Source organism: Acanthopagrus latus, chromosome 5 (genome assembly GCF_904848185.1).
Source record: "Acanthopagrus latus isolate v.2019 chromosome 5, fAcaLat1.1, whole genome shotgun sequence".
NCBI classification, from domain to species: domain Eukaryota; kingdom Metazoa; phylum Chordata; class Actinopteri; order Spariformes; family Sparidae; genus Acanthopagrus; species Acanthopagrus latus.
Genome location: NC_051043.1, coordinates 31,344,282 through 31,400,991, shown reverse-complemented (window position 1 = coordinate 31,400,991; position 56,710 = coordinate 31,344,282). Strand labels below are relative to the sequence as shown.

The following is a 56,710-nucleotide window of genomic DNA, read 5'->3' as shown; positions in this document are numbered from 1 at the left end:
AAGTTTCCGTATAGGCCACAAACCCAAATAAGGCGAATACTATACGAGGTACGCGAATCTGGACACCGGTTGTGGGTGAAGGATGGAGGACGGGAGAGAGGAAAGGAAACGGAGAAGGAAGAGGACTAGGGAGAATGGGATAAATTAATTAGAATAAATATAATTGGACAAACAAAATTCATAGGGGAATAGTATTTATTGGGTTTAAAACAAGTTAAATAAAACATATTATAAACAACAGTCAATAAATAATAAGATATAACAAATACGTTAAATTCATTAAAAACAAATAGGTTACAAGATAAATATTTAAAAACAAATAAGTTAAATAATTAAGTCAAAAACAAATTATGTGGAACACAAGTAAGTGAAAACAGAAGTAAAAGTAAATTAATGGGCAAAGTAAAATGGTTGAAATGGAGAAATCAGGGGGGAGTATAAAAGGGAGACAGAGAGCAGAGATCAGTTTGGCAGAAGACATTGGAGGAGCAACATCTCCCCAACATTAGGGATACTTGTAGGATGGCCATAGCCTGAAGAAGTCCGAATAGAGACGAAACGTCGCGCGAGCCTCCTACAATTAAAACAATAAGGTTAACCAAAACAAATATGGGTGGGAATTAGAAAAAACAATAGAACGCCAAACTAAAACATACAAAAAACCAAAAAACCAAAAAAATGGAAAAATAAAAAGACCAAAAATATAAAATAAGTGGTGTAAAATAATACTTGATATAAACTTTAATTTAAAATATATAACTAAACTAGAAATTATAAATATTATTAACTAAATACACCGCGACAATAACTCAAATAGGAGAAGATGGGAGAGGGGGCCGGCCAGACATGTTAAAGATGGACCGTGCATTTCTGGGCGACCACCACGGTGGTGCCCATTTCTCTTCACCTAACCCCTAACCCTAACCCCCTAACCCTAACCCCTCAACTAACCCTAATTAAGAATCTAAACTCAACCCTAATTTAGGCTTTTTTCATTAATATATGGAAATTGTTTTCAAATTTCATTTCATAAATTCATACATAAGAATAAATAAATAAATAAATATGAATTAATAAATACTTATTAATTCATAAATAGTAGCTATTATTAAAAACATTTGTAGTACAAATCTCTGAGTTAGGACAATTCATTTTAAAAGGGGAATATAGGGTTAAAACGATTTTAAACACAAAGACATGAAACCACAGTGTGAAACTGAAACTAAAAAATAGAGTATAAAAGGGGAGGAGCTTTAGGGGAGGCTCATTTCACTTTTTGCCTTCATGAGACGCAGACCTCTTGCCAGCCAGACAAAGACAGTTTTTTTGTGTGTCCATCACCTGATGAAGACTCAGTAACAGTCGAAACGTTGTGGGAGACACCTTCTTTAGTTGATTAGTTTTTATTTTAGTAAATATTTTTATTTCTTATTTTTTATTTTTCTTAAAAATTTAACAAAAACAAAAAATCCAAAAAAATTAATAAACACAAAAAACAAAAAAATTTAGAGGAATAACAAAAGAGATAACTACACCCTTTTCATGGGTGACTGGATCCTGGTCCAACGAAGGGGGCGACGCCGGCCGGCTCGCCCTCCGTATCAGGACCGCAGGGATGGGTGGATGGCGAGTGCTACTTCCGTTCCCTACGGGGGACGGAATAACTTTCGTATCCCTAAACACTTTGTTACACCGCACCATAACGTTTTTACTAACCTCAACCACTCCCTGCTATCAGCTGGATCTACACTTTCTTGCTTCTGTGAGTGGTATATCCAGACTCCAAATGGCACTAAACGTGCTCCTAAATGGTTTCTGCAACATGCATTTTGCCATCTCACACTTGGAGAAATTTTCTCACTTTGCCCATTCACTTGAATGGGGATTTTCAAACCCACACAACTCCGGACAGGAAACTACTACAAACTCCATTCCACATGCATTGGAAAGCCCATTGCCACTTTAGGGGGGGTAGCCAAAGTCTCAAGTCCATCTGACCAAGTCAAATCACATCAGCTTTTTCCAAAATTCCTCAAAAAATACAAGTCCCACATACAACATTCAGGTATCTACGGATATGCCTCGTCCAGACGAGTCAACCACCTCTCTAGCACCTTCCTATCTCGAGTTATTCCCAAAAAGAATGACGTCGAAATCATACTTTTTCCATATCTCACCAACCTTAACTCCTAGCCACTTGGGAGAACCACCAGACAGTCCGGAACGTCCTAAAATGGCGAAACTACTTCATTTCAACTCCATCGGACTTTCCCTTCTCTAGTTATTCCCAAAAACAATGACGTTGAGTGGTTTTCATCCCTATGCCCTTAGCTTATGACTATAGCTATAAAGGGGTATATACTGACTGTATTACAATATGTCATTTCAGTAAGTAACCCTTCGGCTTTTGCTTTCAAGCATGTCAAAATTAAAAACACAAGCTTTCTGACACGATGAAGAGGAGCAAAGCAAAATGTTGCTGTACTTGTATCAAAATGCACAAACACAACCCAGACAGTCACGTTTTTATCAAGTAGTGCCTCTTTATTTCATTATTATACAAAAAACAAACAACAACAACAACCTTCTGTGTCATATTACTATTCAAAAAAACATCAGCAGTTAAGGTTACTGGTGTTTACATGCAATCTGTTGTTTAATACCACATTTTATGTCGTCTTTCGTATTGTTTTGGACCATCTATGCTATTTTCATAAGTAAATAACAGTTATTAACTAATTCACTGTGTAGACAAAAAATATCTGACATCAAATACAGTTAGGATATCTTGAAATACAAAACACAGAAATATAGATAATTTATGTTAATGTTAAAGTTAAACTCAATATTCAAAATCATCCCATATTTTCTTTTTGTGTCCTGTCCTCATTCATACATACCTACACTGAAGTTAAAATTGCACAGAATAACTATCTAAGTGGTTTGTAAATGACAACAATGACAAAACCAGGAAAAAAGACGAACCAAAAAAAGCTCAAGTCATCTGAATGTAACAGGTCATACCTGATGTAATGATTGTATAGAATGAAATGCAAAGTTTCAGATGTTTTACCCTTTTTCAAGGACAGAGAGGCATTGTATTGGATTTATCCTGTCTAGTAAATAATTCTGAATCTTTCACACTGACACGCTGAGGGAAACCCAAACTGCCCATAGACAGAAAAATCTGTCTTGGAGATGATGGTGCTGGTGGGCTGCTGGCCATTCATAATTCCTACTGTGGTGATGATATAAGAAGCCCAAAAGGATTTAGATGTTAATAAAGACAGGAAAAATAACTTTAACATGTAGTTGGTGATCAACTGTCTTAACACCAAACAAACATTCCTTAAATATACCTATGCTACCTACGTAGCACTGACAGATGATGCATTAAATAAGATGTGTGTGTGTGTTGAAGCTTCAGTGATATGACATGATCTGATTCCTGACAAACATTTTCTTTCACCCTCCAACCAACAATAGAGGATCAGACACATAATTTATGAATTTCAAAATAAATTCAACACTACATATTTGTGTGCATACACAAGGAAATTAATGTAAACCTACAAGTATTCTGATTTATGCATACTGGCCAACACCCACCACAGCACTCTTTTCTATTGTTAATCCCAAAACAACCTGGAAAGGTGCACATGTGGGTGAGCCGTATGTCCTGCCCTCTTCACACCCACAATGAAACATAAATGGTGAGCACTTCATGAATGTTGAATTAAATGGTTATTTACAGTGAGTCATGGCAACAACTGACAAGAAAAACATTTTTCTTTTGAATTACTCCATTTACATTGTCCTCCAACAGTGCCAGTGGCTTCATCATGCACAAATATCACCAAAGTATGTATGTAAACAGCAATCACACTAACTGCTTCACGTTTTGCCAACAACACCACAATAATCTGTGGTAATCCTCGTCAAGGGAAATCATTTAATAATTTACCATTTCATACATGAAACTTGTTTAAGTATTTTGATTTAGTTATGGCGAAGTTGGTGTTAGAATTACTACTTATGATTAAATGGAGCATAATGACTGTGCATGACTTTCTAGTAGCTTTTTGGAGACACTTCGATGACACTTACACACTTTTTCATGCGGTATAACAATAAACACTGCAGAAATAAAACTCGGAATGTCTGACGTTTGATGTGAACATATTTTGGTAATAACACTCATATTTTCTGAAGATATTCAGGATTAAACTTTTTCTCATAGCCTAATGTGAACAAGTAAATAAAATACACAATCAATAGTAATATTGAATTGGAAAACTTAAGAATAGCAACAAAATGCATGTCACAGGGATACTAAATCTTGAGTTAAGTGTATTCTCGAAGATCTAAATTTTGTGCACAAAAGACTATAAAACATTACAAGGCGTGCACTCAAATTGCACTTTTCTAGTTTCAGCAAATACTCAAAGTGCTCTATGACAGAGATTAGCTTTCTCCCATTCACACACCCATTCATACAGTGTTAGCAGCAGCTACCTGCTCATCAGGACAATTCATAAAAAGGTCTACAAAGTTCTTTCAAAGCCACAACTTTCACCAGACTTATATGGTTTTATTTCACACAATTCATTGCAATACTGACATATCATTGTTAAAGTTATGAAAGTGTAATACAGTTACTTTACTATAACATAATTTGAGTTGAGTCAGCTAGAACTTGTATTTAACTACATCATAATGCTGAAATGTGCAGAAGTATAGACTGTGGAGGTCATCTAAATGCATTTGTGATTGCCATTAAAACTGTCTTTCAGTTTTCAGGTAGCAAAAATAACACCCGCTGGTTTGAATGTTTCATTACGTGGATATTTGACGTATCATATCAATTGAAATCAAGTCGCTTAATCTCACCACCTAACCATTTCTATCATCAATTTTCCCTGTCTCCAAAATGTTTGTACACATGGCTTGGAGTTTAGGTGTGTACTCTTGTCAAGTTCGCTTTTACAACTTACAAATTTAGCATGGGATGTGGCATATGGCTGTTTCTTTCTGGGCATTGTTTTGTCCATACACAACATTTATAAATGAGGCCCCAAGTGTGTGATAGAGGCTGCTGGGGTTAAACATCTTCCGCATGCTTAGAGTGTGTTGATTCCATATGAAATAAACTGTCGGGGTAGCCCTGCTAAACCTACGACAACAGATTTGAAAAATGAGGGAATTATCTAAATACAAACACTGCAGTAAATGTTTTGTATCATTAAATATTACATAACAGTAAGAAAAGAGTTATTACTCATTATAATTATTACTTAATAGTAAGAACAGTACAACTGATTTCAGAAAAATATCACCCACAGAAAAAAAGTGTTGCATTCTTTTTGCACCTTCAATAATTAAAAACACTTCTGTGTACATTATCGTGAAATACAGTTTCACTTCTTTGTGACTGTGTCAGTTTTTTACATTTCAAGTGCATTTGTGTCAAATACTTTGGTTACCAACATAACAAAACAGGTGGTCGAAATTAAATTTTATATTCATTTAATGAACCAGTTCAAAGATGGATGTTAACAGTCATATATTTGGGGAAGTGCTCCAGTAAAGACAGATCAAGGAAATGTTTCTCCTAGTTTAGAACAAAGATTGGAAACAGGAGAAAACTGTCTGCTGTCTTTAACCCCTAGCATTAAACAAACAAGCTGCATACAGGCATGAGTGTTGACTGGTTAGCAGCATTTGTCCATTAGTCAGAGTTCTTGATGGTGCTATGCTAGCACTTTCTCCCCAATCTAATCATTATGCTAAACTAGACTACCATATAGCTCTCATTCCCAGAGGAGCAAATCTGATAATCATCTGCCTCTGACTATGTGCGTGTCTGAGAACGTGACGCTTTATCAAGAGTATGGATTTATTCTCCAGCTTTACTGAACAGGACACCTTGAATCTCACTGTATGATGTGGTAGAGTGGAGGAAATGATTCTGACTGTATGATATGATACAGTGTAACATTATAAATTACTCTAACTGAATGATATGGTAGAATTTAATGTTATAAATTGATCAATTGTGTGATGTGGTAGAGAGTAACATTATAAATTGATCTCACTGTATGATGTGGTAGAGAGTAACGTTATAAAGGACTTGGTGGCCATTGTTCCAGGCGTACAGCGCTCTGTCTCGAGGGTTGTAGTCGAGCATGGACAGGTGGCTATATTTGTTGGTAAGAGGAATATCAATGTACTCGTAGGTGGAGGAGTTGGTGGAGTAGGCGTAGTAAACTTTAGTTCCTCCAGAGTAACCATTAGTAACGTAGAGGGTTCCACAGATCATGAAAGCCTCGCCAGCACTGCGTTTCGGGTGGTTGGTGGTCCAGCTGCGGATTATTTGCAGAGTGTTTGGATTTAACTGGCTGAGGACAATGTTTCCAGCATTCTGATTGGTGGCATAGACAGCCCACAGCCCCCCCTCGTCCACCATGAGGTCTATATCAGAGTGCCCTCCCCAGGAGTAATGGTACATGTTGTTGTAACCGGCAAAGTCGAGCTGTCGGGAACGGCTGATGACTGAAGTGCTGAAGTCAAACTTGATGATGGTGTGACTCTGAAACTTGTTGAAGTAAATGGATCCATTATAAACCACCTGGCCGGTTCCAGACCAGGGGTGAGGCAGGCGGTGAGAGGTGAAGTTGTCTGTTGTCATGAAGTCATACATTGACTGATACTCCCTAACAAAGCGGTTGTTATGGTAACCATCCATGTACCACACCTGTAAAGGAGGAAAAACAAAAATACCATAATCCTGTTTGGTTCCCTTATACACTTCAAAAGTTATTGTTTACATTTTGCTTTTTCATTGTCATTTCTGCTTCTGGTTGATTGTTTCCTATGGCCAACTAGTCTGTAGACAAACTCATCTCTACCTGTTGCACTCTTGACTACATGTAGACTATCCCTGACCCTAACCCTTTATTGATCATATGTTTCTTCCATACAGCAGTACCTGTTCTGGTAGACAGATGTCTACATTCTGATGAGCTACACATATCCTGACTTTCTGCCCCAGAGCATGAGATCCAATGTTTCCCATAATGCACCTGGAATATAATTAAATTTAATTTTTATTTAGATTTTATTTAAAGCCATCTTTAAAACCTCCACTCTATGTTACAAATCTGTACAGTCTAAACTGACCTCAATAGTATGTGTAGCTGTAGTAGTTTTTGTTATTTGTTTTTGGGCACTCACTCTGTTGTCTCCTGCCGGAGCAACTGGATCAGTCATCCATGATCCAAACCTTGATCCAGATGTCTTGATGGTGATTGGCTCAGATATTCCAGTCAGCTTCCCACAGGCTGCAACATAAACAGCAACACATGTAGGTAGGTACAGGCTGGCAACAATGACGAGCACAAACTGCAGCCAAGTTTACTTGAGTCAAACAGACTGTAGTCTTGATATTATGCAGAAACTGACAAGTACCACCAACGTATCCCCCTAGTCATATCAGTCTTGTGCACAGTCCTTCTAATGAACTGTTAACAGTTGGTTCATTGTTTATCAAATCATCAAATCAATCTTTATTTATATGGCGCTTTTCATACAGAAAAAAGTACCTCAAAGTGTCTCACAGAAATAAACAAACAACAACAGAAAAATACAAACAGCAAAATAAGACTAGGAGAAGATAGTTAAAAGAACCCAAACCCTCATACCCCTTCAGACATGGGCAGAGACATACACAGTCATACACACACTCACACATATGCACGCGGACACACACACACTAATACACACCCATACAGTAGCTGTCACTAAAGACACATGGCTGGGCAGCGAGACCTGGTGCATGGAGGAAGCTACCTTTCAGGAGCCAGCCACACCGGGAGAGATGTCGGGCCAAGGACGCAGGGAGCACCGCCACAGAGACCACCCTAACCCGGGCAGACAGGAGGCCCCACACCAAGGTGCAGAGCCCTCTGGTCACCCGGGCGAGAGCCTCCATGGGACAGCACCCCCCGCGGCCAGACCAGAGACCACCCCCAGCCCAGCAGGGCCCCAGGAGGAAACACTGGAGATTAAGAGTTCGTCAGGGTCCGGGGGGCTGATAGACTAAAAGCAGGTCAGATAAATAAGAAGGCCCGAGACCGTTAAGACATTTAAAAACTAGTTAAAGAACCTTAAAATCAATCCTGAAACGCACGGGGAGCCAATGAAGTGACTTTAAAACCGGTGTAATGTGCTCCCGCCCTCTGGTCCGCGTCAGCACTCGTGCAGCTGAGTTTTGTAATAATTGTAGATTCGAATTGCTCTTTTTGGGAAGGCCAGAGAGCAGGGCATTACAATAGTCTAAACGACAAGAGATAAAAGCATGCATCAGCACCTCCGTGCTGGCCTGAGAGAGAAACGGGCGGAATATGGCTATATTCTTAAGATGGTAAAAACCTGTCTTTGTTATATTTTTGATGTGTGGAATAAAACTGAGCTCAGAGTAAAAAATCACACCCAGATTTTTTACAGATTGTGATGGTTTAAACTTTGGCAAAAGTTTCTCTTTCAGGCCTTCAGGACAAATGAGTAAAACTTCTTTTTTGTCCTGGTTGAGCTGTAGGAAATTTGCTGCCATCCATGTCTTGATATCTAAAATGCAGTTAAAAAGGACAACAATAGGCCCTGTGTCATCAGGAGACACAGCGATGTACAGTTGCGTATCGTCAGCATAACTATGAAAGCTGATGCCGTTTACTCACCTAACCTCTGCATGCAGGCCCTCAGCCGGTCCTCGAGGCTCATCACTCTGCTGTGGAGCTCCTGGTAGTCCAAACCTCCCAGCTGTTCCTGCAGTGTTGCCAGTAGCTCAGTAACATTTGCCGCCTCCTCTTTAAACTGACGGACCAGCAGACTGTCTGCCTTGTAAGCCTCCAGGACTGGAATCAGGGGACGTAACTCCTCCATCTTTAATTTGATAGACTGACAGCGGTGACAAATTACTATCAACAGCAGACATTTCCAAACATCCACTAAACAGTCAACCTTTACATGGTGGTCTGATCTAAATATGTTTTTTAACTTCTGACAGTTTACTGTCTACATTTCTTGGATTAACACTGAGTGAAGGTGTAAAGTCACCTTTAACATTTATTGTCATAATTGGGTTATCAAACCTATGGTGTGTGTACGCAAGAGGTGTTTCTGCAAAATTTTCAGTTGTCTGTCTCACGTATGAAAAGTAACAGTGCATAGTTTACAGCTGTGATGAGTTTTTGATTTAGAGTTTAAGGTATGATGTCATTATGTGGCAAGTACCTTATACTGCCTGGCGATGTTGCTCTCATGTCCGTCTTCCACCTCTTTGAATCTGTTTTCCAGACCCTTGACCTGAGCTTCCATTGTCTCAACAAACTTAAGATCCCTCTGGGTACGTTGGTCCAGAACCTCGATGGACTGACTCATATTCTGAACCTAGTTGACAAACTTAATAGTTATTTGATGCATGCACCAATATCACCACAACAAATTCCTCGTATGTGTAACATCGTACTTGGCAATAAAGCTTTTTCTGATTCTGATTCTGATTCTGACATAAAACTATATATTATTTATATTGTTATTACCTCAATTGTACTACTGCTTTGCATTTGTACTACACCTCAGTATAAGTACTTTTCTGTACATGCAAAATCTATTGCATGTCTTGTCCGTCTTCGAAGAGGGATCCCTCCTCTTCTTTTTTTTACCCTGTTAAAGGGGTGTTTTCCGTCAACATGGCTAGTTTTTCCTCACTTGAATCAAGGGTGTAAGGAGAGAGGATGTCGTTCACTGTACAGATCGTAAAGCCCACTGAGGCAATGTCATTGCGATTTTGGCCTATGTAAATAAAATTTGATTTGATTTTTATTTGATTAAGTACAATATCAGTGAAATAACTTTCATTTCCATACATTTCCTGGCTCTGGAGAAGACAACCTTATTCATTCAGTGGTGTCCAGAGGTCTAAGACCACTAGTCAAGGTACTTCTAGTGTGTAAATATAAATGACACTTCTAGCATGCATTTGTTTTGGTTGCGATACCATTTTATTCATAACAAATGAGAATATCATCATACAACACCCAGATATATCAGAACATGTCAGGATGTGGTTTGTCCCCCAATCGTGCACTCAAGCTGCACAGACTCCACAACTAATTGCAAAACCTGCCGACTGACTGCTTGAAAGACTGCTTGTCTTTCTCATTTTCAGGTGCCAGGTCTCAGTCTTCTCTGGTGTTCAGTAGTTATCTCTCGTTTGTCTCCTCACATACATCCTTCTGTTACTGACACTGGTCCGTCTCTGGGATTCATCAGTAAATATACAGTGAAATTCTGGTATTTCTTAGTCTACCTCAAGTGTTTGTCCTTGTTTCCCCTGGAGAAGTGGTTTTGCAACTGCTCTTCATCTTTTCAGACCCTACAAGACAAGATCTTCTGACAGGATGACTGCTGGTTCAACACTTGTGAAGTTTATTTAGTCAAGTCTGTATCTGTGATGAAATCTATTTGACAACTCAGCTTGATGCAGTGATGTTCTGATAGTGTGCTAACTTTGGATACAACTGATTGAGTTTCTGTAAAATACTTTTAAAGTTCCTTACACTGTCTCCTTGCATGATTTGATGCTGAGAAAAACTGTTTGATTTCTCACACTTTCAGTTACTTACAAAATCCTCAACTTTCAGATTATTTTAGTATTTTTAGTTACTACTACTACTACTACTACTACTACTACTACATAACATATTATCCAATAAACTGCCAACAGATTATTCACCATTACCCACTTAACCACTTTCTTGCAGGGAAGGAAAAGTACCTATAGTGGTACCAGCAAGATATACTATATGGACCAGACATCATTAAGCCTGAAGGCAAGTGATCAGAGCAGGCAATGTACTCCACTTTTTGGACAGTTTTTGAATGCCAACTTCTTGCCATTGGAGAAAACATCATCATGATGTCGATACCCTTAGGGTATCATTGGTAGTCTTCAAACTACTTGTCACTGGATGGACATTACTTCATCAACTCAGAGGAGACTTTGTCTAACTCAGACACTTAAATGCAAAGGTTACAATCCCTTACCTTGTTGTCTAGGGAGAACTTTTTGTCAACTTGGACTATCTGGCGTCTTTTTGCCTAACACTCAGTGTTACAGCCCCATGGGCTTCTCATCCATGTTCTGCTGTAATGTGTTTATCTCTGTTCTTATGTCTTGTAGGCCTGGTACCGTGTGTTCCTGAGTGGGGATGTTTTAGCGTGCAGGGCGTCTCCAAGCACAGGACATAAAAGGGGCCTGGCATTTAAGAGGAGCGGCGGAAACTTTGCTCTGTCTTATGTTCTGTTTGATGTTGAGATTGTTCTGAAATCAAGATGTTTGATGGAATTTAAAAGAATACATGCGACACTCTTGCACAGTCTCTCGTTTGTTTGTTACTTGAGCTGATAACACTCAGCAGGTAGGTTCCCAGGGAGTGCAAATGTAATACTTGGTTAGAAGCTGACCTTGAGGATACAACAGGCCAGCAGTGGCTATTTACTTTCATGGTGTAAGTACTGGGACTTATTGGCTATTGGGCTGTGACAGGCCTGGGGATGGTCCTGTGCACCACTTGAGTGCAACCTTGCAATGCCTTCCAAACAGGAAAAGGCACAGATGTCTTTGCTGTTGCTTAGGAAGTTAGTGGTGTATGAATGCAAAGGTTGTTTTGAGTTGTTGCCCCAAGCAAGGAAGTTTAAGTATATTAGAAAAATGAGATGGACATCCTTAGCATGTTCAGAGTAGAGATGCTGCTTCTTCATAGTGAAATGAGTCTGCAGACGTTGTTGGGCATCTGATCAGGATCCTCCTGGAAACCTTTCTTTGGTAGTGTTGCTGAGGAGATATCTGAAAAACCTTTTTTACCCACCTTGACCCGACCCCAAATAAATGGCTAGATAGATGGATATAATTATGATTATCATCATCATTCTCATCTTCATCATCATCGTCATCATCATTAGTGGCAGCAGTATATTTTGACCGGCAAACAAATCTCATTTTCAGCATTCCCATCAGTAGTATAACAACCACTATTAGTATACTGTACCTTCTCCAGCAGATGTCTGAGCTGTTTGGTTCGGGCATCTCTTGAACAGACCGTCTGCTGAGGAGCGACCACTGTACAAACACATCGACCTTCAGAATCCTGAGCCGAACTATACACCTGCCAGCCCTCCTCAGGGGCAGCAGGACCCACCTATTGAACAGGAAATCAACGTTGGAAATTAAAAACATGTTGTTGATTGTAATTACTACAGTGCAGATTCATCTTCACAATTATGATAAAAAGAAACATCACTTAACCAATCTACATTTAAGGTTTGGGATATAGTCAAAGGTCCATTCAGTTTGTTTTGTGTTTTCTGCCCTCTAATGGCTGAACGAGGTAGCATATAATAATTTACCTGAAGTGATTATATACAGATGATAAATTTAACTACATTTAAATAATATTAGTACAACTGAGTGAGCAGCTTTGTATGGACACACACACACACACACAAGTTGATTATGTCTGGATGGTGTAACCAAATGTGTTAAAGATGTGTGAAAACCAAATAATGTGTTAAATATGTGTTAAATACAAACACTGTTCTCATTGTCTTAATTTTGAAGTCGTTCAGCACATACTTGAGAATCAAAAAACCAAAATGAGGTTTGTCTTCATTTTTAATGTCCTCATTTGGGAAACTTCACTGCATAGGAACGATGAAACATATATAACATGTAATTAAGTGTTTTATAACTAGCTTACCTTGAATCTGTGTCATATAGTAAAGTGGCCACAAGAAAACAAAAAACTTTAAATCTCTCAAGAAACTAGAATCACTCTTCAAGTGAAATTCTCGCCAAAAAGCAACCACGGCTTTATTTGTTAACGTATATGAGCCAGACCTTAGTGTAAAACCATAATTATGACAAATGAGGCACTTTTAAAATTTACCATAGTTTAGTTTTCGGGCAAGCTAATTTTCAACAGAGTTGATTAAAAATAAGGTTTTTGAATGACTTGCTCTGAGCTGCTGCATCTCCGGCACCTACCTAACAGGTGGGAGGTCAAACATTACTCTCCTACCTGTTAGGTCACACTCAGGGATCGATACTTTTCGTCTGCCATGACAGCAGCGCACCGGAGATGCAGGAGCTAACATGAGTCGTTCAAAAACCTTCTTTTCAGTAAACTCTGTGCACACAAACAATGTTTTCAGTGCTCTTGTTGATATGTGGAGGCACTGGTGGTACTACGAGCAAAGTTTCATGTTGTGTCGAGTTTTCTTAGTGTTTTAAAAATAGCGATTTTGATGCTGGCATAAAAGTCCCCGTTGCACTCCATTGAAAATTAGTTGCCCGAAAACAAATCTACAGTAAATCTTAAAAGTGCCTATTTCATCGTAAATATGCTTTAACACAAAGGTTTGACTCACAAACATTCACAAATAAAGCCTGGGTTGCTTTTTGCCGAGAGTTTCCCTTTAACTGAGCTAAGTACAAAGGCTAGACACAGAGGGTAACTGTTAGCATAAGGATTATTTATGTCACTCTCTATTTTAATTAAAGCATGTTTGCTCAAACTAATGAGCTGTCGAGTAATTTTTAAACAACAAAAAATTCCCCCATGGAACAACATACATTTGATTAATTATTGTCTCATATTCTTCAGGTCATATTTTTTTTGGTGGGACTGTTTATTTCGTCACTTGTGCAAACAGTAGTTATTTCTAGGTGTGTCATCATATTTAAACCTCTTTAGTGCTGATCCTAATCTGCTATGATCTGTTAATCCAAATTATTAACACATTTACTTGTTTTATTGTTTTATGACAAAACTCATACTATACAGGAAATCCAATTAGAAAACCTCAGTGTGGATTTCATGTGTTATAGTCTGTAAAAAACTGAAATCTGGTTTTAGGATCAATAATCTCAATGTGTCAGAGTGGTTGATGTATGCTGGGATTGATGCAGAGTAGTTTAAATTTACAATACATGTAAAAAAAAAAAAAAAAAAAGAATAATAAATAATAATAATAATAATCTTCTTCTAGCTGTTCAACACCAACTAACCTCCTCAAACTACTGAGATCAAATTATTTTAGTTTAATGTTCAGTTTTGGTCTTTGATTTTCAAATATCGATCCATCAGTGTGATCAGAATTTCATTTTCACACAAACATGTAATTATTCTCTGTCACATCAAATATGATAAACATGAATATCAGTAATGGTTTCCCTCAGTCTGTGACTAAAATACCATTTGAAACTGTGGTTCCAATATGGTTGCATATACATACATCACAGTTGAATCTAGAAAGAAATAGTATAATGTTACCATGTAGGATGTAACTAGAATATTTGAATGTAATACAAAGGCAGCTGAATATAAATAGAAACATTACATACCACAGTCAGGTGAGAGCCGATGAGCATCAGCACGAAAATGTTGACCATGTTATCCTCAGACTCCATTTGTGTCGGAAACGTTCACCTCCTGCTGCAAAAACCTTTATTTCTCTCTTTATTAACCTGATTATCGCTCATCTGATTTATTATCTTTCTCTCTGCTGCTCTTTCCTTTCCGGCCCTTCCCCCTCCCTCCCTCCTCTCTCCGTTCCGGCCCTTCCCCCTCCCTCCCTCCTCTCTCCATTCCGGCCCTTCCCCCTCCCTCCCTCCTCTCTCCGTTTCTGCCTCTCTCTCTCTCACTCTCTCTGCTCTTCCTCCACCCACCCTCCCTCCCTCCTCTCTCTGCTATTTCTACTCAACGTTGTTCTTCTTTTCTGAAGTGATGCCAAAAATCAGCCGAGGGGAAACAAGCTCACACTGTGTTTCTCTGTTTGTGTGAAGCGCTTATACACATTTCGTGTGTGCGCAAGTGTGTGTATGCATAGATGGATATGTGGATGGATGGGTGGATGGATGAGTATTGTAAAGTAGCCTAAGTGGCAGCAGACTGAAAAAGCTCTCAATGGTTCAAATACATGTAGCATTATTGTATTATTTATCATTTAGCTCAACTTGTCTTTAGAAATCTGGACTATTTTGTATGAATTCAGAAAAAGAGAATTATTCTTCTTAATTCAGACTGAACAGAAATCATTGTGCTGAGCACTAAACATTTTAGAGACAAGATGACAGGTGTCAGTGCCACAGGCCTGTATTCGTTGAGGGATGTTATAGCAGTCTGCTTTGGAATTGGCACTATTGTGGCTGTTTTCAGGCAGGTGGGGACTGTGCAGTGTGACAGAGAAAGGTTGAAGACATTTGAAAGTACCTCACCTAACTCTGCAGCACAGTCTCTGAGGAAGCACTCTGGATGCCATCTGGACCAGCTGCTTTCCATGGGTTGATTTTACGGAGTGTGCGTTCACATGCCGAGTGCCTGGTTGTTGGTGACTGGAGCAGGATCGATGTTCGTCCTTGTTATCTCCACCTCGAAGCGGCCAAAGAAGAGGTTGAGTTGCTCCGCCTCCATTGCGTTGCTGCTGGTCAGGCCGCTGGTATTGCTTTGCCTGGTGATGTGACATATATCCTGCTATGCCCGGCAGGGGTCCGAGTGGTCAAAGTGGTCATCGATCCTACACCTGAAGAAGGGCTTCAGGGATGCTTAGGCAGCCTACTAAGTACAAACCAAATGCCAAAGTTCAAATCAAAATGCAAAATGCAAAAAAAATCCAAAACATACCAGTCAGGAAGAGCATGGACAGGAGCATGGACAGGAGCATAGATAGATAGATAGATAGATAGATAGATAGATAGATAGATAGATAGATAGATACTTTATTGATCCCGGAGGAAATTCAAGCATCCAGTAGCAATAAAAAACATTGAACATACATACATACAATATCAAAGAAACAGTAGAAATAAAAATATGGAATAAAAAAAATGTCAGAAAAATGTTTTGTACAACTGTATAAAAATATAAAGTGATATTAAAAATATAAAGTGACACAGAGGTAAAGAGTATTAAGGGGACAGGGGACGGTGTACAATTAAATTAAATTGAGCTATAATAGATGAGTGCTTTTGAGTGCATTTGTCCATTGTCTATTGTGCTTCCTGACATCACTGCGAGCTGTTGTACAGTCTGATGGCCAGGGGGACGAAAGAGTTATTGTGTCTGTTGGTGGAGCAGGATTGAGACAGCAGTCTGCCACTGAACACACTCCTCTGCCTGCTGAAGGTGTTGTGCAGAGGGTGGTGGGTGTTGTCCAGGATGGGCAGCAGTTTGCCCAGGGTCCTTCTCTCTGCCACAGTCACCAGAGAGTCCAGCTCTGTGCCCACCACTGAGCCAGCTCTCCTCACCAGTCTGTCCAGTCGGGCAGCGTCCCTCTTCTTGCTGCTTCCTCCCCAGCAAACCACAGCGTAGAAGAGGACGCTGGCCACCACGGACTGGTTAAACATCTGCAGCAGTTTTTTGCATATGTTGAAGGACCCCAGCCTTCTCAGGAAGTACAGATGGCTCTGTCATTTCCTATGTACAGCGTCCTAGTTTGCTGTCCAGTCCAACCTGTCATCCAGCTGCAGCCCCAGATATTTGTAGGTCCTGACCACCTCCACATCAACCCCCTTGATGGACACAGGTTGGAGCTGTGGTTTCTTCCTTCTGAAGTCCACAACCATCTCCTTGGTCTTGGAGGTGTTCAGCTGTAGGCGGCTGGACCTGCACCACTCCACAAAGCCCTCAATCAGGCTCCTGTACTCCCCCTCCTGTCCATCCTTGATACAGCCCACTATTGCAGTGTCATCTGAGTATTTCTGCATGTGGCAGAGCTCCGAGTTGTACTGGAAGTCAGATGTGTACAAGGTGAAGAGGACGGGAGAGAGCACAGTCCCCTGTGGTGCTCCGGTGCTGCTAACCACAGTGTCTGACATGCAGTCTTTCAGTCTGACGTACTGCAGTCTCTCTGTGAGGTAGTCTGTAATCCATCTCACCAGGTGTGAATCCACATTCATCCCTGTCAGCTTGTCTCTCAGCAGGAGGGGCTGGATGGTGTTGAAGGCGCTGGAAAAATCAGAGAACATGATTCTCACAGCACCGCTCTCCTTGTCCAGATGAGAGTGTGCCCTGTGAAGCAGATAGAGGATGGCATCCTCCACGCCCAACTTCTCCTGGTATCCAGACTGCAGCGGATCCTGTGCGTGGAGGACATGGGGTCTAAGGAGATGGAGCAGCAGCCGTTCGAAGGTCTTCATGATGTGGCATGTTAGTGCTACTGGTCTGAAGTCACCTGGCTCCTTGGGGTGTTTAATCTTAGGAACCGGGATGAGACATGAAGTCTTCCAGAGCATGGGGACCCTCCCCAACCTCAGGCTATGGTTGAACAGTTGCTGAAGGGGCTCCCCTAGTTAAGCAGAGCAGGCCTTGAGCATCCTTGGGCACACTTTGTCCGGGCCCGCTGCTTTCCTTGGGTGCAGTCTCCTCAGCTCTTTGTTCACCTGCTCCTTGGTGATGGTGAAGGGGAGGGGGATTGAAATGTCCGTAGCGGTGAGGAGGGGGGTTGAAATGTCCGTGGGGGTAGGGAGGGGGTTGAACTGTCCGTGGTGGTGGTGGGGGGGGGGGGGGTTGAACTGTCTATGGTAGGGGTGGGGGGGAGGGTTGAACTGTCCGTGGGTGTGGCGGGTGGGGGTGCCCTGTAGTCCGAGGTGATAATGGATGTGATGGGGGTGTGAAGTGGGCAGTCACTGGCTGTGGGAGCTGGGGTATCAAACCTGTTAAAAAACAGGTTTAGCTGGTTAGCTCTCCCAGCATCCCCCTATTCTGTGCTGCTGCCCCTCTTCTTGCAGCCTGTGATGGTTTTCATGCCATCCCAGACCTCCCTCATGTTGTTCCGCTGCAGCTTCTGTTCCACCTTCCTTCTGTACTCCTCCTTTGCCTCTCTCAGCTGGACCTTGAGTTCCCCCTGTACGCGCTTCAGCTCGTCTCTGTCACCGTCCTTGAATGCCCTCTTCTTCCTGTTAAGGATATCCTTGACATCACTGGTAATCCAGGGCTTGTTGTTTGGAAAGCAGCGTACAGTCCTAATGGGAACCACAACGTCCATACAAAAGTTCAGGTAGTCAGTCGTGCATTGGGTGATCCCCTCGATGTCCTCACCATGTGTGTCCTGCAGGACGTTCCAGTCAGTAGATTCGAAGCAGTCCCTCAGAGCATCTATTGCCTCAGGAGACCATTTCCTGAAGGAGCGGGTGGTTGTGGATTGTCTCTGGATCTTTGGCTTGTAGTGTGGTGTGAGCAGGACCAGGTTTATGATCAGACTTTCCCAGTGGGGGCAGAGGAGTGGTCGCATAGGCGTCCTTCATGTTGGTGTACAGGAGGTGTAAAGTCCTGTTCTTGGGTGGGTCCTGGTGGGGCAGCTTACAAACTGGTGAAAGTCTGGTAGTATTGAGTCCAGTGTGACATGGTTAAAATCCCCTGAGATGGCGATGAATGCGTCTGGGTGTTGTGTTTGCAGCCTGGATACGGTGGAGTGGATGACATCACACGTGGTCTCGGCGTGTGCACCCTAACCCTAACCCTAACACAAACAATAATGGCGTGGGAGAACTCTCTGGGCATATAGTACGGTCTGAGTCCTACCGCCAGCAACTCAATGTCTCTGTTGTACTCAGTCTCCTTCACCGTAACATGCCCCGGGTTGCACCATCTGGTGTTAATAAACAATGCGAGTCCTCCACCTTTGTGTTTGCCGCTGGGTCAGTCTCTGTCCACTCTCACCGTGGTGAATCCAGGTACATCCACATTATCGTCCGGTGTGTTCTGGGTGAGCCAAGTTTCAGAGAGACACAGTAAACTGCTCTCCCTGAATGTCGGTCTTCACAAGGGCAGCCAGCTCGTCTGTCTTGTCGGTCAGGCAGTTGACATTCCCCATGATGATCGAAGGAACTTGTACTTCCACCGCTTAGTCGCTAGCCTAGCCTTCACCTTCGCCCTGGCTCTGCGGCCTCGTCTCCTCCTCCTCAGCTCCTCAGGTATGGAGTGAACAATGCCAGCTCGTCCCATTGTTTGGAGTGAAATCAGCTTCTCCCTTGAATAAGCAAGTTGTCCACTGATTCGTTGCCGATAAAAAGACGTTGTATCCATAGGATATATAAGGGCCTACACAGCAAGTGTACTTAGTTGAAAGAAAAAAAACACACACACACACTTAAACACTAAAAACGAAACTACACGTACGGAGCTACTGGATCAGCGTCCTGCTCGCGCCGGCGCCGGAAGAGTTGGGTGAGGAGCATGGACAGGAGCATGGACAGGCAAAGACAAACCATGACAAACAGAAAAAAATGACCGGACAAGGAGAGAGGGAAACACACAGACTAAATACACAGACACTAATGACATGACAAGGAACAGGTGAGGAGAGAGAGGAGGAAGGAAGCCAGGTGTGATAACGAGGGGGAGGAGCACAGAGGAACAGACCAGGAGGGAACAAGACAACAGACAGAGGGAGCCAGAGGGGAGAACATAGGAGAAACTTAAAGGATACATGAGGGCATGGAAAATCAAAACATGAGACACAAGACATGGAAAAACAAAACATAGGACACAACAAGACATGATATAAAGACATGAATCAAAAACCAAAAACCAAACAACAGATACAAGGACAAACACAAACAGGAGTCATGACAGCAGCTGCCTGGTGAAGCTGAAAGTCTGACTGGCGCAATCTTCGTCCATTTCCCGGACAGGACATGGATTAATTCATCCCTTCGTTGTGCCCTGACGTCTCCCGGATCCCATCGAGGCCTGCGTTGTACCTGTCAGCGGCTTGTTTGAGGCTACTGGCTGGCTGTTCTTAATTTAACTCCCTGCGGTCATCAGGTTGTGGAGGAGAAATGGCTGTTTATAAAAAATGATTTTAAATGTAAGTAGCACGCTGTCTCATTCTCATTTTCTAGCCTTGAAGCAAATGTATTTGAGGTGGGTTGCTCCATCCCGGTGCTGTGTGCCTCCATCTACCGACTGCCCAAATAAAATAAAGACTTCCTAAATGACTTCTCTGATCTTCTGGGTGAAATTATGCTTAAGTATGATCATGTCCTCCTTGTTGGGGATTTTAACATTCATGTGTGTTGCCCTGATAACCCATTAGTGAAGGACTTTTTAAGCCTTATTGATTGTTTTCATTTGGAGGACTGTGTGTCTGGTCCCACACATGAACATGGACACACATTAGACCTCGTCCTCTGGCATGGTTTGTCTCTGTCAGACGTGGAAATCTTTGACAATGTGTTTTCCGATCATTTGCCTGTATTGTTTGAAGCTGCTGTCTCCTGTGCTGCAGTTAAATCTGGCGATCCTGCTTGCAACCGTCAGATTTTTATCCCTGCTGCCTTCAGCCAGCTGTGTGTCCACTCTGACTTAACATCTGCAAACACGGAGGTGCTCAGTTCCTGGATTCACTCCTCCTGCCGAACCATACTGGACTCTGTGGCTCCATTAAAAAATGTGCAGCCCAAAGCTAAACCTTAGCCCTGGTTTAATATGAGAACTCGCACAGACAGACAGGAGTGCCACACGGCTGAACACAGGTGGAAGAAGGGCAAGCTGCAGGTTTCTCACCAAATCCTAAAGGACTGCTGGGGCTGGTACCAGAGCATGGTTAAAGAGGCCAGAAGAGAGCATCTGTCAAATATTATTGAGTCAAACTGTCACAACCCACATGTGTTATTTGAAACCATTGAATATCTTCTTGATCCCCCTCAGTCTGTGTGCACAGAGGAATCCCCTGAAATGTCCAACAGCTTCCTGCATTTCTTTATTATTAAGGTTGCTGCTGCAAGAGCTAACCTATCTCCAAACTGCCTTTTATTTCAAAAATCCTTGAAAAAGTTGTCTATGCTCAGTTGAAATCATTCCTGGATGAGCATGATGTTCTGGAGGTCTTCCAGTCCGGTTTTAAAACATGGCATAGTATGGAGTCAGCTTTATTAAGAGTTTTCAACAACATCCTCCTGGTGGTTTACTCTGGAGACTATGTGATCTTGTCCTGCTGGACATAACTGCGGCGTTTGATACTGTGGACCACAATACCTTAGTGTCTCGGTTGCAGCATCTAGTGGACATTAGTGGTAGCGCCCTGGAGTGGTTTAGATCCTATCTTGCAGGAAGAACTATGTGTGTACGCCTTGGTGGCTCTGAGTCCTGCTCTGCTGTGCTGTCATATGGGGTTCCATAGGGTTCAATTCTAGGGCTCCTGCTTTTCCCACTATATCTGCTTCCCCTGGGTTCCATCCTGAGAAAACATGGCATCTCTTTTCACTGTTATGCTGACGACAGTCAGATTTATGTGCCGCTGAAGAAGAAAGATGCCTGTCTGAAACCACTTGTTATGTCTAGAAGGCATTAAAGCCTGGATGTCACTGAACTTTTATAAATGTAAGGAAAAGCAGACAGAAGTGATGGTGTTTGGTCCGAGCAGCTCTTGCAAACCCTCCGTGTTGACTTGGCCCTTTGGCACACTACATGAAGCCAACAGTCTCAAACTTGGGCTTTAAGATGGACAGTGATTTTAAATTGGATCGGCAAATTGGTGCAATAGTTAAGTCAAGCTTCTTTCGCCTTAGGCAGCTGGCAAAGGTGAAGCCCTTTCTTGCACAAAAGCACTTTGAAACTGTAATCCACGCCTTCATTACATCTCGGCTGGATTACTGTAATGCACTTTACTCTGGACTCAGCCAGTCCTCCCTCACACATCTCGAGTTGGTCCAGAATGCTGCTGCTTGCCTCTTAACTGGAGCACGTAAGAGGGAGCATATTACTCCCATTCTGGCCTCCCTCCACTGGCTGCCTGGGCACTTTAGAGTTCATTTTAAGATTCTATTATTTGTTTTTAAATCTTTAAATGGTCTCACCCCGCCTTACCTCTCTGAGCTGCTCCATGCTTACGCTCCTGCCCGGCGCCTCAGGTCAGCTGACGAGCTGCTCCGGGAGGTACCGAGGTCTAAGCGGAAGCTCAGAGGGGAAAGAGCTTTTTCTACTGCTGGTCACAAACTATGGAATGACCTCCCGCTGCACATCAGACAAACGCCTCACTGTCCATTTTTAAAACTCATCTTAAAACCCTTTTTTATTATTTGCCTTTCAACCCAGCATCAGACTCTGCTATTGTTGTAACCCTTTGTTTATATCGTTTTAACACTGTTATTGTTTTATCTTGTTTTTTATGTTTTATGTTCTATTTCTATTTTATGTACGGCACTTTGTCCCAGCTGTGGCTTTTTAAAGAGCTTTATAAATAAAGTTGAGTTGAGTTGAGAGGATCTCCTCCTGCTCTCCTGCTGTGCTCCTGCTCCCCCGGGCATCTCTCATGCCTCCTCCATCCGAGGTCCATCCATGCTAAAGGGAGTGAGTGATTCGTAACTGGGTGCTAGCTCTGTCAATCACTCACCTGGCTCTGCTCTCCTGAGCGCTCTCCACCTCTATCTCTCTCTCCTGCAGCCTCGCCCCAGCCACGCTCACCTCCACAAACTCATCTGTGAATCAAGTTCATCACAAAGTCAAGCTGTTAACTATTTTCACCTTATAATACTGATCATTTTAATACTGTCCATTTTGATACAGATCATTTTAATACTGATGATTTTAAAACTGATCACAGAATCAGTCTCCTCTCTCCTTACGTCTCCTCATCTCCTTTCTCCTCACATGGTTTCCTGTCTCTCCAGTTCCGTCCACTAAGACGCAAGGAAAAGATGCAAAATTGAAACAATTTACGTGACATGGGATGAAGCGTCAGTGTGAATGAGACACAAAGAGAAGATGAAGAAACAGATGGAGCCGCTAAATTAATCATCATTTTCCTCATTTGGTCGTCATGGAGACAACGTCTTCATTTGGAGGCACATCAAAGGGTGTGTGTGTGTGTGTGTGTGTGTGTGTGTGTGTGTGTGCGTGTGTGTGAGAGAGAGAGAGAGAGAGAGAGAGAGAGAGTGTTCTGGACCCTGCTGAGGACCATCTGACACACACACTCTCACTCCTTCTGTCTTGCTCACACACACGGTCTGGACAGAAAGCATCATTTCTGACCGAGAAGATGAAACAAGGCTTTGAAAACATTTAGTTTTGTACAGAAAAAAATGATGAAAAGATAAACACTGAAACTTAAATCATGTAATGTGTTACCTGCACAGAACCGTCTTCAGCTCTTGCTGGAGTATCCTCGGGTGGTTTTCAGTCTGATGGGATAAATAATCCCTCCACTGAGAGCTGGTGTGCCCTGGGTCACTGACCTGTTAGACCCAGAAAAACTCCTAAGGTAGGCGTCACAAGGATCCTGTTCAGATGTTGAACCACCTCAGCAGGATCCTTTCAGCATGACGTAGCAGTGACTCTCTGAGCTCCTCGGTCTGTCCAAACGCCCTGACAGGAAACAGTCTATCAGTCACAACTCAGAGCTCCTGACTACAGGTGACCACAGGTGACCACAACTGAGAGTTGGAGCACATAGACATGGAAATTTCACCTTCACACTGAGCCACAAAGGCCACATTCCTGCTGATACAGCATCATAATACAGACCTGCAGGGACCAATCAGAGACAAGTTGTAAGACACTGAAGACATCACAGATACACACCACAGATACATACATACAGATATGCACATTTACTCTCCCGGACAAAAAAAAAAGTTGTTTTTGTACTTTGTCTTTTGAAGAAGCTGTTCACTAATGTGTTTTTAGCCCAAATATTGTTTCTCTAGACAGACAGGTTCTGACAACCTGTCCGTCTCTTCAGCTGTATGTATGTACAACTGTCTCTCTGTTCACCTGTCTGTGTTATGACCCCCTGGAGGAGATACTTCAAATGATGGGCATGAATTCAGAAATGATTATTCTGGTTTTGCTCATTCATGTAGCTTGAATTAAAAAATGATGGACGTGAATACCCCACAAAAAGATAGTCAGTGGAACAAAGAAGCAGGATTTGAACAACGGTGATGTTTACAATACCGCTGGCTTCATGTGCACTTTTGGATATTGTTCCGCAAAGGTAGCGGTGCTACCACGAGGCATATGTATAATTTGAAAGGGGTTCCCACAAGGCACACTTATCAAGTGTTGTAGCGAGGTCATGAAACGTAAGTCTCCAAGAAGTCTCTCATAACATTATATGTGTGTATCTGCGTAACCCCTATTATGTGTGTATATGTACATGTGGGTTAGTTATGGGAGGGAGAGGGAGAGAGCGAGAGAGAGAGAGAGACAAAGAGGCCAACAGCCTAAGCAGCAGCTAAGATAACACTTTCTGTTCCACAGATTGGAGAGGCTCAACTCAGCTCGTGAAGAGCTAAAAGGAAAGCAAGCAACAAACAATCTTTTACAACATAAAACAAACAGCAGTGAAAAAGGATGGTCCACAAACTCACAAAACATTGTAGCTCACAAGCATTCAGTACACGATAACTTCTAGTATCTGCCCAGATACTAATCAAGCCTCACTTGTAGTCGTATCTTACTTACTCAGACTTGCTTCCTCGGTGTGGATTAAAGGCGGCTGCAGCATCCTGCTTTGGCTGTTAAAAGAGGCGTGGTTGACATTGGCATGAAGAAAATGGGCAAAGTGGGCATTTTCTTAGGAGAAATCCTCTTCCTACAGGCAGTGAAAGCAGCTGGTTGCACAGCGACTATTCTGCATCTGGAGCGTGTTTGGTGATGCGGGGCAGTTTTGACTCGTCCAGCAAGATGAAACACTGCGGCCCTTGGTGGTTGAAACCCACATGTTTGGTTGTTCCCTTTTAGTCACGGCTGCGCTGACAAAAGCTAATACTTCCAACAACACCCCACTCCGGGACTGGCGTTGAAATTGTGTCGCAGTTCCTCTTAAGTATTCTTTTCATTCGATCATTGTGGAAATGAAGATTCATTCACTTGCACTCTCAGACAATGGGGGATGGGAGTTGTCAAACCTAGTGGGACTGTGTCAAGCAGGCGCCACGTACTGGACATAGGGTCAATACACCTAATACTCCTATGCTTTTCAGGCTTTGTTAGTGCAATGAGGCTGCATTTGAGCTGTGGGCTACTCGCAGGCCTCTCTGATGTCAGAACTATGTGGACGGGCCCAACAGAGACATTTCTGCTGCAGGTGATCTCAAGTGTTCTACCAAGAGATGTTTTTATTATTCTGTCCACACCATGTTTATGCCAAGGGCTGGACCCAGACAGTAACATAGTTTCCTAAAAACAAGTAACAGTAAAACTGATTTTATGTCCAGTATCAATAGATTATTTGGGTCCCAGATAACAACAAAGAGTGAATGACGGCAGCTCCAGACTGTGTGATTCAGAGAGTCCTTTATTTTGAAAGATTAACATACAGGAAGTTGAAAAGAGCGTGATCAGCAGTCTCACGTCCCAATTAAAAAAAACAATAACTGATCAATGTCTCACTATAAAATAAAAAAGTTTCACATTTCACACAATCAATAACATGATCATTGATCAACAAGCATGGGGCGGGGTTAATACTGGTTTGGTAAACCAGGGGCGGAGTTTAGGTCAGCAGGTATACAGGGGGTGGGGCTACACCTCTGCAGCTACAGTTTATATTTACACACAGGTGACTCTTCAGCAAATGTCTGTGTAAAGTTTCAGCTCATGTCTTTCCAGTGTGTTGAGTTTAAACTTTACACCTGTGTTGACTGCACGACATCAGCGCAGTACACTCTGACATCACTGTGACATCACTGCAGTGAAACATGGGGTCATCTGAAGTCATCTGCCAACAGGAAGGATTGTCCTTGCCTTCAATGAAACATCTCGGAAATGTTTTAAAAATTTTTAATTATTCACCATAGTTTAATCTGATTTCAGGAGAGTTAATCTGATTTCAGGTCAGTTCATCTGATCTGAGGTCAGTTCATCTGATCTCAGGAAATTTTATTTGATTTCAGGTCAATTACTCTGATCTCAGGTCAGTTGGTCGATTAACATTATCTCAGAAATCACAAGAAAATATATTTAAACCGACAAATTTTCAGTTTTTTCTCAGTTTTTACATCAGAACAAATCTTTCTATATAAGATAAGTTTGTAATTTTGGTCTGAAAATGTTTGAAAGAAAAGTGAAAAGCTTTGATCAGAACATTCCGCTTTTATTTATTATAATTATTTCAAGAAATTACCCAGATACAGAAACATGTTTGTGGTTTTCTTTGAAACGAATAAAAATGATCTGATCTGAAGATGAGTAATGAGATCTGGGAAATACAGATGGGATGGATCAGACTGTTTGGGACCAGTCTAATATCTGATCTCAGTCAGTACAAGTTGTCCTCCATCTCTTATTGACAGCCGTCTGTCATCTGATTGGTTGAGATAACTGTCAAAAGAAAAGCTGTTACCGGACTCCCTCAGAGCTCTTTCCTGTACATCACTTCCTGTGGCGAGACGTCCTCACTGGTCTAGACTAGCCGACTACTCTGCACAAAGCCTACAAGATAGACAGACAGACGGACAGAGAGACAGACAGGTAGAAATGTTAGAGCTGGTCGGGTGAGACAGGAAGTCTTCACTAAAACTATACTACTCAGTTCTACCGTTCAGCTGCCAATAAATCATATTTACACTATTAATAATTAAACATCTGTGAGTCTTTTAACAGAAATAAATAAATGACGTTATTATTGATGATAAGGTTTTCAGACCTCTCCAATTAGTTGGATGTTTCTGTAGCTGAATTTTCTTTGTTGTTCTTAAAATTATAAAAAATAAAAATATCTTCAACAATTCTTTTTATTTTTCTGGTTTAAATAGACAGGAAACTGAATATATTTTGGTTTAGAATCAAAGACACTGATGACATCAACTTTGATGGCGATAATTTCACTTGTGACATTTCATGGACCAAACAATGAATTGATTACGGGGCGGCTGTAGCTCAGTAGGTAGAGTGTGTCGTCTAGTAATCGGAATGTCGCTGGTTCAAATCCTGGCTCCCAGCAGCTGCATGTCAAAGTGTCCTTCAACAAGACACTGAACCCCAAATTACTCCTGATGAGCAGTTGGCGCCTTGCATGACAGCCTCCTCCATCTGTGTGTGAATGGGTGAATGTGGCAAGTATTGTAAAGTAGACTGGAAAAGCGCTATAAAAATGCAAGATCAATAAATAATCAGCAGAGTAATAAGAAATTAAATTATTTGTTAGCCGTAGTTATTTTAGCAGGTGATGATAAATAAAATGCAAAATAAAAATACAAAAACATGAAGAATGTGACTGATGTTTTTCAGGATCAATGAAACACTGAAGGCTTACGTTCATACTGATCACCTGACTGAGTGACTAACAACCACATTTATTATTGATTAATCAGAGTTATTGAATTTTTTTTAAATATCGTGGTTTAAATGTAACAGAACAAATACTGCTGACTTCTTGCTCTTTGCTGAAGAACCCCTAAAAAGGGGCTCAGCCCCCTAAAACTTGGAGTAAGAAATAATTAACTAATTTTTTGTTCGTCTTTGACAGGTTTAAATAATGTCCAAAACATACTCCGTAGTTTGTGGTTTAAAATATGTATATGTTAAGGACGAAAATGAAACCCCCCCACTCAGCAAATGGTGTCATACTCTTCTCACATGCTACTTCTCTATACCTGCACGGCTCCGCAGCCCGACCGTCGTCCACCACGACACACGCGCAGAGTGAGAATCTGTTTAGTTATAGTGTTGTGAATCAGCTAAGTAAGTTGCTCCAAAGCTGTGTCTCACACTTCTTTCCTTTTACCTAGAGTTGTTCTGATTCCGATACCATATCGGTTAGCACAAGAGTCGAGGCACCGTTTACCAGTTAGCTCCATTAGCCTGGTTAGCTCCATTAGTGCGGCTACAGTCGAACTGGAGCGGCCCGTATATTAAACAAAAACAGCAGCATGACAAATAAACTGTGTACCTGTGTAGTGCGTACGTGTGTCTCCGATGTTCAAGTTTATCATTACTTTAAGACTCATTTTAACAATCTCGAGTCACGTTTTTCTTTTGCTGTATTCATTCATGTTTTACAGAGGATTTAACCTGAACCAGGCTTTGCAACAATAATAATCACATCACATTCCTGCAGGCGTAGTAGTATATACTACACACACACACACACAGACACACACACAGCAGGTCTGTAGGCTATTTATAACACACAGGTATGAGATGCATGAAAGTTAACTCCTAACATTACTCTCTCTTTCTGCTTGTGTGTGTGTGTGTGTGTGTGTGGCCTGCCATTGACCAATGGACATATAACTATTTAAAAGAAAAAAGACAGATTCAGATGAGAGACTAGGGAGAGATCATAATGAACTCTGTCTTGCTTTTTTTTTTCTTCTGAAAAGTGTCATACACAGACCATATAAACCAGCTATCTGTATGTTGTATCAAATTACTTATGTAGGCAATGGTCCCCTGCTCTTATTTCTATTTTTTATTTATTTTCATTTCAAACCCACAATGGAGAATACAGGTTCTCTTGTGAAAGGAATTTATGATTAAAATAAATATTGTGTTTCTGAGCCCAATAATAATAATAATAATAATAATAATAATAATAATAATAATAATAATAACAATAATCATCATCATCATAATACAGATATTTAAAATGACACTCCCCTGTATGCCATTTGATCATATCCTTAGAATCTGTAAATGGTCCACATCACATTTTTGTGATATGACAAACTGACCTCAACTCTCCTGCCTACAATATATTTGTGTATGATTGTCAGTGCCAAGGGAAAGAAAAAAAGACGGAGATGGAGAAGGAGAAATGGAAAGGGAGAGCATGCAGGAAGAACCAGGTGAGAAAACAACAACAAACTGACATATAGTGAATAGTGGCGAGCAAAACAACAAGAGGCACATGGAGTTAACGGTCAGGAAAACCAACCGAGTGGAGAAGGTTTTGTTTTTGTTACAGGCGGCTGTCTGTGTGGACTGTCACAATAAAGCTGGTGTTCTGGAAAGGTCTCCAAAGAAAGAAAAAAAAATAATCTAGATCTTGGAGTTAGTTGAACCAATGTTAAAGTAATGAAGTTATTTTTCAAGAGACATATTTTTGGTTTTCTGTGAAAAAAGGGTGGGTGGTGGCAGTGGGGCTCATTGGGTGCTCAGCACCCCGAAAGCTCTGACCCTACAGTCGCCCCTGCATGTTAGTAAACACTCAACCGTGACTGAGTATCATGAAGTCATTCACTGCTGTGGGATTGGAGCAGAGACACTGTAGTTCGTGACATTTTTAACAGCAGCCGACTAAAAGTCCAAGAAAAGAAACATATTCATAAGACGAGAAGAAATACAAGTTGTGCTCCATGAGGAAAAGCTTGTTTGTCTTCTCTGGAACGAGGCAACAGAGACAAAGGAAGACAGTTGAAGGTGGTAGCCTGTGGTCACAACAACCACTGATGCAGCGGTGACGGCCATCTTTACAGTGGCTGAAGAGTTCATCCAGTCACCAAAGGTTTTTTCTGAAGCAGAGTTGCTAACGGTCAGAGTACAGGTGAGTCTGCACCTTATTAATGATGTCACAAGATAAGATGTAGGTACATTTATATTGTCTTATATTTACAATCAATCCTCTGAGGGCGACTAACCCACATTCATGATGGAGCTGCTGCAGGTCCATTTTATATTCAGTAGGATGGATACAGATTCAGACTCATGACAAAATAAATCTGTCTGATCTCCAGCTTCTCACACAGCTGAGCAGCAGGTTTCATCCTCCAGATGTTGGGGCAGACGAAGTGATCCAGGTCAGACGTGACACGGTCAACCGTTTCTACATTCATGTTTGAATCCTGTAAACGGATTTTAATGTAAACAGTGGGCTGAATAGTGTGGGCTGAATGGACAGACTCTGCACTCACAGATGTTGATTAAAGATATTTATCTCACAGACAGAGGAGGCAGAGCTAGATTAAGAGGAGTTGGGTTGCAGTTTAAGCTCCAACCCCTCCTCACATCACATGATGTGATTAAAGAAAGGTATGCCGGAGGAACGCCTGAAATCTGCACCAGGGCTGCTGGTTGATGTGCAACACTTCACTTCGTCAGGTCAGTTTTGACTGAACTCAACCGGGTGAGAATTGCACTTTGACTGATGATGTCATTAATGATGTGCAGCATCCCACAATGCACTGCACACTACTCACTGTTCAGAATCATGTGACCAGGTGTTTCAAGACCACCTGAAAGCATCATCAGTCTGGACTCTGTAGGAGATGTGAGAGACATACCCCTGTGGGCCACACCCCCATGGAGGCAGAGTATGATAATAATAATAATACTAATAATAAATAGCAGCTTTAAAACAACACGAAGTGTTCAGCACACAGACAGGCAGAGCAACAGATGACATTCAGAGGTCACAGAGGTCATCAGGTGAAAAAGTTACTTAAGGTTATCACAACACATGTCAAAGTTTATGTGGAGGTCAAAGACCGACATCTGTACCGCTGAACAATAGGCCACTTCATGTCATATGTAGGTCATGTGTAGGACACGTTTAGGACACATGTAAATCATGTGTAGGTCATATGTAGGAAATGTGTGGGTCATGTAGGTCATGTGTAGGCCATGCGTGGAACAGGTTAAATTCATGTGCAGTACATGCGTAAAACATGTGTAGGACATTTGTAGGTCATATGTAGTTCATATGCAGGACATATGTAAAACACATGTAACCCATGTAGAGGTCATTATGTAGGTCATATGTACATCATGTGTAGATCATTTGTAGGACATATGTAAGTCATGTGTGGGTCATATGTAGGTCATGTGTACATCATGTGTAGATCATGTGTAGGAAAGGTTAACTTCATGTTTAGGACATGTGTAAAACATATGTAGTACATATGCAGGACATATGTAGAACATGTGTAACCCATGTAGAGGTTATGTGTAGGTCATATGTAGGTCATAGCACCTTTGGCACTGCTGTCCAGGAAGACTTTGATGTAGGAGGTGGGGACGTATCCCTCCTCTTCCAGGTTCCTCCGTACTCTGGTCCAGCCGTCACCTTTGTCCTCTTCCACCACGGAAAGTAGTTCTCCTTCCACCATTGATAGGGTTCCTTCATTCTGACCTGCAGCATATCAACAACATGTTGGCATCATCACTGTCCACCTCAATGTCAGGTGATGTCCCCAAAGAAAATAAGTACCTTGGAAGGGGTAGAGGGATTTGCAGGTGCCGATACTCGGTAATGGTTCTTCATCATCAAAGTCATCGTCAAACTCTGAACTACGAGATTTAAAGTGAAGCTCTGCACTGTGGTCTTCAGTGTAGCTGCCGTCAGGACTGAGAAGAGACACAGGTAGAGACACAGATAGGAAGCAAGAGAGATGGGTGGAGAGAGAGACAGGAAGCGAGAAAGAGAGGGAACATTGTATTTATGTTTACAATCTATGAACAGTGACTCATCATTGTTCACAATCAATTATAAGTTATCAGTAATCAATACTGAGAACCTCTCTCTGCTGGCTGGACTACGGTTGTCCAGCTGTTTCAGACTGCTGCTGCCTGGCGTTGTTGCCTGGGAAGTTAACCCACAACCTCCACTCTGTCTTCTACTGCTGTGATCAGACAGTCTGCTGTCGGCCTCCATCAGCCAAGCCTATGTGACAGACAGCAACAGATAAAATTGGAAGGCAACAGTCAGTAACAGACATCAACAGACAACAACAAACAGTAACAGACAGCAACAGTTAGCAACAGACATCAAAAGACAGCAACAGATAACAACGAACAGTAACAGACAACAACAGACAACAACGGTGTATTGTGTGTACTGTGTGTATTTGAAGTATCTGTAGTATTTGAAGCATAAACCTGGTTCCTCCTCAGCTCATCCTCCAGTTTCTGCAGACTCTGTTTCACCTCCTCTAGTCGTGGCTCTAAACTACCAGCATCGCCCATCTGAGGACTTCGTTCATACACCTCCCTCATCTTCAACAGAGCGTCTCTGAAACAACACACACAATATTAACAACACACACACACACACACACACACACACACACACACACACACTTGAGAAATATCACAGATGAGACCAATGTGGTCATTTAATAAACTCCTGAAAATAAACTTTGACTGAAAGTTTCTTGTGTGACTGTGAGCTGATGGGTTGATGTAGCTAAACGGCAGATGGAGCTGATTCTCCCATCAGTAAGATTAAACCACTGAAGAAGAGCAAAGAACAGAGAGCTCCAGTCAAACATGAAGACATGAGATATTTATGTAAGTTGTGGCATACCATATTATTGTGAGGAAGGTCATCATCGCTCAACACACAGATTAAAACAGCTTTAGCAGGTTTTATATTTGACCTAATTGATTTGTTTTGCTCCCTCTGCAGCTGATTTTTATATATTCTCCTTCAGACCAGCAGGAGGCAGCAGAGGCCCAGAGAAGGGTTTCATATATATATATATATATATATATATATATATATATATATATATATATATATATATATATATATATATATATATATATATATATATATATATATATATATCTCCTTCTCACCCTCGTGGGGTGGTATCTGTGTCATCCTCAAGCTCGGGTCGTCTACCAGAGGCCTGAGGGTTTGAGGGTTCTGCACAGTATCTTGGCTGTTCCTATGACTGCGCTCTTCTGGACTGAGGCTTCAGATGTTCTTCCTGGGATCTGTTGGAGCCACTCTCCCAGTTTGGGGGTTACTGCCCCGAGTGCCCCCACTACCACAGGGACCACGCTAGTCTTTACCTTACACATCCGTTCCAGCTGCTCTTTCAACCCTTGGTACTTCTCAAGTTTCTAATGTTCCTTCTTCCTGATGTTGGCGTCAGCTGGGATCGCCACATCTATCACCCCCACCCTCTCTCTCTGTCTCTCTCTGTCTCTCTCTCCATATATATATATATATATATATATATATATATATATATATATATATATATATATATATATATATATAAAATAAATATTTTACCTCTATTAAATCCTCCCAAAGATGACGGTTAACTTTGACTTCCGAGTTTCCTCTCAGTTGTGAAAAAGAAGCTTCTGTGGGTTTGTTAGTCTGTGATTAACATGAACAATCAATCCTACCAAGCTGGATGAATTTGCCTTGTTCAGTCCTCCTCATTCAAGGTCAAGGTGCTTTGCGCAAAACTTCGACTTTTTAATACTGTTTTATGAATGTGTTTGCTCCTACTACAGTTTCAAGTTCAGGTGGCTTCTCTTCTCAGGTGGAGAGACCAAAAACATTTTAAATATGTGAACTGAGACAGGGTTCGTGTGTGTGTGCGTGCGTGCTTGCGTTTGTGTGTACCTCTGCTCTCTCTCTCTCTGGATCTCCTGGTTGATGTTGTTGATTCTGGTTTGAAGTTTCTTTCGTCTCTGTTCAGGAGGAAGATGACTGCAGTCTGCAGGACTTGAGCCCTGCAACATCCGCACATCATTATATTATATTATACAGTGACTGTAATGTGGTTCAATGCATGTATATGATTTCACAGACAGGCAGGTGTGACACTGACCAGTTTGAGTGACAGCTGTCCAATCAGAGGAAGCATGAAGGAAATATGAGAAGATTAAAAAAATTAGTTTGGGTTCATAAATATTCATGTGTACAAAGACACATATGTATCCATGTGTACATATGTGACCTCATTCAGACAGAACTAGTGGATCACCTGCAGGTTGCTTGGTCATGTTGTGAACTTTTACCTTCTAATCCAGAAGTCATCAGGTTAAAGATGAAGCAGGATGTGGGTCTGATCATGACAGAGTTTTAAAACCTGAGATGTTAATCTCCATCATTGGGTTTCTGCACCCTCGTGCTGCTAGTCTGAACACCAGCTTCACCCACAGATTCTGTTTTAACTTCTTCTCTGCAGACAAGTTTTCTTTTAGTTGTTTGGTTTTGGGCCCCTCCCATTTCAAACACACTGCTGTCGCTCAAATTAAAGATTCTGTCTGAAGGAGGCCTACATACCTCTGTATTCGTGTGTGTGTGTGTGTGTGTGTGTGTGTGTGTGTGTGTGTGTGTGTGTGTGTGTGTCTGTACCCCTCTCTTGAGGCTGCGAAGACACTGCTTCCTGGTTCGTGAACCAGAGGTCATGAGGTCATTTAGCCGCTGCGTGATTGGTTCTCTAGAGGCAGGGGGCGGGGACTGGGGACTGTTGGTCACGGCCCCCGGTGAAGGTGAGGTTGGTGGTGGAGGGGGAGGCTGCCGGGGGGAGGAGAGGAGAGTCAACAGCTGGAGAGAGAGACAGAGAGACAGACAGCGAGAGGTGTGGTCAGTACAGCCAGGTGTGTGTTGTTGTGTCTATGTGTACAATGTATATGTGTTTGTGTACCTTGTTCTTTCGTATAAACGGCCACAGCTTCCTGCTGTGTCTCCGCCCCTCTGCTCGGTTGTCCAGGTAACTGGACTCAGAAATGCTCCGCCTCATGGTGGCGCTGTAGTCCTCAAACTCAACATCACCTGGAGGTTCGAAGCCTGATTTATACACCTCCACAACCTGACGCGTGTCCTACACACACACACGCGCACACACACACAAAGGTTTAGATCTGACCTTTGACCTTTATATTCTTTACTGACACAGACAGAAAATAAAAACATATTCTCAACACAACATTCACTGACCCTAACCCAGTCTACAGTCTGTTCTGTGGTCAGTTCTGCACCTGAACCAGCAAGTTCCAATCGTGACACTAACCCTAACCCCCCTAACCCAAACCTGAGTGCGAACTGAGCCTGGAGGAGACTCACCATCCTGGGCTGGATACCCTCAGCAGAGGCCATCATGGCGTCCAGACAGCGACTCACAACAGGAAGAACTTTTCTCTCTGCCTCCGCCGATGAACGCATCGCTTCACAGATTCTCTCAATCCGCCGCTCCTCCATGTCTTGGATACGCTGCCACCATACAAACATAAAGAATCAATGTGGAACCTGGTTCAACTGGTATATAACTGGAACCAGTGTTTGATGCACCTGGTATATCACTGGTACAGGTGTTTTGTTCACCTGGTGTGTAACTGGTACCAATATGTACTTCATCTGGTATGTAACTGGTACCAGTATGTTGTTCACTTGGTATGTAACTGGTACCCGTGTGCAGTTTACCTGGTATATAACTGGTACCAGTGTGTGGTAGTGCTGGTGCTGGTCCTGGTTAAACTGGTTTAAACTGGTCACATAGTCTTTCCTGGACTCTTCAGCAGCTTGTTTTTTCTGTTGAGCCGTCTGACGAGCCTGAAAGCAGCAAACACACTGAAAGTTTAACATCTAATAAATCTACTAAGGGCTTAACAACTCAGCAACTAAAACATTTTATCTCACTAGTTTGATTCAAACAGAAACTGCTGAGTTAAAGAACCCACTTTGAGGGTTTTGACACAAGTCTGATTTAGTCCGCTGTCCTAAAATCAGAAAGTAGTTCTGGTGTTTTTCACAACAGTTTGGATCAAACTAAAGAGAGACACAATATGGTGATCAGTTTTAAAAGTTGGTAGAGTTAATACTTTCCCCCTGCTTCTGGTCTTTATGTTAATCTAGGATAACCCCGTCCTGTTGTATAATGTGGATCTTGCTGCTTTTCTTGCTAAGGCCCTCCTGTTCAGCCCTGATTGGCTTACCCTGACATGCTTATGACCAATCAGCACTTCTCAGACCTTAAATCAAACTAATGAAATACACCATTCAGAGGCAGAGGAGGTGGGTCTACTCTAAACCTGGTGGCGGCTCTACACTGAAAAAAATGACATAACATAAAGTTTTAAAACATTCATTATTACATAATGTACATACAATATTATACATTATCATTGTAAACACATTTACAATGAATGTGTGACAGAACAATTAGGGGACCCACTCACCTTCAGAGAGCAGCGCTGAGACAGCCAGCCAGACAGGCAGAGAGACAGACAGACAGAGAGTCAGACAGTATTACATCAGTGATACATCGTCACTTCTTCCTGTCTGTATTGAGTTGAAAATTAAAACGTTTTTCAATGACAAGATCACTAGATCAGTTTGCAGTTCTCAATAATCTGATAAATTATTTTTGAAATGAACATCTTCACAAATGGATTTTAAAGCTTCAAAAAGTAACAAATTAATGAAAAAATCTCCAAAACCTGCAGCAGTTCACACAACATCTTTCAAATATCAACAATTATCATCTGCATTCAGTCACACAGTCACATGTTTTGTTATATTCACACTGCCATATTTTAAAATGTGCTTAATGAGAGTGATGGGTCAAAAAGTAACTCCTCCCCCTCTGATATATATTTATGTTTTAGATTGACTCTTTCAATTGAACCACATTATGTTTATATGAATTATTGTTCATCCACCTTTTCTCCGTCCGTCTTGTTGTCAAGGTCAATTCTGTCAGAGACATGTTGAGCTCGCTCCGCCTCCTTACAGTCACGCTCAAACCGGCGTTTACTCTGAAAAGCACCAGGAACAACAAAACAACAAATCAATGAATCAATAAAATCATCAAATATTCAAATCAATTTTTAAGGTCAATCAGAATATTTCAATAGAAAGTGACAGTATTTTTTTCTGAGGTGGTGGGTGGCGGTCAGCAGGTGTTGATGGGAGGGGTCAGAGGTCACTCACAGACTCCAGCTGTTTCCAGGAACTCTCAATGTGCTGCTGAGCACGACGGCCATCTTGGAAATGCTGAAACAAATGAACAAACTGGTCAGCACGGAAATTCAGTATTTCAGTTATTCAGTAATATTTCATCGTAGAAACTTGTGATGATGAATAGTGAACAATGATGGATCTGTGACCGAGCCACAGTTCAGTGTGCATCACTCCGCAGACGACTGAGCCAAGCTGTTCGTTCGTGTACTCACGGTCTTCCTCTCAGTCTTCAGCTCCTGGGTGTATCTAGACAGCTCGCACACAATCTGTGAGTTCAGGTTCTCAGCAAGTTCTTCTCTCTGAGCCGAGAGTTCGTTCAACTGACGAAGAGTCGCAGCAAAAGCCAAACACCAGGTGTACCTGTAACAGCCAATCACACAGCAGGTGCACCTGTAACAACTTCTGGCTCCACCCAGCCTCCACCTGCAGGTTCAGAATTTGTGAAGCAACAGCAAACAAACAAACAGGGAATCTGTTGAAATAAATGAAAGGCATTATACTGTCGACTGACCTGCTCTCGTCCTCTCTGCTTCTCTTTGGATGGTACTTCTTAGAGAGGCTCCTGCAAACAGACAGGAAGTAGGACAGACAGACAGGTAGAGGGAGGGATAGGCGAGAGAGAGAGACAGACAGATAGATAGAGAGACAGACAGGTAGAGAGAGAAACAAAAAGAGAGGTAGAAAGAGACAGACAGGTAGCGAGAGCGAGTTAAAAGAAAGAAACAGTCAAAAGTTAATTATCATCCTCAAACTGTCCTGCACCACCTGCTCCACCCACTCACAGACACATCTTTGCGTTCACCTGCTCGTTAAACTGTGACTTGTTTGATTTGTTGTGTTAAACTGCCTGAAACCCGTCAAAGTGTCATCACAAAAACTTCTTCAGTACTTCATCTGTTGAGAGCTCCAGGTGAGCTTGCAGGTGAGCTGTTACCTGATCTGTTTTGCGTAGCTCTGTTCGATGTCGGCTCTCTCTTTGATGAACTTGGTGTATCTCTCCAGGAAGTCAATTCCCCAGCTGGTGTGTTTCTCCAAGTTATCAAACTGATCCTGAAACACAAGACAAGGCCATGACTCCACCCACTGAATCCACCTGTACACTGACTCCACTGCTTGAATCCACCTGTACACTGACTCCACCCACTGACTCCGCCCACTGAATCCACCTGTACACTGACTCCACCCACTGAATCCACCTGTACACTGACTCCACCGCTTGAATCCACCTGTACACTGACTCAAGCCACTGAATCCACCTGTACACTGACTCCACCCACTGATTCCCCCTGTACACTACATACTGTATCATGTACATTATATACAGGATACACTGTTTAATATGCATTATGGAATATACTGTATAATTTACTCTATTTAGAGAATATACTGAGTAATATACATTATATACAGAACATACTGTGTGTGATACATTATATACAGAACATAAAGTATCATTTACACCACATAGATAATATACTGTATATCATACATTCTGTATGACATACATTATATACAGATCATAATGTGATATACATTATATACAGAATATACGGTTTAATATACATTAAAAAGAGAATACTATCCCTCCATAATAAACATCATATCCAGTGTACAATGTGTATACAGTATATGAGCATGTATTCATGCATGCATAGATCTACCTACATCATGTACACAAAGTAATCGAGTTCTTTTAGCTCGCTCTGTGTAAGCCGGTCATCTGATTCTAGTATGGCATCACATATCATATGGTCATGATTATTAGTTTAATAATCAATAATTAACTGTCAGGTTGAGCCTCTGCCTCCGGGTCGCGCGCTGCAGCAGCATCATGGAGGACGCAGAGCACGAGCCGCTGTCGTCACTCACCGTGTTGCTATGGCAGAGCCGAGGAAAGCACGAGGGCCTCAGACACACACACACATACACACACACACACAACAGGCCCGGTGTCCGGCTTGTTAACTGATGGTGAGCAGTGACGTGTTCTCAGGTATCTGTCGGGTCAATGCGGCTGCAGCAGGTGTGAACAGGTGTACATACCCACAGCTCGGTTCCCCAGTTACAGCTCATCCTGTCTGCTCAGCGCCTCGCGCTCCGCTGCGGCTCCGATCCGACGATCACCGCGAGCTGCTGCTGCTGCTGTCCGCCGCGCGCATCCTCCGACACACCGGCTGTCTGTCTGTCTGTCTCCGCCTGTGTCTCACTCTCTGTCTGTCTGTCTGTTTCTGTCTGCAGTAGCACGAGAGCAGAGGGGCGGTCACGCGCGGCGCGTCTCCCTGGAGGACCCTTTGTCATCAGTGAGGAGATGCTGAGATTGTGTGTGTGTGTGACAGCAGGGCGGGGCGGCAACTGAGCATGCTCAGTGCGCACACACACACACACACACACAGTGTGTGTCAGAGCAGACAGAATAATATAATGATAATAAATAATCATAGTGTTTAAACCTCTAACAACAACAACAACAATTACGCAGTGATAATAACAACAACAACAACAACAATAATAATAATAATAACAATAATAATAATAATAATAATAATAATAATAATAATAATAATAATAATAATAACAATAATGATAATGATAATAATAATAATAATAATAATAATAATAATAATAATAATAATAACAATAATGATAATGATAATAATAATAATAATAATAACAACAGCTGGGATGGGGTCAGGTTCTTCTTTCATTAATCACATCCTCTATGTCACTATCATCACATCTTACATCATTTTACTGAAGCTGTAACAACACACTATTATTATTATTATTATTATTATTATTATTAGTAGTAGTAGTAGTAGTAGTAGTAGTAGTAGTAGTAGTAGTAGTAGTAGTAGTAGTAGTAGTAGTAGTAGTTTTGAATTTGTTTTTGGAGTAGATTCAGACTCCAACATGTTTATTTCAGTTAATTAATAATAGAAAAGTCCTTTTACTGCCAGAGTTTCTAACTATTGACATGAGTCCCCACATTATTTCTGCAGCGGAGGTTCGTGAATTCTCCGCGTTTTGTTTATTCAGCCGGCGCTTCGATCCTAAAGAGGCGTGACGGTGTGATGATGTGATGATGGCATGATGATGATGACGTCTGTGTGTTTCCAACATGTTTCCCAGGTGTCCTCCTGTCAATCTGAACCTGCTGATGTGTAGTGATGGAGATCCTGACCCAGCAAACATCCTGAAAGTGACAATGTTACATTTTCACTCTGAATGACATCATTACATCATCTCCAACAGTAAACTGGACCTGTCTGACTCTGTCACTGCAGGACGGAGGGCTGACCGTCACCATGACAACAGTAACTACAACAACGCAACAGTGAAGGAGACAAACTCTTTTGAGTTTAAGTTTTTTGCTGGTCACAGCTGTGACAAAGGGTCAGGAGGACAGTCGGGAGGACAGACAATTATAACTGTTTTTTTTTTTCATCGTAAGTTGCCAAAGACAGTTATAGTTACTATGTTACTGTTGTTTGGTCCTGTAAAGTTGCTTTGTGGGCGATTTCTCTGTATTCAGTTGAGTGAAGGGCCTGTGTACTTATCAGACTGAATACCATCAGAGCTTCAGAGAAGAGAGAGAATTGGCACAGGATCCCAGCAGTCAAAGGGCAATGAGAATGGGGCTGTTCTTTCTTAAACCAAGAATGGGATGTGGTTAATTGTTGAATCAGTGCATTTATGACGAAGACTGATGTACACCACCCATAAATGTAACTGCACATTGCAGCAACACAGACAGCAAGGAATGTGATTGGTCTGCTTGAAAGAATCACATTTTATCGGCTTCTCCTCTGGTGCTTAGCGGCAGAGCTAATAATGGAGATATTGACATGTAGTTTCCCCAGTAAACACACTGCACTCTAGTTGCCACTGTTCGTCCTGACTGGCCAGCTGCTGCTCCTCTTGGATTATACTTGTCATCGTACCGAGTGTCTCTTAGCTGCTGGAGAGTCTCTAGGTCTAGCTGCCTCTTAACAAGCAAGGTTAGCAACAACATGGAAGGAAACGCTGGCTTGCCGAAACTGAGTCATTCAAGCTGGGTTCGTATAGGGCGGCAGCCGTCCCTGCAGACTCTCTGCCCATCTGCTCTCACTTGTCCGGATATACAGCGGGGAGTTACACCAGTATGAATGCTCTCTATGATGAAAGTCACTTGGGAAGGTTATGCTGTCAGCTCGGCATGCAGCTGATGTGCAACCATAAATCAGCATTTATTATACCACCAGAGGGTTTGTGGATGACTTCTGACTACAGATTGTACTGTAGTTCAGTCCAGCTTCTTTTAAGTTTAAGCAAAAAAATCTTATTTGTCCAAAATTTTAAAATATTGTCAGAAGAGATTATTAAAATATCAAAACACACTGGAGTGTGCTCAGCATTCACCTGTCTATCTGCTGGGAGAGGTGTGAAGGTCTGAAGGTTAACAGTCGGAGTTATTGAATGTAGCTCCACTAGGTGGCTTTTGTTTAGTGAATAATGTAACCTGTACCTAGAAGAAGAACAGCTGTACTTCCACTCCACCTTGCGTAGCGATGCCGCCAGTGGAGTGAAGACCCCTTTTTACTTTATTTAATATTGTGTGTACATGCAGAAATCCCACATGTTGTCTGCCGTGTCATTGAGCTAACCGGAGCTACCGCCATTGAAGCGGACCATAACCTTCCCCTTCACCTCTCACGTTACAAGGTGTGAAGTTATGCTCCTGATGACCAACAGCCCATCTCCTATAAATCACAACCATAGTTCTTATGACCTGTCCTGTCCAATCAGAGGACTGTGATCACACACAGAGACGCACCGCAGCACTCATTTACATCTTCATTGAGGTCTTCGCTATCAATGACTCCATGTAGAAGAGACAGGGTAGTCAGTAGCTGCGCTGTTAGCTTGTATCCATGGTGCCTCAAGCTGATCAATGACGAGAGGGATTTCCACTTCTAGTTTCGTTGTGACCCTTGAGGGGCTGCATAAATATCAGACAGTAAATGTCTCTGAACTGATTTAGTCAGATCGGACATGAAATTTCAGCGAGTAGTTCAGTCTGAAGGTCACTCACTTTCTTTTTATTAAATATTAGAGACTGACAATTATTTTACTATTAAATATTAGAGACTGAAACATCGTCATCACGTCAGTCTGATCAATAATCTGTTCAAATAATCTGAACTTCATCAAGTTTAACTTAATGACAGAAACTATTTTTAACTTGTTGCTGCTGTTTTAATTATGATGTAATATCAATACAGAGGTCTAATTTTTCCTGCTGGAAAAAAACAGTATAGACCAGCACCAAAACACAACATATGCTACCAGCATATGTTGTGTTTTGGTGCTGGTGTTTTTCTATGGGTTGATTAATCAATCATGGCTCAACAGTAAAAATGATTTTAAAAAGTTTAAATATAGTGGTAAAATTGATTGCCATCAACATTGTGATATAATTCATTTTCCCAGCTGTCCATCTTTGTCTTTAGCCACAAGTTATATGATTAATGTAACTCACAGTGTGTGTGTGTGTGTGTGTGTGTGTGTGTGTGTGTGTGTGTGTGTGTGTGTGTGTGTGTGTGTGTGTGACAACTGCTGCCCATCAGCCTACTTATCACTTTGTGGCTCTACCTGATTGGCTAATGGCTGCTGCATGTTCTTAGTGCCCCACAGTTATATGTACGTTCATTGCAAATAAATGTGAGCACTGATGTCTCCTGAATTCATCTGTTACAGACAGAACCAAATGAAAATTGCTTAATAGGTTGTAGGCCTGATTGTGTTAGCCAAGCTAATATTAGCTTTGCATAAAAAAAAATGGATCCATCAGGGGCTAACGTTATTATCGTGATATAAAATACCAGAATCAGAAATACTCCTCCTTATCAGTCCAGTAAGACACAAACATCCAGAGCCAAATAAATGGTAGAAAATTGTAGAATTCTAGAATAAAAGTAGTAATCTGGAATGACAGAATAAATATATGATTGCACTGTACTAGACTTGAATGTTTGCACAGAGCAGAAGGTATTGCTCAGTTGACTAAATGTAATTTTACACATTTGGTAACTACTTTACTTTAAGATAGCAGTGATCTGAAACAGGAAGAAAACACCTGGATGAATAGGTACGAGCTCTGACTGGATCAGATTTTAAGGAGACCTGTTTTCCTGTTTTTTCCTCTGATGTTCTCGGCTGCTCTGTGCCACTCTCAGCGTCAGTTGTTGCAGAGCAAACTTTGTTCCCAAGGCTGTTCCTAAACTCCCATCCACCCAAAAGAGTCTCTCAGTGTCTGAAGGTTATGGATCAGACACTTTAATTGACATTTGATTTGATTTGAATTATTTTATTGAAAGTAAACTCAGCTGTCCAATCATATACGAGCAGGTCATCTGATTGTCATAGCTCAAAAGTCATCAGTCTGCATTAATCACACAGAATCATAACAATAATAAAGTGAGCTCTTTCATTTGTATGGTAATTTAACAGCCTGACTGTCAGCAGCAGATCAATAATTGATGAAGGTTAATGATTATTGTTGGAGGGTCTCTGATGAGATATGAGCTGCTGGAAAAGGACTTCATTATCATCTGTTATTAATAAACTGATATTTTATTAATGATAGAAGTTCAGCTGCTGTTTGAATAAAAATGTTTTTAATAAAGGTTCAGTTCCTTTGTATGAAGTGTAAAATATGAATTAATCAGCACTGCCAAGTCTCACGCATTGATCGCGAGTCTCAGCAATTGACCATCTTCACACTCATCCTCATATTTCACATTGTTAGATTCATAATTTGCCCCTTTTTATTTTTTCCCCTTTGAATACCCTGCCTGGCCGAAAAAAGTCACCACATGGATTTAACTAAGCAAATAGGTAAGAGCCTCCAATTGGATAATTACTGCGTGGGCGATCATCTTTCAGCTGGCAACAAGTTATTTACCCCCCACCTGATGCAATGAGTAGCTTCTCATTTCTTAAACAAGCATGTCGAAAGACACATCTCGTGGTCGTGGAAAAGATGTTTGAGAAGGGTCAAATCATTGGCATGCATCAAGCAGAGAAAACATCTAAGGAGATCGGGTTCAGAACTGTCCAACGCATTATTAAAAACTGGAAGGATCGTGGGACACCATCGTCTCCCAGGAAGAAATGTGGTCTGAAAAAAATCCTGTTTGATTGTGATTGGCGATCACTTAAATGTTTGGTGAAATTAATTAGTAGAAAACAACAGTAGAACCCCGACAGTAAGAACATTTCCATTGACACAATGTGAAGGGAACTCAAGGGATTGGGACTGAACAGCTGTGTAGTGAGGCTAATCGGAAAAAAGGCTTCAGTTTGCTAGGGAGCATAAAGATTAGACTCTGGAGCGATGGAGGAAGGTCATGGGGTCTGATGAGTCCAGATCTACCCTGTTCCAGAGTGATGGGCGCATCAAGGTAAGAAGAGAGGCGGATGAAGTGATGCACCCATCATGCCTAGTGTCTGCTGTACCAGCCTGTGGGGGCAGGGCTATGATCTGGGGTTGCTGCAGTTGGTTTGGTCCAGGTTCAGCAACATGATGTACCCAAAAAATGAAGTCAGCTGACTACCTGAATATACGGAATGACCAGGTGTTTCCATCAATGGATTTGTTCTTTCCTGATGGTACAGACATATTCCATCATCATTTCATCATTTTCACACATGGATTGGCCACCACGGAGTCCTGACTTTAACTCCCAATCTTTGGGATGTGCTGGAGAAGGCTTTGCGCAGTGGTCCGACTCTCCCATCATCAATACAAGATCTTAATGCAACACTGGATGGAAATAAATCTTGTGACACTGCAGAATCTTATCGAATGCCATCTCTCCACAGCGAATGTGTGGCGTAATCAAAGCTAAAGCGGTCCAACAAATTATTAGAGTGTGTGACCTTTCTTTTGGACCAGGCAGCGTATATTTCCTCAATTGGAGCCCTATTCTGCCTCTGACTGGGTTACCCAGAAATGAACCCTGACCAATCATAAGTCCTCACACGTAAATCTAGCCAACTTAATGAAAGGCAAAGAGTACCAACCAATCAGAGACAGAGTAGGGTTAGGGTCATTTCAATTCTTCATCTCAGGAAGAGAAAACAAAGCTTAACTGCAAATATTCCCAAAACTATTGTGATCTGAATAATGACATCTGTCTGCTGAAGGGCAAACTGAATTAAATATCTCATTCTGATATGAATCAATGACATCATCATCAACATCAGCAACAAAATAAAACAAACACGAGTGTAAAAAAAATTAAATCAAACTTTATTTAAACTTCTTTACAAAATACAAACAGAAAAACACAATGAACATGACGTATTGAACAGGAAGTGTTTGTTCACATGCGACAGGTGTCGTGAAATGCCTCCAAGGTCCTAAAGTCCCTCCATGTTGGAGGAAGTCCATCCTGCAGAAAACGCCCACAGCGCTGACAGGAAGACTGGAAGAGTTTAATGTAGCTCCGCAGCCAGGTCTGCAGACAGACAGGTAGAGAGACATACAGGTCGGCAACAAGTGAGACAGACAGGTCGAAAGGTAGAGAGACAGAAACCCAGAAGGACAGACGGGTCAACAACAGGTGAGACAGACAAGTGGAGAAACGGATAGGCATGTTTTTCCTCACTCAACTCGAGGGTGTGAGGTCAGAGGATGTCGCTACTGTGACTGTAAAATCCACTGAGGAAACGTGACTGTGATTTTTGGGCGTATAAATAAGACTGATTTGATTTGATTAGGTAGAGGGACCGGAAGGTAGAGAGACAGACAGGTAAAGGGACAGGTGAGACAGGTAGAGAGACAGACTGGTCAACAACAGGTGAGACACACAGGTAGAGATTATGGATCAGTTATCTCACCATGAAGGATCGGACCACAACGTCTGGCATCTGGGGCAGCTGGTAGTGCAGTAAGGCAGTGGTGGCGTGATCTGTTACCTGGCAAAAGCACATTTACATTTACATTGAGAGCATTCAGCAGACACTTTTGACCAAAGCAACTTACAGTGAGTACATTTGTCACAAGAAAGAAACCATGTCATCACTGTCGATAGAGTAAAAAAATAGAACGAATTTTCAAGCCAAGAGAGTAAGAACATACAAGTGCATGTACTTTTCTTGGCGGGGGGGATGATATGTGGGGTCTTTTGTGGAAGATGGAGAGCAACTCTACTATCCTGACATTAGTCAGGAGTTCGTTTCACCACTGAGGCTCCAGAACAGAGAAGAGTCGTGACTTTGTGGTCTGTCTTTGCTCTCAGTGATGGCGGAACCAGCCGGCCTGCTGATGTAGTAGAGCAAAGTGCTCTCTCTAGGGCGTGTGGTCTGACCAGGGTTGAGGGTAGATGGTGCTGTGGAAGCAGAGATGTCTGCAGACATTCAGAGATGAGCGTCACAATGTGGGTGTTGGATGAGGATGAGGGGAAAGAGAGGAACAGTTGGTGTCGTCAGTATAACAGTAGTCAGAGAATCCATGTAATGTGACTGCAGAGCCAAGTGGCTCAGCCACACACAACACAATCGTGAAATTCACGGATGACACTGGTGATTGGCCTGATCTCACATGTAGACTGCTTATTTGGAAGAGGTGGAGTTGTTGGCATCAGGGGCGTCACTAGGAGTGCAAAACATCTGGGGCTTTAGCCTCAGTTGCCTTGAAAAAGTAATCTGATTACTCCTTTAAAAAGTACAGCCAGCACAGAGTGCACAACAAACCTTAATACTGTCATCATTAGCTGGCACAAACTCAAAATAATGACTGTATTTCCAGCTAGAAAACGTGCATCTCTCTCCTCCCTCCATTGTTGTGTGTATTTGTGTCTCTGCGTGGTGTTACACCTGAGTGTCCTCAGGCTGAAAACCTGACATGTCGCAGACGTGACATCACTCCCCGAGATGCAGGAAGAAAGCAAAAATATATAGTGACAAAAATAATAATAACGCACAGTGACTTGAACAAGTAACTGTAATGAGATTACTGGTTTGGAATTATTAACGCGTTACATTACTCATTATGAAAAAAGTGGTCAGACTAGAGTCTTTTTTTAACGGGGGTCCGGGCATTTCTCCCCCAGGACATTTTGAAAACTGGGCTGTTAAAGATGCAATTACAGCGTAGCTTGAGAAGGAAAGGAAGGCCAATCGTTGAAGTCTTCATCATCATATTTTGATCACAAATAAAGCTAATGTTCCCCCACTATAGGCCCACTGAGTGATGTTTACATTAAAGATATTATAGCCTGTAATAAGACCTGTGCTGTGTGCACAGGCTATTAGAGCAGGTAGAAGATCCCCCCTTATCATTTCTTCACTTCATTGTATATCTGCATCGGGCCTACAGGAGGCTTTGTAGGTATTAAGAGAAAAACATCATCATTTAACAGAGTTGACACACCCATCGGGATCGGGAGGTGAGAGGACATAGAGCACAAACCCTAATCATACCTATCCCCTGTATGATTAGGATTTTATCTAGGGACGTCCCAATTGGGTTTTTTTGCCCCCGAGTCCGAGTCATTTGATATTGAGTATCTACCAATATCGAGTCCCAATCAGGATTCAGTACCCATTTAGTCATCCATACCCACCCCGACTGCACCCTCAGCTCAGGTGAGAATAGGTAAGTCTTACCTTCTGGAAGACCTGGTACTGAGACTTGGTCCAGATGTCCAGCTGAGGAGGACACACAGACTAGTTAGCAGAGACAGACAGGTATCAGGTGTCACCTGTAGACAGACAGGTATCAGGGGTCACCTGTCAGGTGATTGTGATGTCTCACCTTTCCGTCCTCGTTATAAACATTTTCGTTGAACCCTCGGACAACAGTTCTGTCGATGAACAGCGACCGCATCACGACAATTGCCTTCAACACCTTCCCCAGAGTCACCTGAGAGGGAGACAGGTGAGACAGAGACACACCTGGTACTTGGTCTGAGCACAGCTATGCATTGTGTGTTGTGTTGTGTGTTGTGTGTTGTGTGTTGTGTGTGCAAGTGAGATTACCAGCAGGACAGCCGACGTCCCGTTGGGTCTGAAAAGCTCGATGGTCATATCAGGAAACATTCGACCGATCCGAGAGATGACATCATCCACATATCTGCACAGTACCACAAGGCTTTAATGGGAGGTACCACAGTACTTGTGAATTAGTGAATGTGTACTACTGCAGAACTCACTGAGGAGGAAGTACCAGAGTACTGGGTTGGACTTTGGGTCGTCTCTTGGCTGAAGCGCCCATCTGATTGGCCGATCGTTTCAGTGACTGTTGATTCAACAAACTGGAGGCCAAACCAGCATGATACTGCAACTACACAAACACACACATTATTACACACCATTATTAACATAAGGGTTATGTTATATATATATATATATATATATATATATATATATATATATATATATATATATATATATATATATATATATATATATATATATATATATATATATATATATATATATATATATATATACACACACACACACAGTACAATCTGTGATAGTAAAGGGATTCTGGTTCCCAAAGGTTCAGTGCAGAGCCAACGCCCTGATCTACACTGCAGTGATCGTTTACATTGATACATGTGTGCAGGCATGTCAAGCAGTTCGTCTCACTGCTGGGACTCTGGGCGAGACAGCGACAGGTAGTGTGTCTTCAGGAACAACCGTTATACGTAACCAAAAATATTTAAGACCCCTCGAATGTGAATTTAAGACATTTAAACATTTTTTAAGGCCTTAACATCAAGTAATAAACATTACCGAGCTGACATGTGAACACATAATCAATAATACGGTTTAGAAAACAGTAACTCACATACTGCTGGATATAATAAAAGACTTTTTTAACTTATCATCATCAATCCTTATCAGGAGCTTCTGAATAGACATTAAATTTGTGGGGAAAAAAATATTGCAATGCACTGACCAACAGATGTTTTTACCAGCCCAAGGGGCAGAGTCACAATGGTGCAAGTTTAAATGACAGGTTGCTGAACTGACCGAACAACAGAACCTCTTTAACTGTGTGCATCACTTGTGCAAAGACTCTGAATTCAGTTTGAAATTGACATTTTTAAGATAAGCAAAGAATAAAAAATATATATTTAAAAAAAAAAATCAGATTACAAGCATCATCTGGTGGGCTGGATATTAATGCTAGCTGGCCAGTTTTGCCTTGTGGACCACCAGGTGCCGACCACTACTTTACTCTGTTACTATAAATCTGTCAGGCATCATCTGGATACAGACTGAAGAGTGAGGCTCAACTCAAACAACACTTAGTGCATTACCCCTAAATTCCACCAGATCCATGTTTGGTCTGTCTTTGCTCTATCACAGCAGTATCTGCTCCATCAAAGCTCCAGCAATCTGGACCATTCCAGAGCATGATGCAACAATTCAGTTGAAATCAGCACAGAGCAGACAGGAAGTCAGATGCCGAAACAACAACATAATATTTCAGAATAAAACACTCAGTGTTAATGCCAGCACAAAAATCTCAAAAAAAGAGACAAATCCAAGCTCTTCTTCTGATCCTTCGGTAGGAAACACTTTGTGTTGTGGGTTGGGGTTATAACTGCGGTCGCCTCTGATTATGTACCGTATTGACCCGAATATAGGACGAGGTTTTTTGGATGAAAATAATGTGAAATGTGGGGTCGTCTAACAACCGGGGTCTAACCGCTGACACATGCTGTTAGTTGTCTGGGTCGCTACACGACCGCAACGGCAGAGGGCGCCAGCTTATTGTAGAGACATCACTGACACTGTGGCTGGGGTCATCTGTCAATCACAGTGGAGAAGAAGTGACGGGAGATGAAACATGGAGCGGTGCTGTGATTGTACAGAGCAAAGTGAATCAAAACTGGGCCAAGTTGACAGACATCTGAGGCGGAGCTATGATGCTAATTTTAAGATAATGGTGGTCAATGCAGCAGAGGCATCAAACAACTGTCAGCCAGCCAAGAAATATGGAGTTACGAAGTGTAACGTTCAAAGATGACGGGTCCAAAAAGACTGACTGAAAAATGCTGACAGTAAGAGAAAAGCTTATCGTGGTCCTAAAAAAATAGTATTAAAAGAATTTCTTTAAACAAAGTCAATTTTGGTTATCAGAGTCTTTTTCTGAAGATTAGTCTTGAAAAGAGGAGTCGTCTTATAATTAGGGTCATCCCATATGGAACTCTTTGGGCTCCTAACTGGCAGTCCGGCAGTGCTGCGCTGCGCTGGACTCAAAACACAACCAGTGGGGGTTGTCGGTTGCAGGACAATAGAGCAAAAGTGTATCAGAGCCGTTCCACAGCGGGCATGCATCCGATGGAATTCTGGTGTTAGACCAGTAGCCTCTTAGCTTGTTAACATGTCAGCCAGGTAACATGTTAGCCTGCATACCTTGTTGGACCACTTGTAGGCCTGCAGAAGCTGAGAGTATAATGGAGTTTTGTCCTGAACTGGGTCCAAACTGAGCAACCCACTGTTATGAAGAGGATGAGACTCTGAAGGACGACCGACGAGACCGCTGAGACGCTCCAACTCACTGAAGGACAGACAGGAGAGAGAGACAGACAGGGAGGACAGAGAGACAGGAGGGATATACAGACAGGCAAGAGAGAGGTTATTAATCAGCCTTAAAATCACTTTGACACTGAAACTCAAAAAATTTCATTAATTACATTTGAGTAAAAGTTCCAAACTGTTTAAAAGTCATTTTAAAGCTTTTCCGTGGAACTTGTGAGTTGAAGCCTGTCGTTAGCTTATGTTATCTCACTGTACCGTAAGCTAATGTTAGCTACTACTGCTCTCTGTTAGCAGAATGGAGAGGCACTGAGACGTCTCAGTCAAGTCGAAGTCGAGTCCTTTATTGTTTATTGTTTGCAGCATTAGGGCTGTCAACGAATATTCTAAATTGGAATTTTTTTTTTTTAAAAAAACGGAGATTTGATTGTGAAAATTAATATTCGACTGTGGAAAAAAACACATCAGCGGCTGCTTTGCGAGTGGGCGCACTGCATGACGGGTCAGGGACAGGTCACAGGAGTTACACCTGCATAGCGTCACTCACTGCTGAAAGTGAGACGCAATTAAAAGACTGTGGCAGACGCAGATGGCAGAGAGAAAGACGAAATGGCAGAAAAACGCGGAGCCTGGAGATGAAGTTGTATGCAAGCTGTGTAAGCTACAGTTAGCTTTGCATTCCACCACTAGCAACATGACGGGACATCTCGAAAATATGCACCCAAATGAGCACGCCATGATGTCTGGAACTGCGACTAAACAGCCACATCTCCACTCATATTTTTCATCGCCTGCCATGAGCTCTTTGTCTGCAGCGACAAGAGGCTGCAGGAAGGCGAGAGAGAGAGGTCTACTGTCTTCGAAGTTTTACAGTACAGGCAATTACTCATTTACTTATTTTGTAATATGTTGGTAAGATTTCAAAGACATGTTAAAATTGAAATAAAAATACATAGTAGTTATGTCTCATTGTATTAGTTTGTCCTCCTGTTACTGACATAATGCGCAAATATAGATATTCGAATAGTTCCAACGTGTGTGTTTTTAGAGCGAATATTCAAACGTCTTTTTAGAGCAATTTTGACAGCCTTAAGCAGCATTAACATCAACATTCAGCACGTCATCCACATATTGTAGAGACACAGAGAGATGGGAAGGTCTCATTCCCACATCAGGTTACAATCTGCTCAGATATGGACAATAAAAAAAGAGTTCATTACATGTTAACTAATACAAATAAGTTACAAAGAGCCCCTTTAAGTTAATAATACAGTGGATCCATGTGAACAGTGCTGTTAAGTAACTTTGAGTGCTGTGCATGTCCATTTATCATTAACACCTGACAGGTAAATAAGAACTGATGAGGTTAGATTGATCCCATCCAATAATATATTTTTAATAAGTGATTTGTATCAACAGCAGCTTCTGCTTTTCATTCAAATAGAATTTAACTCCATCTTCCAGGAAGAACTGTAAGAACTCCAGCTGGTGTTCTCTGCAGAACGCCATTCAAGATTCAGATGATTTACGAAGAGTCTTCATCCATTAAGTTTACCAGCAGTTCACCTGGTTTCTGTCCACAGACAGACAACATGTGGACGGATGTGATTACATCCAGGACTGTATTCAGATGACTGTAATGGACTCTACAAGATTAAAATGAGTTAAATGTTAATGTTAAATGTGGTCTGGTGTGACAGTCAGCAGGCTGAACTGGACCTTTGATGAACAAAAAAGTGAACAGACACTGACAGTTTTCACAGCGTTAAGAGTTTATATTCACAGAACAGACAAATCTTAGCGCAACATGTCCGTATGAACACACTTGTACAGCATCAGTGTCCGGTAGTCTGGTGGGACTACGAGCCGGGACTAGGCTAACGATCATACCAAACGCTTAGAGTAAAAGTTGAGTGGAGTCTGGTGCGGCGCACTCACTTGAGGTCTCTGTTGACCGCTTGCAGGTTGTCCTGGAACTCGGCTATGAACTGCTTCTCTCGGCCCTCCAGCGTCTCCCGGTTCTTCATGCCGTCCTTCAGGGACTCGAACACGCGGCTCACGCTGGAGCGCAGCGCCTGAATGCCGCTGATCGCATGAGAGAAGGCGTCCAGGTTCACCCCAACGTTCACCACGTCCGCCATCTTCTCCGCTTCTGTTTCTTCTTCTTCTGTTTCTTTTTCCTTCTTTTTCTTCTTCTTCTTCTTCTTGTACGATTCCGGCAGTTTAGACGCTGTTTAGCGTATTACTGCCCTCCACAGGTCCGATGATGAACTAGATTTTTACATATAATCCTGTATTACGCAGGAATTGCAAAAATGCCTTGGAGGTCAATTTATGGTTCTCACAGTGTCCAAACAAAGAAAAAACAGAAAAAGGCTGAACTCCAAGTCCTAATAGTCTATCAAAGAATGTTTGTCTTTCTGTCTTATATTTTCTACATTCCAGAAAAAACATGTTTTACTGTCTCAGAACACCCACACTCACATAAACCAGACACATGTTTTCCAACTATAAATAAAGAGTGATTTAGCCCACAATGACCCAGTCTTAATCTACACAGTTTAACTAAATCCCTATGGGACTGAAAAGTGCAGGTACATCTTTTTTTAACTTCAGATTGTAAATAGAAATAGTGTCAACCCCTGCTTTCTTTTTCCTACCCTCTCTGCCATTCCTTCATTAAGCCCTCTTTAATTATTTCTCTCAGCTCCACTTTCCCCCAGGATATATGAACATCTGCCTCTCTACTCAAACTCTGTTTTGCAATCTGATCCACCTGCTCATTCCCCCCAATCCCCGCGTGTCCCGGAACCCAGCAAAAGGTGATGTTAGATCCAAACCCAATTCTAAAAAACACAGTTAGAATGTCACAAATAATAATACAAGGTTGAGCCTTAGATTTCCCCCTTCCTGGTTTCCTCAATCCACCCTAAAGCCCATAAGATTGCCGTTGACTCAGATGTGAAAACAGAGCTCCCATTAGAGATGCGCCTGCCAATCTTCACCCCAAGCTACTCCACATACATCCCAAACCCAGCTCTCCCACTACCTGGATCTCTAGATCCATCTGTAAAAATAATAAAAGTAATTTCTCTAAATGAATTTAGATGTTCTGCTATTTTTGGAGTTACCAGCTTCTTATCTTTTTCCTGTAGAAACACCAGTTCAGTATTCAGCTCAGGCAGTACCCAATATGGCATAGGTAAACAGCTTGTATGTTCCGCTACACTAACCTGTTCCAAACGCAGCCTCCCAGCCCACTGATTTATATTTACTAAAAAAGTTTTATACTTATTGCCTCCATCAGACTCTTGTAACAGGCACCTTGCTGGAAAAGTTTGATGACACCCATTGAGTTTTAACCAGTGCTGCAACCCTAACTTAATGTGCCTTAACCATAAGGGCATTTCTCCCATTTCAATAAGCAGGGCTGGGACTCTGGCCTGCAGCACAAAGCACCCATAGTCAAGAGAAGATCTGATCAAGGCCTGGAACATTAAAAGCATTGTCTCCCTGTCAGCCCCCCACTCACAGCCAGCTAGACTTCTCATAACATTCAAAACTTTTTCACACTTCAACAGAATTTTACTGACTTGCACAGCCCAAGTCATCCATTCCTCAAACCAAATGCCCAAAATATTTGCTTTTACCCTCTCCAGTGGAGACCCATACATGTACAATCCAATATTAGGCCAAAAGCCAAAATACCATATAAAGCCAAAGCCAAATACCATATAATTAGACTTAGAGGCAGATATTTTAAGCCCCATGTGTTCCCCTTATTTCTCTACTGACACTAGTGCTCTTTGAATCTGCTTTAAAATAAACTCAACATTTCGCCCTCTTTTCCAGGTAGCCCCATCATCGGCAAACAAAGACAACCCGAATGCTCCCTCTACTTTGCAGAAAATGTCATTAATCATTATATTAAATAAAACTGGACTAATAACACTTCCCTGTGGAGTTCCATTCTCTATCTCCACACTCGTTTAACTAACACCACCCACCATAACTTGTATAGTTCTATTCATTAAAAAATCCTTAATCCAGTTAAACATCCGCCCCATACTCCTAAATCAAATTTTTTTAATCATTAAACCCTCCTTCCACAAAGAATCATAAGTCTTCTCAATATCCAAAAATACACTGACTACACTTTCCTTATTGCTAATTGACCTTTTGTCATTCCTAGATCATGTCCTGATCTAAGACTGCAACTGACTCCATTGTGGACCTCCCATTCCAGAAGCCAATCTGAAAACCAACAAAGAGTCATTTGGTCTCTTAAAAATACGCTAATCTATTAGTAACAATTCCCTCCATAATTTTACATAGTACTCCTGTGAGTGCTCTGGGTCTTCTGTTCTCTCTTCTTTTTCTTCTTCTCCTTCTCCTTCTTCTGGGTTTTACAGCAGCTGGCATCCAAAAGTTGCATTGCTGCCATCTATGGGACTAACACCGTAGTGCACTATATCCTGCTACACAGACCAGTGAGAGAAACAGCGTTTTCCCCTCCCGCTTGACTTCTAAAATACTTTTCAGAGATACTTCTTCCAATCCAATTTCTCGCAGTTCTCTGAGTAGTTCTTGTCTTTGGCGGTCATAATTTCTACAGGAAATCAAAGCAAGTTACACTGTCTCAGGTTCCTGACAGAAACACAAGCCACTCTGGTGTTTTCCTTAAATAAATGAAGCGCTGTTCAGAAACGTGTGACCAATCCTCATTCTAAAATAATATCTTCTTCCTTACATCTAATCCCCCTCTTTAACAAACGTTAAGTGAGCCACTTACTCTACCAGATATTGAGAATAGGTGCCTTCCTTTGTTTTCTTGCTCCCAGAGCTGGTTTTTTTTGTGTGTGTGTGTTTGTTTGTTTATTTCCTGCCACACAATACTTTTACCGTCCACCTTTGATAGATTTATGTTGACATCTATGATTTCCTTTTGAGCAGCTTCCTTGGCCAACTTATCAACCTTTTCATTTGTTGCAATACGTACACGAGCTGGGACCCATACAGATGATATTTCTACCTCTCTGCTTTTCAGCATCTCTGCCAGAAGAATATCATATACAAGGTCTTGTAGACTCTTTGATGATCCTTTCCCAATACTATTGATAGCTGTCACTACATATCAACCCTTTATGGTTCTGGATCTGCTCAGTCCATTGCACTGCCATCAGGATTGCATATAATTCCACTGTGAACACACAGTGATCCAAAACAAACATTAATTACTTCTATATACAGTAGACCTACACTATATTACCAAAAGTATTCGCTCACCCATTCAAATGATCAGAATCAGGTGTTCTAATCACTTGGCCTGGCCCCAGGTGTATAAATTCAAGCACTCAGGCATGCAGACTGTGAAACAAGACATTTGTGAAAGAATGGGCCGCTCTCAGGAGCTCAGTGAATTCCAGCGTGGAACTGTCATAGGATGCCACTTGTGCAACAAATCCAGTCGTGAAATTTCCTCGCTCCTAAATATTCCACAGTCAACTGTCAGCTCTATTATAACAAAATGGAAGCGTTTGGGAACAACAGCAACTCAGCCACGAAGTGGTAGGCCACGTAAAGTGACGGAGAGGGGTCAGCGGATGTTGAAGCGCATAGTGCAAAGAGGTCGCCGACTTTCTGCACAGTCAATTGCTAGAGAGCTACAAACTTCATGTGACCTTCAGATTAGCCCAAGTACAGTACGCAGAGAGCTTCATGGAATGGGTTTCCATGGCCGAGCAGCTGCAGCCAAGCCACACATCACCAAGTGCAATGCAAGGCGTCGGATGCAATGGTGTAAAGCACGCCGTCACTGGCCTCTAGAGCAGTGGAGACGCGTTCTCTGGAGTGATGAATCACGCTTTTCCATCTGGCAATCTGATGGACGAGTCTGGGTTTGGAGGTTGCCAGGAGAACGGTACATTTCAGATTGCATTGTGCCAACTGTGAAATTTGGTGGAGGAGGAATTATGGTATGGGGTTGTTTTTCAGGAGCTGGGCTTGGCCCCTTAGTTCCAGTGAAAGGAACATTGAATGCTTCAGGATACCAAAACATTTTGGACAATTCCATGCTCCCAACCTTGTGGGAACAGTTTGGAGCGGGCCCCTTCCTCTTCCAACATGACTGTGCACCAGTGCACAAAGCAAGGTCCATAAAGACGTGGATGACAGAGTCTGGTGTGGATGAACTTGACTGGCCTGCACAGAGTCCTGACCTGAACCCGATAGAACACCTTTGGGATGAATTAGAGCGGAGACTGAGAGCCAGGCCTTCTCGACCAACATCAGTGTGTGACCTCACCAATGCGCTTTTGGAAGAATGGTCAAAAATTCCTATAAACACTCTCCTCAACCTTGTGGACAGTCTTCCCAGAAGAGTTGAAGCTGTAATAGCTGCAAAAGGTGGACCGACATCATATTGAATTCTATGAGTTAGGAATGGGATGGC

The 56,710-nt window shown here is 42.0% G+C and overlaps 3 protein-coding genes and 1 long non-coding RNA gene across 5 annotated transcripts; all 4 read right to left on the bottom strand.

Moving 5' to 3' along the window:
• Positions 1-2,528: 2,528 nt before the first annotated feature.
• Positions 2,529-14,637, bottom strand: LOC119020227 (noelin-like). Its single transcript, XM_037099474.1, has 6 exons — positions 14,465-14,637; positions 12,111-12,260; positions 9,292-9,447; positions 8,736-8,955; positions 7,234-7,340; positions 2,529-6,754 (listed from the first exon to the last, which is right to left on the bottom strand). The coding sequence occupies exons 1-6, from the start codon at positions 14,528-14,530 to the stop codon at positions 6,092-6,094; spliced, it is 1,362 nt and encodes a 453-aa protein (XP_036955369.1). The 5' UTR covers positions 14,531-14,637; the 3' UTR covers positions 2,529-6,091.
• A 7,287-nt stretch (positions 14,638-21,924) lies between these two features.
• Positions 21,925-24,644, bottom strand: LOC119020228. The gene is made up of 4 exons (XR_005075248.1): positions 24,528-24,644; positions 23,190-23,426; positions 22,688-22,741; positions 21,925-22,540 (listed from the first exon to the last, which is right to left on the bottom strand). It is a non-coding gene; the product is annotated as an uncharacterized LOC119020228 (long non-coding RNA).
• Positions 24,645-25,342: 698 nt separating this feature from the next.
• On the bottom strand, positions 25,343-39,043 carry LOC119020290 (formin-binding protein 1-like). Of its 2 annotated transcripts, none has more exons than XM_037099542.1 (18): positions 38,761-39,043; positions 37,652-37,767; positions 37,229-37,279; positions 36,930-37,077; positions 36,688-36,750; positions 36,417-36,512; positions 35,934-35,948; positions 35,179-35,307; positions 34,822-34,968; positions 34,403-34,579; positions 34,111-34,302; positions 33,581-33,595; positions 33,373-33,482; positions 31,884-32,016; positions 31,523-31,668; positions 31,216-31,352; positions 30,979-31,137; positions 25,343-26,498 (listed from the first exon to the last, which is right to left on the bottom strand). In XM_037099542.1, the coding sequence occupies exons 1-18, from the start codon at positions 38,788-38,790 to the stop codon at positions 26,470-26,472; spliced, it is 1,893 nt and encodes a 630-aa protein (XP_036955437.1). In that variant the 5' UTR covers positions 38,791-39,043; the 3' UTR covers positions 25,343-26,469. The 2 variants fall into 2 exon arrangements, with proteins under 2 accessions (XP_036955437.1, XP_036955438.1); XM_037099543.1 differs by having other exon boundaries at positions 34,111-34,272.
• Positions 39,044-44,993: 5,950 nt separating this feature from the next.
• Positions 44,994-52,437, bottom strand: med27 (mediator complex subunit 27). Its single transcript, XM_037099244.1, has 8 exons — positions 52,198-52,437; positions 50,137-50,281; positions 47,916-48,046; positions 47,743-47,836; positions 47,519-47,626; positions 47,371-47,412; positions 45,601-45,678; positions 44,994-45,218 (listed from the first exon to the last, which is right to left on the bottom strand). Exons 1-8 carry the CDS (start codon positions 52,398-52,400, stop codon positions 45,084-45,086), a joined length of 936 nt encoding a protein of 311 aa, XP_036955139.1. The 5' UTR covers positions 52,401-52,437; the 3' UTR covers positions 44,994-45,083.
• Between the last annotated feature and the right edge of the window lie 4,273 nt (positions 52,438-56,710).

What these genes read in the sequence shown, in the direction of transcription:
- LOC119020227 (XM_037099474.1), bottom strand. Translation starts at nt 14,530, where the DNA reads ATGGAGTCTGAGGATAACATGGTCAACATTTTCGTGCTGATGCTCATC. An exon ending in TCGGCTCTCACCTGACTGTG is followed by an intron (nt 12,261 to 14,464) that starts GTATGTAATGTT and finishes CCTGTTCAATAG; the next exon opens with GTGGGTCCTGCTGCCCCTGA. An exon ending in CTCCGGCAGGAGACAACAGA is followed by an intron (nt 6,755 to 7,233) that starts GTGAGTGCCCAA and finishes CCTCCTTTACAG; the next exon opens with GTGTGGTACATGGATGGTTA.
- LOC119020290 (XM_037099542.1), bottom strand. Translation starts at nt 38,790, where the DNA reads ATGAGCTGTAACTGGGGAACCGAGCTGTGG. An exon ending in TGGTACCAGTTATATACCAG is followed by an intron (nt 34,969 to 35,178) that starts GTAAACTGCACA and finishes GTATGGTGGCAG; the next exon opens with CGTATCCAAGACATGGAGGA. An exon ending in AGTCCAGCCAGCAGAGAGAG is followed by an intron (nt 31,353 to 31,522) that starts GTTCTCAGTATT and finishes GTCTCTTCTCAG; the next exon opens with TCCTGACGGCAGCTACACTG.
- med27 (XM_037099244.1), bottom strand. Translation starts at nt 52,400, where the DNA reads ATGGCGGACGTGGTGAACGTTGGGGTGAACCTGGACGCCTTCTCTCAT. An exon ending in CCTACAAGTGGTCCAACAAG is followed by an intron (nt 48,047 to 50,136) that starts GTATGCAGGCTA and finishes GTGTTTGTGTAG; the next exon opens with TTGCAGTATCATGCTGGTTT. An exon ending in GGACGTCGGCTGTCCTGCTG is followed by an intron (nt 47,627 to 47,742) that starts GTAATCTCACTT and finishes TCTCCCTCTCAG; the next exon opens with GTGACTCTGGGGAAGGTGTT.